Here is a 72,089-nt window from a genome sequence, read left to right as displayed (position 1 = left end):
ATAATCATTACGTCAAGTGACGTGATGTATATGTAAAAGTTGTATTATATGTATAGCGGTACAGGTTTGATCTCAAATGAATTTAGCTTTCTATTATAAAAAAAGTCTACATTTTGTTATTTTCGTATTTCATTTTTATAAGTGCTGTGTTGAGTAAAATGACATACATACAGAATATATCGTACTATACTGGAACAATCTCTTGAAACTATACATACAATGCGCATGCGCCAAATAATTCAATCTCATTGGTCGGTGAAATCGCCCCGCGGCGATGTTTTCGTCTGCTGAGCAGGGGACCAACGCACACAAAATAAGACAAGACTCAAGAGCTGTAAATCTCTTGCGCATAAAACCGCGGATTGAGGTTATGTTGCTGTTTATTTTTACGTAGCGTGAATTGTCACAGAAGAATAGTATCGTTCAGCAATACCGTGGTCGATATCGGAAAATATTCAACCGACGCAAATATCAAATGATACAGAAATTGGATGTTATTTATTAAAAGAAATCTGAAATTCAATGTGAAATGTCATTAACAAGGAGTCTGGACAAATAGAGGTAGGTAAGTAAAAATAACGGTTATCGTGAACAGATTCTTTATTTGCATGAGCTTAAAAATGCGTCTCATTGACGATTTATGTTTTGTGCACTTCATTGGAAATTAGTTGTATCCAAAAATACCAGAAGATCCTGTCTGATAATAATACCTTCTAATATTTTCAGGTACAAAATAAATCATTGTCACAGCGTAACTAAATTTGTCAGGCATAGAAGCATGTAGTTAAATTCCTAATTACGTGATCTTTGACAATTACAATATTTTGACATGGACTCAATGATAAAATTCTTTTTTTTTTTTTTAGCAGGCTCGAAATTTAAACTTTGATTAACACGAGGAAAATTATGCCTTACCTGATGGTCAAAACTTTTAGGTGGTAAGGATCCTGGTTTCTCGAGCGGTGCAATCATTGTAACAATCGAACCTGATTGTTCCGTCAGACACCAGGTTCCAGAGTGGATTTCATCAGGCCATCACCACCTTCTTAACATCAGTTCAGGCAAAATTAAAGAGCGGGATATACTACAGATCATAATGGCTGAATATCCCATCATTTTACTTTGATCGAGCCAGTAGCGATAAGTTTGTTACTTAACCGTTGCCACCAATTCATTCTACTGAGGAATCATTCTGTGCACCATTGTGATTCAAGCATTATCATTGACCAGCATTGTTTTTCAAACTTTATGCCATTTATTAAAAGAATGTAAATTCGAAAAATTGGTGATTTCGAAAAATTAACGTCAGAGCCAGGAATCGAACCTGGCGTCTAAAGATGCTTGACCGGAACCTTACTCCACTAGACCACCTAGCCGCCCTGACTCTGTCGTCGTTAATATCTCTCATTACCAGTGAGTTCGAATTTGTTTTCCTGTGCCCGGTTTATGCCATTTAATCTGGTGTCATATTTTAAAGCTTACTTCTACTTTCTTTGGCATTAAATTCACATAAAAAGTGTTTCAAGTCCTCAATTAGATTGTAGGGTTGAATTTTGCTAGGCTAACTGAATCAATCTAAACCTAGAATTGTTGAATAACTTCAGTTAAAAATGTCTTTCAATTCAATCTTAGTTGACGGTGTCATCTGGCTAGCTAGTTGCACGATAACTCAAAACCAAATTCAATTTTACACTCTTCGTAGGGTTCTACGCTAAGACTGAAAGCTTGTGAATCTCCATTTACCGCAATTATTTCTGCATTTCATATTAGCATTGTCTGGAGTAAAAAAAATCTCATTTTGAGATTGGAAATGGAACCTGAAACGCAGAAGTTATTCAGTAGCACGAATTGAAAACCAAGAATTTTATAATGGTTCCTGCAACAAACGGATTTTTTCCAAATATCCTTGTTACAAGGTGATGTTCGATAGACTATGAACAAGATATTGTATCGCATTACATTATTTGGGAAAAAATCTTCATGACCTTCGTTAAAAATTAGATATTTATTCATTTTGATGGAACAAGGGACATAATCTTGAATCCGACAAGTCAATAATATTCTCGTAGTAATCTTCTGACAATACTCCAAAACATGATTGTCCTTGAAGCTTATTGTGACGTTAAGGTGCATTTTGAGAAACTTGATTTTCGACTTTTGTCACAGGATGTGATCTACGTTCTTGAGTTCTACGCTTCTAATTGGATTTTTTTTCTTTAGAACCGCACTAACATGAAATACAGAAATCATTTTAATAAATCTAACATTACTTGAATTTTTAATTTGAGTATTAGGTTCCCTACATTTACTCAATCGAACATCATTGGAAATTTGCGACATGAACTCTGATAATCATTGGAAAATTTTTGATAGTAGTAGCAATAATTTATGGATCGGAAAAAATACATTGACTATCGACTATTTGTAAATTTTGTTGAACTATTTTCGAGAAAAGAAAGATTTACAGTTCTGTTACAGATAGTGTGATATTTAAATTTCTTGAACGCTAGGTTGAATGTCCTATTTTCAAAACTGATAAAATTCAATATTACCGCATGAAATCACAAGAGAGTGAGAAAGTTGCTCTGTTGCTTGGAAGTGGCGATGATATTTGTACTTGTGATAAATTGAATAGGCAGATAACGGTGAATATTAGAGATGTAATTATTTCGGCCGTATCACCTGTCGACAGAAAAAAATTTCATTGTTATTCCTAATGCACGAAATAATAAATTCGATCAAATAAAGTTTTCACACCTACCTGCTGCGCTTCTTCTAAGCACCCAACATTCAAACAGATTTCTTATTTGAGTCGAATGAAGCCAATTTTCAAAGAGCATGAGCATCAATTTTCCGAGTCCCTGCCTCGATTGTTTGAGATTCAAACCTCAAAAATTCGTATGAACTACATCGCCGCCAGAAACAGAGTTTGACAGCTGAAACTCGGAGTGGCCAGCCTACCCGAGCAGCCGATAAAAATCGCGCAAGCGCATTGTATTGTTATAGAGGGTGAAATCACCATAAAAAAATGGAACAGGGAGCTACAAAAACGTCGCCCTTGACTGATAAGGAGCTGAACGATCCAGATGAACGACTTTTCAATTTGGTGCGAGGGGGACGTCTAATTCTGAAAACAACATCGTTAATCCGATCAACAATAAAATAAGGACCTTAACAATTACTCTGGAGTTCGGGGCAACGCCCTTGTTGTCGACGAAATTGAAATAACCAAACGGAATCTCCCTTCTCAAATTTTAAATTTCTAACTCTGATGTCATAACGATCCTTAGTCTTTTCGGAGGCCATACGAATTCTTTCCCTAGCAAATTCATAAACCTGGTGCAATTTATGACGGAAAACGGAATTAAAAATCACCTGGGACGAAGCTACGGAAGGATTGACTCCCTTTTTTAAATCTGACGGAAGTAGAATATCCCGACCTCTCAACATCATAGCTGGAGAAAAACCGGTAGTGTCGTGAATTGCAGAGTGATACGATAAAAGAAATTAGGGAATCCACTCATCCCAATCTTTCTGATCCTGATCAACAAAAGAAGAAAGATAACGAAGAAGCGTCCTATTCAATCTTTCTACCATTCCATTAGACTGAGGATGCAAAGCGGTGGTATGAGTTTTTATAATCCCTCAAATTTGAAGGAACTCCTTCATCAAATTCGACTCAAAATTTCGACCCTGTTCTGTGTGTAATTCTAGAGGAGCTCCGTAACGACAGACGAATTCAAGAACAAAAGCTCGAGCAACAGTGCTAGCTTCTTGATTCGGAATTGGGACTACTTTTAATCACTTCGTAGAATAATCTGCTATCACCAGGGCATACCGATTTCCTGTCCAAGAAAGAGGAAGAGGGCCTAGGACATCCATTGAGACTCTTTCAAATGGAGCTCCTACATTATAGATTTGAAGAGAGCTCTTCCCTTTTTCACGAGGTCCCTTCTTGGCTAAACAAACCGTGCAGGTTCTGCACCAATTTTCGACGTCAGCTCGGCAGTGAGCCCAAAAATACCTTTCTCTGATCCTACCCAAAGTTTTATTAGAAGCGAAATGGCCACCGACAGGTCAATCATGAAAGGTTGACAAAATCTCAGCTATATTTTTATAGGAACCAGAAGCTGTCAACGTACCAACTTGGAGTCAGGTGATTCCCATTTCCTATAAAGCAACTGATCGAGGAGAAACAAGGAGTCCCGCTGCGCCCAGTAAATTTTCAAAGACTGACTCATACAAGATACTTTTTCCCACTGAGGCCTAACTTCTGTGGATTTTCAATTCCTAACTAGAAGGAGATCTGGATCTTTCTCCTGGGCGATGATCCACTCTTCTTTATTTTCAACGAGAGAAATTTGACGAACGTTAAGCGAGGGGTCTTGCTGTTTATTTCAACGAGAGCACTGTTCGCAATCGTCCCCGTACGGACGACAAGAAAGTACATCAGCATTACCATGCAGAACTCCGGGACGGTAATTTGTTTCAAAGTCATATTGACCTAATCTCTCAAACCATCGAGCTACTTGGCCTTCAGGTGATTTGAACGGAAGAAGCCAAGTTAAGGAAGCATTGTCTATCCGAATCAAAAATTTCCTACCATAAAGATAATGATGGAAATGGCGAATAGATTTTACCACTGCTAATAATTCCCTACGGGTAACACAATAATTGCGTTCCGGTTTAGACGAGACCCGACTGAAATAACTAATAACGCGCTCTTGGTTATCCTGAATTTGAGACAAAACCACACCTATACTACAGGGAGAAGCGTCAGTATCTACGATGAATTGAAAATCGGTGATGGAATAAGCTCAAATCGGCGACGAAGTTAATAATTTTTCAAGGAGAACAAAGGCTCCTTTGCATTCGGAAGTGCGATCAAAAACGACTTTAATTCCTGTAAGAGCATGGAGGGGTCTCGCTATAGAAGCAAAGCCCTCAACGAAACGTCTGTAATAAGTACAAAGTCCTAAGAAACTTTGAACTTTCTCTTTTGAATCGGGACGAGGCCAATTCGAGACCTTTTCTATTCAAGAAGGATCTGTCTTAACACCTTCCGCTGAAACCATGTGTCCGAAAAAAGTTATTTCCTTTTTGAAAAAAATGACATTTTTTGGGATTCATTTTTAAACCAGCTTGGAATAATCGACTAAAAACTTGCTTAAAATTTTCCAATTCTTCATCAAAAGTCTTACCAGACACGATAATGTCATCGAGATAAACTAAACAAATCTTGCCAATGAGACCTTGAAGGGCGAGTTCCATCGCTCTTTCGAAGGTAGCTGGTGCATTACAAAGGCCAAAAGGCATAACTTTGAATTGCCAAAGTCCACCTAACGTTGAAAAAAAAGCTATTTTCGCTTTATCTGACGGATTCATTTCGACTTGCCAATAACCGCTCTGTAAATCTATCGTAGAGAACCAACGGGCACCAGATAATAAATCAAGGGTATCTCCTATCTGAGGAAGCGGATGTGCATCTTTTTTGGTGACCTCGTTCAACTTCCTATAATCTATACAAAACCTCTTGGAACCATCTTTTTTATTGACTAAGACAATGGGAGAAGCCCACGGACTAGAAAACGGCTCAATAACATCTGCTGTTCTCATATCTTCTACTAATTTTTCAACTTCCCTGCGACCGTTTGAAGGAAGCCATCTAGCCTGTTTAATCGGAGCGTTATTACCTACATCTATCGAATGCTTAGCGATGGTACATCTCCCGATGTCGGCAGAGTCTCTAACGAAAGTCTCTTTAAAATCGTTAAAAAGGCAAACGAGATTGTTATTCTGAGCGATATGTAAATCTTTAGAAGACCTAGTAGAGAGTTCCGTAAAATGAGAAGGAACGACTAAAGAGTCCGATGCATGTTCTGAAACCCGCAAAGACGAGAGGGTTTCTTTCCGTTGAGAAGAGTTAATATACCTAGACGTTTTGAGGTTGATTTTACGGTAACCAGAACGGAGAGTCGAATCCCCGGTAGAAATGACGCAGTTGTGAGCGGATCGAAAATCTACGCCTAAAATGCCTTCATCTTCTATATCAGCTACTAGAACTTCATGTGGGGATTGAAGACAATCCGCTACTGTTACCTGCACGACCATCTTACCTACGACAGGAGTAGTTGCTCCGATAGCGGTGCGAATAGACACAGAAGGATTAATTGAAGCAAGAGATGAAATCATATCAGGACGAACAACGGAAATTTCGGCTCCGGTATCTATCACCCACAAATAACCTAGTCCGTTAGCGGAACTTTCAGCATATAGGCCGGTACGACGCAGGCCTCTAACCACGAACTGTGAAGCAATAGGGCTAAGGAACTTGGAAGAAACCGATGATATCCGCCCTTTTAAAACATCGGTAGCTAGTTTCCCGAATTCTGAGGAACAGAAGGTTGCGCTGCCCAAACCGGATTAGAGGGTGCTCTCTTGAAGGCATTATTGCGCCACGAATCTTGCGCAGTTTTCAACTGACGGTCGAGTTTGAAACAATCCTTCGCGATATGTCCCTTTACGCTGCATAACTTGCACTCTGAGACAGGCCGATTTGAGTTTGATCTATTGTAACGAGAGAAATGACTATTTATCCTTCCTGGAAGAGAATCTGAGCTTCGCTGATTGACTGAAGGACGGGACGAAGAATTTTCCGAAGGTTCAGCTTGGCTGAATCGATGAAGTTGACGCGAACCTAAATCTGCCTCGTTGATGGCTTCTAATTCTAAGCCCTTAATAATTGCTTCACGTAGAGAAGTTGGAGCTGCGAGCCTCAGATGATACCGAAGCTCCGGATTCCGAATCGCATTTATGAATTTCGCCCGAGCTATCTGATCTCTAGCTTTTTCTGCACAATCGATAAGGGAGTGTCGAGCGAGACGTTCGATGTCATTACCGAGAGAGGCTAAATCTTCCTTGGGCCCTTGACGTCTATTTTCACACTGAGTGAAATAAAGTTTGGAAAGATGTTCTTCGCCAAACCGAAGTTTAAGAGCCGCACAAATGCTGTCGAAATTTTCAGAATCCGAATCTGAAAGCGATCCAAGAACTACCAAGGCTGGACCGGACAAAGAGGCTGTCAAATTAGCTGCTTTCTGGGACGGACTCCAACCATTCACCTTACCTATTATGTTGGACTGACGTTCGTATAAACGCCAAGCAGACGAACCGTCATACGAACCGGGCTTCAAATTTGATTGTTTCGAGGGCAACTCTACAATACTCGCGACAGGTACAGAGACCTGATTTAGTCCGAACGAGCTCTGAGTCTGCGGAGAGAGAACATTGACAGTACCGGGCGATTTTAAAAAGGCAAAGAACTCTGACTGAATATCCACGCTAGGATGAGACGACGCGACAGGAGGCTCAACTACTTCTGAAATATCACGTGACGGAACATTGGGGTATTGCGGAAAAGAGCTAACCTGAGCTTGACGCGAGACATGAGTAGGTGGAAAATTATTAGCAACAGTATGTATAGTTTCAAGAGATTGTCCCCGTATGTACGAGTACTGTTCTGCTCTTAGATGAGTGCACTTTTTGTATTTTGAAACAATTCCGTGTTTTGTTATTTTCGTTCTCATTTTTTATAGGTACTACATCGAATAAAGTGGCATAATTATAAAACATTCCGTATTGCATGCCTACATTTTTCGTCTTAAATGAGTGCCAAATGCAAACTTAGTATTTTATAAAGGTCTTTATAATTTGTCACATGCGATTTTTTGGTTTCTAAAGCACTATGTGATATGATCGTCGTTAATATATGTAGATGATTTGCAACATGTCGATGTATTGTTTCACTTTTTTACAACCTTTTGCTGGCAGCCAACTGGGCTTCAAGTATATACATGCATACAGTAATCTTTTCAGCGTGGGTAGTAGCTCTTTCTATCGTCGACTATCCCCAGAATATCACCATCATAGATCGTAACTAGTGCAATTGTATGGATATGAATGTGAGTTGATATACATCTCATTCGGACGAAAATGAAATACGCATGCTAATCTTAATTTTGCAATTTTTTTTTAATATGCGGTCGTTCCACGTCTCAGATCTCTTTCTCATCTCAAAATTAAATTCGAACCCCTGAAAAATATGTTTCTTCAATTCCAAACCTTGTCTTCAGAATACTGATCACTATTATGAATTTTTTTTGCATTGTACATCATATTCGAACCAAATCCAATAGTTTTATTGTTTCTGGTAAGATAGACTTCAAAACTGAATTACAAATACTGGTCGAAAACCAGGAATTGGCTCGGATGGCTCGGCTAAAGGACCAAACTGAGTCTGCGAGAATAAAAGATATATTGTAAAGAGAATTATAATAACTGACCTAAGATAAGGCAATTAATGCAATTGGAAGAGTAAGAGTGGTGTTTTAACGTAGCGTGAGTAGGTCGGTATTGGAAGAATCTGAAAAGTAAAGAAACAGTGTTAGTTCGTTGTTGTTTGAGGAGGTTCGTCTAGATATGTGGACACAAGTTGGTTATTTTCCAATTCAAGTAGACAATATCCAGAATTGAAGGAAATAGTACACATGAAATGATCTCAGGAAGGTTGCACGAACTAGGTGCCTCAGATGAGTACACGAACTAGGTGCAGGAAAGGATCTCAAGAATGTTGCACGAATTGGGTGCCTTGGATGAGTGCACGAACTAGGTGCAGGAAAGGATCTCAAGAAGGTGGCACGAACTTTGTACCCTGGATGAGTGCACGAACTAGGTGCAGGAAAGGATCTCTAGAAGGTTGCACGAATTGGGTGCGTCGACGACAGTGCACGAACTAGGTGCGTTGACGACAGTGCACGAACTAGGTGCGTTAACGACAGTTCAGGAACTAACTGCGTTGACGGCATTGCACAAACCAGGTCGGCTAGAACAAACAATGCACAAACTGGGTGCGGTAAAGTAACAGAGGGTACTCAGTATCAACCTGTGATTCAACCAAGATATCGGGTCTTGTGACAATCAATGCTGAACAAATTCGGCGGTGGTCAGACTCGTTGGCCTTCCTTTTCTGGTGATGATTGGGTATAACCCTCTCGTCCATGGGAAAAGATGGGAGGTTCGGGATATAGGAACAGATATTTAAAAACAAAAAAGGATGAGAAAATATTCTAAGATACATATAATTTCGCCCATATCGTGTGCCGAGACTTCTCGGCGCTACTGATTTTTATGATAATTCGAGGGCGAGATGGCGGTCTATAACAGACGATATAAGCGCACTGTTATAATGTCTAGGATTATCTTCATACCGTAGAGGGATCTTCCGCTCGATGTTCTGAAATGTAGGTAGAAGACTGACGATCAAAGCACCCTGCTTTTATCCTCTGCGCGGATGAATTTCACAGAAGCGGTGGGAATTGCGTGGATTAACAATGGCACATAACTGCATCAAAAGGCACACTTGTGGAATTCATCACCTTAATATTTCAACTGTATACGATTTTCATCCGCCATAATGCACATGTTGACCAGCTAATTCGTATCTTCTTGTGGAATCCTCGCGGTTGGCAGCGGTGAAAAGACGTTAAATTTTCTTTCTATTGTCACCAGAACATGAACCCCCAACTCCGTTTCAACCAGTCTCAGCTCGGAGACGCCATACACCACCGATTTCATGGTTCTGACATCTTCTTCGGTGGCTGAGTCTCCAGACAGCTGACGCGGTTGATTTTTCCCAGATCCATCAATTTTCCACGAGGCCTTTTTTTTTGTAACGAGTGAGAGCAGCTTACGACCGGTAATCGATGAGAACAAAGTGATCGTCTGAATAAGCTCACGGCTTATATACAATCTAATTCACCAACCAAGTCTCGACACGCATTTCATGGGAAAATTTTTTAATGAATCTCCTCCATCTCACGAAGATTCATCAATTGACACTACCATCCCCATTTCGTTTAATGTTGACACCACCTCGAAGACCTTAATTCCTAGAATTTTTTTCATGAGCCTGAAATTTTCACACTAACTAATCGATTGACAATACAACATTCTGGCGCTATGATTTTTCCGCCATACTAGGCTCGACAGAAATTCCGTAGGAAGATTAAAAAAATTTCTATGATGGGTATAAACATGTATTCAAAGCATCCAACAGCCATTTTTCGAACAACATATTTCCCCCACCACCACGCTATAAAACGTGGCCATCTTGCGGCTGACATTAAAAACGGACCAGAGACGACCGATGGAACAACGATTGATCGACACAGAGGGGGCACCACTTGTGGCAAACCTATTATAACACTTTCACGGTGATATATTAACTGTCGTTAAGACAGGGGTGATGTCATCCGGTGGTGGACACTAGAAACAAAACAAGTTAGACTGATAAAACAGCGATGGTGGGGCACTCTATGTTAACGCTCCTGTCGGTAACACTTCCATCGGTAAGATAGTGACTGATGAAGGTGGCGCCATCTATGGTGAACGCATCGGTCGGTAAAAAATGTCCTCTATCAAACGACAAAATTCGAAATATTTATTCATCTTACTGCAAAAAATCAGAATGTCCGCCCATTCAAAGGCAAAAATTGAAAATTTTAGCCTTTTCAATTTCAAAATTCAAAATCTCTGCTTATCTGAAGGCAAAAATTCAAAATGTATGCTCGCTTCATAGCACAAGATCTTATTATCGCACTTTCTATCGGTAGAATTAACCGATAATATAGATGGCGCCATATTTGATGGTACTCTGGTCAGTCACACCTCCGTCAGTAAGGCTTATTCCGCGCAGGTAACGTACCGATTGTAAGCTAGGAATCGGGGGGTGACCCGTTCGTACGCTGGCATCTTGTGGTCCAGAACTCTCGTATCGTATTAACTAATATGACAGGAAAGTATGTTCGTATGTGAGCAGTATGTTTGTACGTGAGCAGCATGCTCACAGTCAGTATTTCACATAATTGAATTTGTGAATTACTGTTTCTGTTACTTCAGTTTGGTTTCTAGAAATCAGTTGCCTGTAGAGCCATCTTTGATTCCAGAATCCCGATAAAATATGAAGAGTGTGATACGGCGAAACTTTGTCACATTCAAGAAAAGTATTGTATAAGATCTTCTCCAAGTTGAATCATCTTCAGTACATTGACAATCAAAATCATTGTATGAAGTGTGAAAAAATCGAGAAAAATCGCAAAAGCACAATCGTTATATTATTGTTTTCAGATAATAGGTAAGACAACATCACAGCGATAGCGAAGACCCAAAATCACATTGAAATTGAAAAATGATGCATGAAAAACTCACAAATATGCTGCCTATTCGCTTTCTTTAAAATGATTCAAATAAGTAGTATTTCAGCTGTACATATTTCCAGAAAGAACAAAAACAAAAATAATCATCAATGACCTACGGATATTGCGCATGATAAGTGAGCAGGATCGAATGTGCGGAAACGAACATGTATCTAATGACTCATCCCTATTTTCATAGAATTTTCATCTCGCCTCATTTTAGTAGTTCGGCCTACCCGGCAGATATGATATTATGTAATGATATTTTAGAGTATAGAATAAAAAGGATGCACGTAGTGTTCTCGCGTGTATAAACGTGTATAGTCCAAATTTTATGTATATTTTCACAGCTTGCATTTCAGATTTTTTATTACAACTTGGTCGCTTCTGATGAACATGAATTCCAATATTACTGACGTTTATGTTTGAGATTATACGTGAATTCACGTCAATTTTGTTGTGCTTCTAATTTTACTATTTCTCTATGTTCAGTAGTTTACTTTTATGTGTGGTGATGTTTACCATGACTCACAAATAATTTGTGGGTTCAGGCCTAAATCCCCCTGAATTTATTCTTCCTGAACAAAATCCTCGTTCTAAAAATCCCTTATCGGAATCTTCTCCAGGAAAAAATCCCCGCTGCAAAATTTTTTCGTACATTTTCATTTGATTCAATTCAATTTAGAGATAGTTATTTCGTACAAAAACTTAATACTAATAAGTACACATTCATTTGCGATTTGACCTTAAACTCATCCAGGTGAAGATTGTTTTTATTCTTATTGCAACTTCAAATTTAATACTATGATGAATATTATTCATTACTGCAGTCTGAAACGTATTCAGATACTGAATAACAAATAGGCTCAAGTATCTGTTTATCACGTTGAAAAGGAGATGCCTTATTTTCAGCATCCCTTTGTTCCTTGGAGGGGCCTCTTTTTCTAACAACTTTTGGCTCCTCGTCTTTGATCGGTAAAGATTGCTTCTTCACTCCTTTGCCTTTTGAATTTTTAGCGGGAATTTCTCTGACAAAGTCATCATCTTACTTGAGTCTTTTGCACACTCTTTCTTGGCTTGGCTTTTTCTGCAGATTCTTTTCTTTTATCAATTCATTTTTAAACTTTTTAGCTTTCATTTCATTACATAGAGTATCTTTCAAAGGGGTATCAGTTAGTATCGCACTACTCTTACGTCTTCTGTTGATTCCTTTCTGAGGTTCAGCTTTTGGAAATGGTTTTATATCTTGCGGCAATATGGTTGTTTTTTTACATTCAATCTTTGACTTAGTTCTGGCTTCAAGTTTAACTTTCAGTGAATCTTGTAAAACCTAAGTAGTTTCACTGGTAATAACTGATAACTTAGCATCTACTATAACTGGAATGTCGAGAACAATCGGCTCAATACGATTTTCAAGAGCTGTTACGATATCAGAAACCAATGGAGCAACGAGCGACATCGATACGTGATGAGCAGGATCAGTTTGATTCCCATCACTTACTGAGCTCGCAGGTACTACATCAACTGCATCAAAAGCAAATGGATCATCAACATCAAAACTAGTACTCGAATCCATGAATTCATTAACATTATTATTATTCACATCATTCTTATTAACATTACTTAAAGTATTATTGATATTTCAATCTATGCTTAGAGCCTGATTCGTTTCAATGGTAGGAGCAGGTCGATCGGTGACATACGAGCACAGGTATTCATCGTCATGAAATAGATCGCGATTCAACGGCCAAATACATGTCGATTCGAATCCCTTCGTCACGTTTCGAACAGTAAATGCCTTCGGATAGGCGATACCAAAAAGTTCTGCAATCTGATAAATAGATGTAGATTTTCCTGGGTTGGTTATCATCCATTCATTGCAGGCTGTGTGAAAGGAATTGTTCAATGACTTGTAAGCCGTACGATTCAGCGGTTGAAGCTTGTTTAAAGTATGTGGTGGTTGGGTCAACAGGATAATTCCATTGTCTTCCCAAAAATTGAAACTGATCATGATGTGAGAATCGTGGTTATCAAGAACCAGCAGGACTTTGCGGTCTACGAATGCTCAAGCATATTTTTGAAAATGTTTCCAGGCATCAATAAATACTTCACCGTTCATCCAACCACTTTGATTCGCAGCTCCTTTAGAACTTGGCGGAGCACCATGGAGCATATGCGATGTGATATTTTTTCTTGGAAATATTAAAAATAGAGGGATTGACTTCCATTCGCAGCAATTAAAACAACACGCTGTGACTTGTCAGTTCCACGTTCACCAGACGTCATTTGAACAACCTGCTTCTTACTCTTCCGTGCAATTACATTCGGTGGATTGTGAACTGTTAATGCAATTTCGTTCGGGTTTTGAATGAAAGCAGGTGACAAATCATTTCCCAGCTGCTTGTACGCTGCTTCTAAATTATCATAGAACAGGTTAACTGTATTTCTATTGAAACTACTTGACCGAGCTAGACTGGTCCCTTCTGGTTTTCTGAGTGATGGATCTGGATATTTTTTCATGAAATTGAAAAACCAATCTACACCTGCTGATTTTTTGTGATGCCACGACTCTGGACAATTCAAATTATTAGCAATAGCTAATTGATATGCTAAGGGCATGACTTGTTTACGAATCAAGCCATGATGCATATTCGATGCGGTGAGCAAATAATTTCTCAACTCTAGCTCGATAGCTTCTGAGAAAATAATTCAGATCAGGAAATTTGGAGAGAACTTCATGCCCTGCCGTGCATCTGTTGGAAGTTTCTTGTATTCAGTGACGTATTGCTGTAGAGTCATTCTGTTGATTCTTAATGCTGCTGCAGCGGAACGAACTTTTCGAGCACCAGCCTCCATCGTAGCAGCGTCGATGACTTTTCGGTCAGATTTCTTTTTCCTATTTCGGACCATGTCTGCTAAGATTTAGGTTTATGTCATTCAACTCGAATACGTAAGACATAAAAGCATATTTATAAACTACACCAAACGATTGGCACAACGAGCCCCATAAAATTTTGCCACAATGTACCCCACTGCGTGTTGATAATGTTTAATTATTATTTAACAGAAGAACCATTTTCAGGTTATGTTACTCATACTCGCACTCAGCTTCATGTATGGCTAATGATGTATGAGAAGATTCTCACAAAAACTCCACGGCAATGGATAGAAAGACAGATTATACTAGGCACAAAAGCCAGCCTACGGAAGGCCTGGTTCTATTTTGTTGATTTTCTGCATGACGTCAACTTTTCACTGTGTGAAAATAGGATCGACTTGACAGATTTTAGACAACGAATTGAAATGTTAATAGTACAAAATTCTGCCACGAGAGGCAAACGAGATATGGGTGGTGGAACAGGGTGCCCCGCATCACAGGAAACCCCACTCTCCCCTACGCGAAATATAAAAACAAAAATCAATTCTATTAGCCTGATTAGGGATATTCAAAGCTTCACAGAATTGAAAAATTCCAAAAATTGTTAAAGTTACAGCATTTAGAGCGTAAAAACTTTATCACAATCTTTGGATTTTTTCAATTCTGTAAAGCTTAAAATTTTCATAACCGTTCAGGCTAATGGCATCAAAGAAAGAAAAAAAAATGTAGATGTAGATATTGACCGCGCACATGGCTATGTAAATGTAAATTTTGGCCCCACATATTGCGCAGGAGGCTATTAAATAAGATAAAATTGCACTTATAATAGATACCGCGCGGCGCGCCCAACCACCAACTTCAAAGCCGTTTTTCCACGATTTACTTTTTGAACCTTGTGAAAGTTCTAACTCTTGAACGAAGGTTCAGATCGCTTTGAAAATCTCACAACATATTATGAGTATCTTTACCTATCGTGTGAACTACAGAATTAGAAATTTACATGACACAGAAAAATATAAAAAATAAAATACCGACAGAAGATTGAGTAAAAAAATTTCAAGTTTCCAATTTTTATTATAATAATTTTTTTCTAGTAATATTGTTAGTTCAGACTGAAAATACATTCATTATGTAATTATAAATATGATCATTTTTTTCCGACACGCACATCGATGCCGAGAATTTTCACCATCAACGAGCGTGCCAAAAAAAAATACATTGCTTTATTATGTTATATCTCCGCCATTCGTTGATATTTCTGATTTTTTTAAACATATACTTGACCATGTGCATAAATAATCTGTTAAAAAAATGTTGTTAGTATATCCATAATTTTTTTTTAACCGCGTCTAGAAAAGTACCTTAAAAATCGGCGAAATCGCGTATATAAGGCCATAAAACGGCCACCAATTTGTGAGTTCAAAGAGACTCATGTACTAACAGGGTTTGGTTTGTCGGTCAGCATCGTGTAGACCAAATGTTGATTTTTGTAAGGAATGATATTGTCTTGATAAATAAAGCATTTTTATTCGTAAATAAACTAGAATAATCACATTTATCGGCTCCATTTTTTGTACACTCCAACGTCATCGCTCATGTTAACAAGTTGAAGGATTTCAAAAGATTTACCTATTTGAGTTTAAATCCAATTAAAAACGCTTACCCAATGGAGTTACTGATCCTAACTAGAGCACTAGCATAAAGCTAATTATGTATTCATGTATACAGGATGTCCCTAAATTAGGGGACACGGACCAGTCAGCGTGATACCTGACTCAAATCCAACCGAGAATTTCTTTGCCGCAAGCTCGTCCGACGCATAGTTTTTGAATTATAAGCGATAGCGTTAGGCCAATCAGAGTGCACCATTTCATCTGGATTTGCCGCCACGGAAATTGCTGTTTTGTTCGTCTGGGTGAATTATTATTATTCGTTTACGAATTAAATATCGGCACCTCCCCTCTCTCCCTGTTGTACCCCTTCTCGAGCGCTGACCTCGGTATTGTTGCCGCGGCACATGCTGCCGGCCGCACACCCACGGACGCACACTCGTGTGTGTGAAACATAAGCGAATGCCCAGCTACACAATACGACTAAACACACATCTACGAGTGGAAATAAAAATGAATCTCCAATTAAATCAGCGGATTTAAGATTTAATGTTATAAAACACTTCCAATCATCGATGTATGCATAAAACTAGAGATTATATTACGAGTCTCGTTTTCGAGATTACATCGTAGTACCGTCTACTTCACGTTAGTGTGTCACGAATATTCAGAGCTTATAAAAAAAAGAGAGCCCCCTGGCGCTGCGGTTGTTCCTTCTCCAAGTCATAACGTTTTTCGTGCGTAAAAGTGTAGCACGTTTAGAGCATTGTTCCAGTTTATTAATCAAGAAAAATCATGGGAAAATCACACAAGAGGAAGAAGAATAAGGAGAATAAGAGCGAGAAGTTCTTTAAAAAGTTGAAGAAGATAGTTGATGCGATGCCTGATAGCTCTTCAGATACGACCTCGAGTAGCCCGAGACGCGAGGTTATGCAAACAATTGCTGGCAATCAGGAGGCATCGACAAGTCGTCAAGGTATTTTCTTCTGTTTTTCTTTCGTTATTTCCGTAGACCGGGCGGCTTTGCCGTACGGAGACAAGTTCACAGAAATTGTCTCGGGTCGAACAAAACCTAAAAAGGTTTGAGCGGGTGTCGCTCGCGGAAATAGCGGGCCACAGACTCGGCGGTTTTGTCCGTACGAAGGCAGACTCTCAGAGTTCTGCCTTGAGTCGATTGTGAATGTAATTCGCAAAAATGAATGATTATTGCATATTCCGCATATATCATGGCCACATGACTCGGCGGCCCAGGCCGTACGAAGGAAATCTCTCAGAGTATTTTCTTAGAGTCGAACTGTACGATTCCCCTGTATGGAGGAATCGGCAGATGGCCCAAGGTTACGGTCGCGTAACTCGACGGCATTAGCCGAACAAAGATAGAGTAATTTTGTCAATCACGAGGCTGTTGCGAAATGAGACTCGTTTGCGTAACAAATACGAGAGGCTGTCTTTATCGCAGGTTAATCCATTGCAGGCTTGTCACCAACGAACGACAACAATGGGGGAAATATTCTCCCCGTCGCATCGGTTGATCCATCGCGAGATACCGAAGGACAAACTCCAGCGGATGCTGAGAGTCAGGCTACAGAGAACGCAGCACAGGCTTTCGACGAAGAGACCCTGCGTATCCTGGGTGCCCTTGAAAAATCTGGTGCGCCAGAATTACAGCTAAACTCAACTTTGGCACAAAATTGGGAAAAATGGATAGCCGAAGGACTCAAGAAAGACGACCTAGAGGAGTTGTTGTCAAAGTATGCGCGAACAGGCAATTGTCGCTTGGAAGCGCCAGTGTTAAACGCAGAAGTAGCGTCATCGCTCTTCGAGTCGGCCACGAAACGAGACAAATACTTGAGAAATGCGCAAAATATTCGCGGTTCAGCTATGGCCGCATTGGGTGCTGGAATTTCGTTGCTGTTGACCCCCAAGGAAGACGGCATTGACGAGTATCAATTGTTGGAGTATCTTGCCGACGCGGGTCGACTGCTGGCACACGCTTCTCGTCTGGACTCGATTACACGAAGATCGTGCATTACGCCGTCTCTCGACAAGAAGATCAAGGGAATTCTGGACGAAACTAAGCCCGACGCTTTTTTATTCGGCGAGGATTTTCCCGGAAAAATAAAAACGGCAAAGTCGATCGAAAAGGTGGGCTTGGAGTTGAAGGCTCAACCATCGGTGCCCAAGGCGCCTCTTCGTAACTCGAATTCGAGAAACTGGAAAGGCCCGTCGTCCAACTCGTATCGAGGGGGATCTCGGGCGGGCGCGAACCAGAGAGGATCGAGGAAGACTGTCAAATTTTTCCCGAAGTCGAATCAGTCGTATCAACAGCGAGATCAACAACGAGCTTGGAGCCAGAGTCGCAAGCAGAGCTCGTACCAACGCTCGCGGGACAGGCCTTAGAGGTAAATAAAGCAGCGGGGCGGCTGCAAAAGTTTCTCCCACAATGGGAAAAGATCACGCGGGATCGATTCATTTTAAACTGTGTAAGAGGGTACAAAATTGAATTTGACCAGTCAGTACACCAATCTCTTCCGCCTCCTCAGCAAAAATTAAATTTTGGGATTGAGCTTGAACATATGAAACTGGCGATCGCCAAATTGTTAGATCTGGGCGCAGTCAGACCCTGCTTGCCATGCCCGGGACAATTTATTTCGTCGTATTTCTTAGTACCAAAATCAAACGGAAAAATGAGATTCGTGTTAAACTTGAAAAAGCTCAATAACTTTATAGTCACGCAGCATTTCAAGTTAGAGGACATTAGAACTGCGACGAAACTAATCTCGCGAGGTGATTTTATGTGTAACATAGATTTACAAGATGCGTATTTTTTGGTATCTATGCACGTGGAAAGCCGGAAATATTTGAGATTCATTTTCGGGGATATAATGTACGAATTTGTATGCCTCCCGTTCGGTCTATGCACAGCGCCGTATATTTTTACAAAAATCCTAAAACCGGTAGTGAATTATTTACGAGGGAAAGGATTCATCTCGACAATTTACTTAGACGATATCCTCTGCATCGGCTCGAATCTTAACGCGTGTCGCACAAACGTAGAAGTCACTATTAAAGAACTGCAGTCACTAGGGTTTATAGTGAATTATCAAAAAAGTAGCTTGATTCCCAAGAAAGATTGCACTTTTTTAGGATTCGTTATTAACTCTCAAAAAATGAGATTGGAGCTACCGGAAGTCAAGAGAAAGAAAATGGTAGCCGTGATCGACGACTTTAGCCATCGCAAGTTTTGTACAATTCGGGAATTCGTTCACCTCATCGGGAAGTTAGTCGACTGTTGTCGCGCAATTGAGTATGGATGGTTATTAGGGTGGTCCTTATTTGGGGTGTTGACGAATTCCGACAAGTGCGCCCCCTAGACACGTTTGAAATAAATAAAAAAAAATGTGTGCAAAACCCCAGCGCTGTAGTCCCATGAGAACACGTGCCTGTAAGCTCGTTTTGTTTCCCATTTAGATAACATGGCATTTTTAGACCAATTCAGTCACTATTTTTTCCAGTCATCCCTAAGTATGTTAAAAATTATTTATCCACATAAATCTATTGTTAATAGGCATGACTACGCGCACATTCTTTTTATATTATATTATATTATACACAATTGAAACTGAATGACCATAGTTTGAATGCAACTCTAATCAACTTTCGAATATTAAATATCAAATATCAAATTTATAATGAAATACGATACATGTGAGGTTTTGTAAAAGAATGTGCGCGTAGTCATGCCTATTAACAATAGATTTATGTGGATAAATAATTTTTAACATACTTAGGGATGACTGGAAAAAATAGTGACTGAATTGGTCTAAAAATGCCATGCTATCTAAATGGGAAACAAAACGAGTTTACAGGCACGTGTTCTCATGGGACTACAGCGCTGGGGTTTTGCACACATTTTTTTTATTTATCTCAAACGTGTCTAGGGGGCGCACTTGTCGGAATCCGTCAACACCCCAAATAAGGACCACCCTAATGGTTATACACCAAGAGATTCGAACGAGAAAAGTTCTTCGCCCTGTTAGTCAGCGGGGGGGATTACGATGCACAGCTCGAATTATCCGCAGATTTGCAGATCGAATTCGATTGGTGGAAACAAAATATTGCAACGTCATTTGGTCCGATAAGAAGTTTTCGATTTATTAAGGAGATTTACTCGGACGCGTCAAAAACGGGCTGGGGCGCGTATTGTTGTAATGAAGGCACACACGGTTTTTGGAGTGACACCAAAAGGGGGCTGCACATTAACCAACTCGAACTAATTGCCGTCTTTATGGCCCTTAAATGTTTTGCAAGCGAATTGTACGATTGCGAAATTTTACTAAGAATCGATAATACGACAGCTATTGCATATGTGAATCGAATGGGAGGAGTTCAATATGCCGCACTTCACGGGATAGCAAAAGAGATTTGGCAATGGTGCGAGTGTAGGAAAATTTGGATTTTCGCATCTTACATAGCGTCCAAGGAAAACGTCGAGGCCGATAGGGAGTCGAGGATAAAGAATATAGACACGGAATGGGAACTGTCGAGTTGGGCATACGAGAAAGTAATTTCGGAATTTGGCAAACCAAAATTGAACCTGTTTGCATCCAGGATTAACGCGAAATGTCAAGCTTATTGTTCGTGGCACAGAGATCCTGATGCCTTAGCTATTGACGCGTTCACGATCAACTGGAAATCGGAGTATTTTTATGCATTTTCACCGTTCGCATTGATACTCAGGTTCCTTCGAAAAGTTATCGCAGATCGCGCATGTGGGATTGCGATAGTGCCGAATTGGCCTTCGCAACCATGGTTCCCTATATTTATGGACCTTCTCGTAGAGAAACCGATGATCTTCGCTCCCGCTAAATGGCTTTTATTGTCTCCTTGTAGGTCTCTCCAGCATCCATTACAGAAATCACTGGCTTTGATTGCCGGGAAATTGTCGGCGAATCTTACCGCCGCAAGAAATTCTCGGACTCAGTGATCGAGACGTTGTTGGCTTCTCTCGCCGAGAGTACATGGAAGCAGTACTCAGGACCTATTAAGCTATGGGCGAATTTCTGTCGAGAGACGGAAACAGACATTTACAAAGCGAGCGCGAACCGCATTCTCGAATTTCTGCAAATGAGATACGGTTCAGGAGCCTCCTATGGCACATTAAACGCGACGCGATCGGTGATCTCGTTAATATCGACGAACGACATGACTAACGATCGGATTATCAGTAGATTTTTCAAAGGGATTTTTCGGCTTAGACCAACGAAACCTCGATACGACGAAACATGGGACGTCGGCATCGTACTTACGTACATTGCGAACTTATATCCTCTCGAATCATTAAACAATCAACAATTGTCAGAGAGATTAGTTACGCTGTTAGCTTTAGGTACGGCTCATCGAGTGCAAACTTTCTCGCTCATGAGACTTGACAATATTTCTCACTCGGCACAGGGCTTCGAGATAAGGATCTCGGACATCATTAAAACGTCGAGACCAGGGGCTTTCCAGCCACTTTTGTTATTGCCGTACTTTCGCGAACAGCCTAGACTGTGCATAGCGAGCACGTTGAAGAGATATTTGGAAATAACAAAACCACTCAGAGGCGATTGCAGTAACGTACTGATCACTTCGAGAAAACCCTTCAAATCGGCGAGTACCCAGACAATAAGTCGTTGGATCCGGTCAGTGTTGGCAAAGAGCGGCATAGGACCTGAGTTCACGGCGCGCAGTACAAGGCACGCGTCTACGTCGGCTGCCTTGGCAAAGGGGTTGGATATTAGCGCGATAAGAAATACCGCGGGCTGGTCAAAGGACTCGTAGGTATTTGCAGAGTATTATAATCGGCCGATTAAATCGGGCAGAAAAGACTTTGCAGCAACCGTGTTCTCATAATATTTATAAGTTATTGCATAAGATATCATTAATTACATTTTGTTAGAATCGAAGTAAGCGAATAAAAAACCGCTGATTCTTGTTCTCGAGAGACCACTGGTCTCGATAAAAGTTACGTTTTTGTTGCCTGAGGCTGTTTAGAAAATGATAAAATAATTTTTTCTCTGAACATCTACGATGTAATCTCGAAAACGAGACTCGTAATATAATTAAACGATCAAACGAACTTACCTGTTGTGAAGTTCGATCGTAATTATATGTAGAGTCTCGTTTGAGATGATTACATCCCACCCATTGAACGTTTTATTTTCGTTCGTTTCTATCATTCCCTCCCCCTTTATTTATTGAAATGTGTTTGTTTTATTATTTTCAATCCTTATGGAGTACTTTAAACAATATGACTTGGAGAAGGAACAATCGCAGCGCCAGGGGGCCAGGCGCTCTCTTTTTTTTATAAGCTCTGAATGTTCGTGACACACTAACGTGAAGTAGACGGTACTACGATGTAATCATCTCAAACGAGACTCTACATATAATTACGATCGAACTTCACAACAGGTAAGTTCGTTTGATCGTTTAATTTTAGATGATTATTATGCCGTTAGGGTTCATAATTACTTATTCAATCAATCTGGCTTGAGATCTTCAGAATTATGCTTTCCGAACATTTTTTGTGTCTTTGCAACATAATTTTTCCACTAGTTTTAAATTCATCATTGACATCCGATTTTTCAATAATGCGAGGGAAAAATAACTCGCTGAATTGACGTGTCAATAGGTTTGTAAATCAATTACGATTCACCTGAGTTAACACAAAATAACTGAATAAATGAGAATTCACTGAATCACTAAAAATGATAACTGAAATCATGAGAATTATTTGAGATATAACTGAATTAGGAAGAGTTGTAATAAGTCGAGTTACTTTGAATTACTTTAGATTCGTGCCAAAATTTTATGTTTAGAGAGAAAAATAATTAAATTTAAGTGAAAAAGTAATTTTAAATCAAGAAGAAGGAAATTCCCAAATACCCGAATTCAAATGAAGCAATTTGAATATAATAAATCTATCTGAATTTGAGGAAAAATAATTATTGTTATTTGGAATAGAAAAATGAAGTCGAATTACATGAATAAATTCAATTGATTCAACTCAAAAAAATATGGTGTCATTCAAATTCCCAGTTATTTCCTCGTCGATTCAAAGCGGGTCTGGAGTGGCAAGTGACGTTGAAATTGTTGAGATCAATGCTAGTGATGGCCACTTATCTGAGAATAATTGATGTATGGATTAATCGATTTCAACAAAATAATCGGACACGGCTCGATTGAATTGGTAAAAATTAATCCATTTGCTAAATTTCTGCGTGTAGTCTTAATATCAGAAGAGATATTTTGATAATTCGTAGTCTTATTCAAAATATTTTTAGGTTTGATAAATTTTGAGTAATTGATACTTAAATCACATACATCGATACTGTATTGCATCGTTCGTGTGAGTAAACAAGCGGCTCCAGCATTGAATCGACGAGGAAATAACTGGGAATTTGAATGACACCATATTTTTTCGAGTTGAATCAATTGAATTTATTCATGTAATTCGACTTCATTTTTCTATTCCAAATAACAATAATTATTTTTCCTCAAATTCAGATAGATTTATTATATTCAAATTGCTTCATTTGAATTCAGGTATTTGGGAATTTCCTTCTTCTTGATTTAAAATTACTTTTTCATTTAAATTTAATTATTTTTCTCTCTAAACATAAAATTTTGGCACGAATCTAAAGTAATTCAAAGTAACTCGACTTATTACAACTCTTCCTAATTCAGTCATATCTCAAATAATTCTCATGATTTCAGTTATCATTTTTAGTGATTCAGTGAATTCTCATTTATTCAGTTATTTTGTGTTAACTCAGGTGAATCGTAATTGATTTACAAACCTATTGCCACGTCAATTCAGCGAGTTGTTTTTCCCTCGCATTATTGAAAAATCGGATGTCAATGATTAATTCAAAACTAGTGGAAAAATTATGTTGCAAAGACACAAAAAATGTTCGGAAAGCATAATTCTGAAGATCTCAAGCCACATTGATTGAATGAGTAATTATGAACCCTAACGCCATAATAATCATCTAAAATCTCTAGTTTTATGCATACATCGATGATTGGAAGTGTTTTACAACATTAAATCTTAAATCCGCTGATTTAATTGGAGATTTATTTTTATTTTCACTCGTAGATGTGTGTTTAGTAGTATTGTGTAGCTGGGCATTCGCTTATGTTTCACACACACGAGTGTGCGTCCGTGGGTGTGCGGCCGGCAGCGTGTGCCGCGGCAACAATACCGAGGTCAGCGCTCGAGAAGGGGTACAACAGGGAGAAAGGGGAGGTGCCAATATTTAATTCGTAAACGAATAATAATAATTCACCCAGACGAACAAAACAGCAATTTCCGTGGCGGCAAATCCAGATGAAATGGTGCACTCTGATTGGCCTAACGCTATCGCTTATAATTCAAAAACTATGTGTCGGACGAGTTTGCGGCAAAGAAATTCTCGGTTGGATTTGTAGTCGAGGAAATAAAGCACTGAAAACGGCCCAACTGTCGATTTTTTGAGCAGTAAGACGGATTTTAATGCGGTTTTTTGCATTCGATTCGTAAGAGCGCCTACAAACTTTGTGAACTAAATTGATTAATTAATTTTTTGAAAATGCATTATGGCATTAATAATATGCATTTTGCAAGTGCACTTCCAAGAGACACTAAATAAAAAATTTGCTACCCGGGGGTTTTTGGGGTCGCTGAACACGAATATCGCCACGGCAACCGTCTCCGAGGTACCTGGTGCCCAGGGTGGACAGTATCAACGTCTTCTCCTAGAGTTTTGGCGAAAATTGTGATTGAATTTGTCGAAACTCGTTGCTCGGGGGTTTTTGGGGTCACTGAATACGAATATCGATACGGCAACCGTCTCCGAGGTACGTGGTGCCCAGGGTGAACGTTTCAACGTCTTTTTCTGGAATTATCTTGATTATTATCATTTTTACCTCAATTAAAGTATATTGTTCTTAATTCAATCACAAATTCGATCACAATTTTCGCCTAAATTCTAGGAGAAGACGTTGATACTGTCCACCCTGGGCACCAGGTACCTCGGAGACGGTTGCCGTGGCGATATTCGTGTTCAGCGACCCCAAAAACCCCCGAGTAGCAAATTTTTTATTTAGTGTCTCTTCGAAGTGCACTTACAAAATGCATATTATTAATGCCATAATGCATTTTCAAAAAACTAATTAATCAATTTAGTTCACAAAGTTTGTAGGCGCTCTTACGAAGCGAATGCAAAAAACCGCATTAAAATCCGTCTTACTGCTCAAAAAATCGACAGTCCATTGCTTTATTTCCTCGACTATTGAGTCAGGTATCACGCTGGCTAGTCCGTGTCCCCCAATTTAGGGACATCCTGTATATAGCTATGCCACATTACGTGATTAGAGAAGGATTAATTTTGCTCGAGACTGTACTTTCACAAAACGTAGCAAGCTTTAACTCGTGATTTAATTACATTCAGCTTACCACAATAATATTTTATGAATTAACTGACTATATTATTATAAAATAATTGATAATTTATTTTTAATTTAAATGTAATAATAAGTTTTTTAATTTTAAATATTTTTTAAAAAGTTTGGCGACGCAGCAAATTTTACCGCGGTTGCGCATGCGTCGACTGTTCTATTCGTGTTGGTGATGTGTCTGTGTGTATGGTAACATGTAATGCTATTTAGACAGTGATATTTACACAAATAAAATTTTTGAAGAATAAATAAAAAATGAGTGACGGAGAAAAGCGTTATTATTGGAGCGGAAAGCGAGTGAACGAAAAAATTTACAACCTACGTATTTCTCAACGCAAGAACGGACAGAAAAGAAAGAAAACATGCAATCTAACCTCTCAGTTGTCTGACATTGTACCAGGAAGGAGAATAATAGAAGTTTGTCATTTCCTAAAACAACTAAAATGCGCACATTGCAAGGCATTGCTGGATTTGGGAGAAAATCTTAAAAGAGAAGAACGACGTGGCTTGGGTTCGACTTGGCATGTATTGTGTACAGCTTGCAATATTTTAAACGAAGTTACTACTGACAAGCAACATCCAGATGCAACGACTAAAAGGCAACGTTTTGATATAAATTCCAAGATTGCAATAGGTTTGTATGTATGTATGTATGTGATATTTATTGTTCCCCTTGGGGTTACAAGGACTTCCCTTTTCCTCTTCCTTTACAATATTTTTTACATGTTTTCTTAACCTATTCTTACCCTGATTCTTACTTCCTACCTTATCCTTACTTAATTTCTAATTGCCTGTGCCCTGTGCCATTGCCTTGCCATTCCCTTACTTTCCCTCTTATCCTTTTCTTATTTTTTATCCTTATCTTTACTTAACCTTATCCTATCTTACCTTATTCTATTCCCTAAATCGTCCTTACCCTAATCGACTTCCATTTCCCATTCATCTCTCACTCTTTCATTCTCTTGTACATCCCTGATGCTTTCCAATTCTCTCATCCAGACTTCTCCCCCCCCTTCCTCGCCTAACATCTCCCTCACCACCTCCTGCCAGCTTTCCTCCCTTCTATCCCAGCCTACGCACCTTTCCCATACGTGCTCCCATGTTTCCTCCTCCCCCCCGCACACCCTACACCTTCTTTTCCTCTTCTTCCCAGTACCTTGCCTCCTTCATCTCGCTTCCTAATCTAAATCTTGCCACCCTTATCCACCTGCTTTCTCCCCATCCCTTTCCCAGATATCCTGGTATCCCTTCTCCTTTCACTAGCCTGTACCATCTGTTGTACCTCGATTCCCTTATTTTCTCCCACCTCTCTTTTCTCTGTTCTTCCCTCTCTCTCTCCTCTATTTCCCTAAACTCCATCTCGCCCCTCTCCCTTCTCGCGACTACCTCTCTACTCTCTGCTCCCCTTTCCGCAAAGAAACTTTCCCTTTCTCTTTCCCACCTCGATCCCTGCCTCCCAGCTTCTGCCTTGTCCCTTATCTCTTCCCAGCATCTCCTAGCTAACTCGCTACCCTCCCCTCTCTCCAGCTTCCTTTCAAAATTCCATGCCCTTCTCCCTGCCCTAATCCTTAGTTTCTCCCTCTGTAGTTCCTCCCTTACTAGATATCCCGGTGTTCTCCCATCCACTCCTAATGTCCATCTCAAAAATCTATCCTGTACCGGCGCGACCGCCCTCCACTCCCTCCACCCCCATATCTCCGATGCATACTCTATTACCGTCCATACTAGCCTGTCAAATAACCAAATCCTTTTTTCCCAATCCCTCCCAAACCTTCTTTTTCCCATTCCCCATACCTGCCTCATTACTACCCCTGCCTTCCGTACTCTCTCTTTCACCTGTGCTTCCTGTCCCCCATTGCACTTTACTCTATACCCTAGATAGCTGAACTCTTTCACCTCCTCTATCTTTTTCCCTTTCCATCTCCAATCTATGTTTTTCCTTCTACCGCCTCCTTTCCTAAATCTCATAATCTTTGATTTCCCTACATTTACCGTCAGCCTTTTCCTATCCATATACCTTTCTAACTTCCTAATCATTACCTCCATTTCCTCTTCACTTTCCGCTAGTAACACTATATCATCCGCATAGGCTAAAGTGCATACCCTGCCGCCGGCTAACTCCACCCCCCCAACCCTTCTCCCTCTCCCCATTTCCTCTTCTAAGTCCGCCAGCAGCAGGTTAAACACAAGCGGACTGAGCGGACATCCCTGCCTTACCCCCCTCGCTGTCCAAAACGCCTCTCCTAGCTTTCCCCCGCTCCTTACTCGACTCTTTGTTTCCTTGTAAATTTCCTCTATCCTTACCCTTAGCCCTTCCCTCACCCCTCTCCTTTCCATAGTCTCCCACAGCGCCTTCCTGTTCACTGAATCGAAAGCCGCTTTCAGGTCCACAAAAAACGCCACCATCTTTCCCTTATCCTTTCCCACCTGCCTATTGATTGAATAATTAAGTACATATATATTGTAACAACGGGGGGAAATTAAGAAAGGTCTAAGAGAATCAAAGAGTTCTCTGTGCGATTTAAGCGAACGCCGAGCCAAAGAAGTCTCACGAACAAGGAATATTTTAGAAAGAAAATAGATGTATTTGGACACAAGCTCTCTTTTCAAAGTCTAGAGACTGACTGTTTTTACAATAATGTCGGTTGACGCAGCAACCTTATTCTTTTTGAAGACATAAGAGGTTTATGAACGTCTTTTATCTATGATGACTACTAGATCATTTAAAAGGGGACAAAACGGGTGATTTCACCCTTTATAACAATATTGTCAATGGTGCCCATGCCTTTTCTGAAACCCGTTTGGTTTTGCGGTATCAAGCCCTTTTCTTCTACCTCTCTTTCTAACCTATCCGCTGATGCCATCGCATACACCTTATATAGAGTTGGCATCAAAGTCACCCCCCTATACTCTTCTACCCTATTCCCCTCCCCCTTCTCAACTATCGGCGCTATCAATCCCTCCCTCCAATCCTCTGGCCAGCCCTCCCCCACCCAAACTCTGTTACATGTTTTCCATATCCACTGCTCCATTTCTTCCCCCCCATACCTCCATACCTCGCTAACTATTCCATCCCCCCCTGGTGCCTTTCCATCCCTCAGCTTTCCTATCACCTTTTTAATCTCTTCCCTCTGCAGCTCCCCTTCCCCGTCCGCCTTCCTATTTACCGACTTCCCGCCTTCTGTTACCTTGCTTTCTATCCCGCCTAATAATCCCATGAAATACTCCCTCCACTCCTGATCTCCTATTTCTTCATTCACCCTCTTCCACTTCTTTCTTTCCCTATTAACTATCTCCCATACCTTACTTTCTGTCCTTGCTTCCGCTGCTTCTTTTATAAATCCCTCATTTTCTTTCTTTTTCCTCTCCTCGCATAGCCTATTATATTCCCTTCTTTCCTTTCTATACGCGTCCCCTTCCCCCTCCCCCTTTCTCCATTTCCTTAGACTCTGCCTAACTTCCGCTTTTTTTCGCCTACATTCCTCATCACACCATCCCTTTTTCGCTTCCCTCCCCCTCCCTCCTACATCTAAGGCTCGTCCAAACTTCCTTACTCTTTTCTCTATCTCTTTACCTACATCCACTTCTCCTATCCCCTCCCATTTGACTTCTGTTCTAAACTTCATCCTACCCTCCTCCGTCCAGTCTCCTCTACTAGTTCCCCCTACTCTTTTTCCCTTCCTTGTCCTAGCCACTGCCCCCCTCAACCACACTATTACCGGGTGATGATCCGAGTCAACCCTATCCCCAATCCCTATCCTTTTGACCCTATCCCTCACCTCGATGTCTCCTATAGCGTAGTCTATCACTGTCACCCCTGCCCCTCCCACATACGTAAATTCCCCCTCCTCATCCCCCTCTATGTTCCCGTTCATTATTGCCCATCCTGTCTCATCTAAAAATTGCACCAGCTGCCTACCTTCCGAGTTTATTTTCCTGTCCTTTGATTTCCTACTCCTACTCTCCTCCTCTCCTTCTCCCCAGCATCCTCCCCCCTCCTGCCCTGTCGTGGCATTAAAATCGCCCCCCACTAGCACTTTTACCCCTCCCTCTATCTCTTCTGCCCGCTCCTTCAATTCCCCTATCTTCTCTTTTAGGTCCCCATTTACGTATATTCCTACTACTACCCATTTTTCCCCCCCTACACTTATTTTCCTTGCTATCATGCCCTCTTTTACCTCTTCCCTCCCTCCCTCCCCACTTACTATCTCCCTTCTTACCCCTGACAGCATTCCGCCTATTGCTCTTCCCTTCCTATTTTTTCGAACCGCATACTGCACTTCCCATTTATACCCTACTGGCAACTTATTTCTAATCCTTTCCCAGCTCTTCTTTTCTATCCATGTCTCCATTAGAAATATTGCATCCCACTCCACTAGCCCCCTCCAGAAATCTTCATCCGTTCTCGCGAGCCCCGCCACATTCCAAAAAGCTACTTTCCACCCCTCCCTTTCTGTCTCGCCTACTCCCCTCTCTCTCCTTCTTATCTCCCTTCCCACCTGCCTCTGTCCCCCCTCACTACCCATTCCCCCGACTGCCTTTCCCTACGTACCCTTCCCTGTGCTTCTATACTTCCCTCTTGTCTTTCCTCGCTTGTTGACCTTTCCCTATCGCTTTCCCCTACTTTTCCCCTCCCCTCCCTTTGCCCCTCTTCCCTCGCTCTCCCTGTACCGTCCCTAAGCACCTCTCCTATCTCATCCCACTTCCACATTTTCCCTTCTATCCAGATCTTTGCATACCCTATTCTTACTCTGTTTTCCCTTCTCTCCTCAATAGCTGCTATCTCCCTCAACTTCCATTTCATTCTCCTCTCTGCCCAGGTGAGATCCTCGTCTATTCTCTCCTCCCTCCCTTTGAGGAGGCTTTTTCTTCCCATTACCTGCCTCTTTTGCTCCCTATTTCCTAGTCTTGCTATCCATATCCCCTTTTCTCCCCCCTTTTTCGCGCCTACCTCCCACATATTCTTTACCTCGACCTCTACCCCTATCAGCTGCAAAATCTTTTTCAACCCTTTCTTTTCTCTTCCCTTCTCAAGTCTCGCTCCTCTCACTACTATATTTCCTCTTCTTTCTTCCCTTTCTTTCCTCTCTATGGCCCACTCCATCTCTTTTGATATATCTATTGTTACCTGCGCCACTTCCGCATTCCCCTGTACCTGCCTTTCTCCCCCTCCTTCTGCACTCTTCTTTTCTAATTCTATCAGCCTCTCCTTCACCCTTTCCATCTCCCCCCCTCTCCGCTCTTCTACCTCTTCTAGTCTTTTACCTAGATCCCTTATCATTTCCTTCATCTCCCCCCTCTCTACTTCCCACTGCTCTTCCCTTCTAGTCATTTCGCCTTTAATCTTTTCCATTTCTTCCCTGATCCCCCTTCCCTGCCCTTTGACCTCCTCTAGACCTATCTTTAGCTCTTCCCTAATCAACCTTAGCATATCTTGTATACGCCCTCCCTCTGCCTTCCCTTCCTCCCCTGTCTTACCCTCCGGCGACCGGTGCACTTTCCTGCTTTTCCCAAATACTCTTTCTCTTTCCTGCAACTCGTCTACATCCTCCTCCCTTTTTTCCCCTTCCTCCTACCGCTTTCTCTTCCATAAGTCTAGTACCGTCACCGTCGATCCCAGGCTATGCCTCCTATCCCTCCCTAACGCTGCTACTGCCCCCGGCCTACCTTTCTTTTTCTCCTCCTCTTCCCTGTTCGCCCCTTCTTTTTGGCCACCCGTGTTACTCATATTCTTTCTCTCCGTCACCGCTCCCTACCTTATCTATCCGCCGCCTACCTGTCTACTCTATCCCCCTTCTTACTCCCTAGATGTCACCGCCTATTCTTATCTTATCCGAATCGTTGCCGTCCGCCGGCTCTTTCTGCCTAACCTCAAAACTCTCCCCCTTCTTTCTTCTTCACCTGCCCTTCCCTTCTATTCCTGCCTCCCTATTCCCTTCACCCGACCTCCCGTCTATGTCTTCCCCGCTCCTTCTCTGCCCTATTTCCTTTTCTCCTCACCTTTGCTATCCTGCTAAATTCTCGCCTTTTCTCTCGCGCTCTTTCGCACACCTGTCACTCACATTCAAAACGGAAACGGAAGTCTGCAATAGGTTTGTAAATTTTATATAATTGAATGAATAAAATTAAAGAGTATTTAATGTATAAAGAGTATTTATGTATAATATTTTTTCAGGCGCACTTCACTCTGGGATTGGAGCAACTCATATCAATAAAATGTTAGCCTCTGCTAATATACCTTCAATTGATTCCAAAACTTTCAAGACACATGAAAATGAAATGGGAACAGCTGTTGAAGAAGTGGCTAAAGAAAGTTGTCGTAAATGGGCTGAAGTTGAACGTAAAATGACGATTGAAAATTCAGATAGGATTCAACAGTCATTGTAAGCATTGTCAGTTTAGATGTTTTTATGTTGTAAAAAATTGGTAATCGATTGTACAGTCAATACTCAGATTGACTTAGATAGATCGAGGATTTTAAAGTATTGTCATGTTGCAAAATTGTACAGTGAGAATTGTTAGATTTTAAAATTTTAAATAAGGATTTAAATCGAAGTTATGAATTCAAAACCGTCATAATTTGTAAATATTATACTTAAAATTAATGAACACGAAGTAAAACATTCTTTTTTACTTGGTGTTAATGAAGTTAATTTAATTAAATCGATCATTAAAATATTTTTATAACAATTTTACACTTTTTACATAATTTTTTTGTATTCTAAATTTTTACAACGACTGAATAAAAGAATCAATTACCTCCAACAAATTTTTTATCTATTAATATTTATCTAATTCAACTTTTTCCCGTTTTCATCCCGTAACTTTTCTTTTCTTTCTACTGTTATTGCAGACCAGAAAGTGCACCGTCTAATTTTATATTACCAGAGTGGAATACAGGATTGACAGAGACTGCGATAACACTAGCTGATACATCCACAAATTTTGAGACAACGATGGCGATAATTGAGTCTGAGATGATTAATCAAAATATAAGAAGTGATCATTCTGAGTCAAGTCATTTCTCAAATTCCAAAGAAACTTACAATGGTACTGTACGTGTTGCTGCGTCGTATGATATGGGTTACAGTACAAAAAGAAGTGGAAGAACATACGATAGTATGAATGGATATGCAGCATTCTTGGGTAGAGAAACTGGTAAAGCCATAGATTATTTAACAACAAATCGTGGTTGTAGAATGTGTGCCCTAGGTCATCCCAAATCAGACCACGATTGTAGGCTAAACTTCGTTGGAAGTGCAAAAGCTATGGAACCTTTTGCTGCTGCAAGTATGACTTCCAGGAGTAAAATTTTTGAAGAGCATAATATTGAAGTTGGAATTTTAATTGGAGATGACGACAGCTCAACAATTGCTGCTGTCCGTGCTGCAAGCCAATCACAAGTGATTAAGTTCTCGGACAAAAATCACACTAGTCGCGGTGTTTCAAACACACTTTATAAATATGCCAAAGCTCACAAGGAATTGAAAAGTGTTGGATTTTCTGCTGCTGTTACTGAGCCGCGAGCACGGGCCGCCGCTGCGCGCGCAGCTCCTCTCTGGAGTCGTACGGCCGCCTGGCTTCGCTGCGTTATCAGTCCTCGCTCCGTCACGTTGAGCTACGTACGCGGTCTTCGATAGCGCCTCCTTAATATTATATTCTTCAAACATTTTGATTTCTAAGTTCCCTCTTGTATAGGTCAATCAGAATTCTTCAATTTTCTGTTAAAATAAACCTGACCTCATTTCGAGCAACTCACGATTTTTATTTATTCACCGTTGCCAACATCGTGGATTCCTTCAAAAAGTGACGCAATATCATATCTGCATCGGTGTTTTACATATGCAATTTCCCAAAATGCACGAAATACCAAAGAAGTAGCTGATGCTTTAAGAAATATTCCTGACCATGCCTTTAACAACCATAATAATTGTGGCCATTGGTGTAGATATGTGAAGAATCCTTTAACTTATGACCATAAAGTTATTAAACGAGGTTTTCAGAGCCCTGATTTATATAAAGATTTAAAACATATATTCGGGAAATTAGCAGATAACGCGGATCGGTTTGCTGCTGGTGCATCTAGCCAAGCAAACGAAAGTCTGAATGCTACTATGACAAGCCATTACCCTAAGTCTCGATGCTACTCTCAGACGGCTTCTGGAGATTTTCGGTTTGCCTGTGCTTGGTGAGAAAAATCTCGGAGCAAGATACCTTCAAGAAGCTGCAACGAAAAGACTTTTATCTCCTGGCTTTCACACGACTAAATACGTGGACAGAAAAGAAAAAGAAGCAAAAAGACGATATTTAAGAACAAAACGTCCAGAGTTTCAAAAAAGGCGTTTGTTTTTAAAAGAACAGCGTACTAATCTGCGCAAGAAGAAAGAAGATATGGAAGGTATCCAGTATGAATCTAATATGGGATTATTTTCAACAAATGTTGCTCACGACTCTATTCTTATAACAGAGGGTATAAATGAAGAGATCAATGAAGCTGATGATAATGGAACACAAGTTTCAGAACCTATTGCAGTATTTTTTGATTTGGAAACATCAAGCTTTTCAAAACAATCTGATATTCTTCAAATTGCGGCTCAATACAATAAATCCAAATTTTCAGATTATGTCAACCCTACTCAAAAAATTGCTGCACAAGCATCTGAGGCAAATGGTTTAACAAATGTTAGAGGTGAATTGATGCTCAATGGTACTAGAGTACCATCAATTCCACTGAGATTAGCTTTGGATGCTTTTCGTAACTTTCTGACGAAACTGAAGCATCCGGTGGTTTTAGTTGCTCACAACTGCAAATTTGATGCTCCTATTCTTATTAATTCTGTTAAAAAAATGACTATGACGGATGACTTTGGGTCTGTGGTTGTAGGTTTTGCAGATACACTGCCTCTTATTGAATCAGTAACAAATCGTAAAGGAAAAGGAGAGTGTACTCTAACAGGTCTGGCTTCATGGCTACAAATTTCTGCGGATGGTGCGCATAATGCTGTATACGATGTTTTAATGCTGGTGCAAATTATTGAGAATCTTCAAATCACAACAAAGCAATTAATGGATCGCAGTATAACTTGGAGTGATACAATTGCGAGTATTCGTAATGCTGAAAAATCAGCTACACTGTTAAAAACACTCGACAAATTAGGAACTTGCATATCTACTGGCTTGAAAAAAAAAATTGCTGATGCTGATATTACCTATGAAGATTTAATCAACACTTTTCGTGATGATGGGGATGCAGGAATAAAAAAATTATTAGGAAAAGATGAAAATGACAAAGTTCGTGTTACTAAAACTAAAACAATTATTGAAAATTTGTTAAATCATTTAAGAACCAAAGGTTTATAAAATGTTTAAGTTTTTGCAATATTGAGGATATTAGCATTAAGTTATTCATTATTTAATTATGTTCTATTTTATAATAAATGTAATAATCTTGATAATTGTACTTCTACTCCACTTTTAAAATAAAAACTCAAGTTGGATTCTGAAATAAAAACAGTTTATTTTAGTATTACAATCACAACTTCTACAGTTAGCTAAGATATCAATACAATGTTACTTACCTGAAATAAAAACAGAAAACAACATTAAAAGTTTTTACTCCAGGTAATGTACAGTAGTTTGTTCAAGTTTTAATAATATCCTTAATAAAATGCACAATTATTGTAGTCGTAAATTCACGTACTTATTAGGTTAGAATTTTCAATATCACAGAGCCCATAGAATCAGTAATCACAGAGTATGTTATAATGTATGATGACGATAGACAACTCCCTCTATAACACTGGTGGTAATGGCGGCAGATTCAAATTGAAGTAAATGAGAGATGTCATTTTCTTTATATAAATAATAAAAATTTTATGAAACTTTCCTTGACCTATGTGACCGATTTCCTTTAACCTATTACATTGAAATTTTGAATTTCCCGCGTGACCCACCATTTGCGACGTTGCCGTCAACATAACCACATTTGCTGTGGCTGACTATTTTTTTGAAATTTCGATTTTTTAAACTTAATTATTTTTATAACCAAGCACCCTCAACTTAATTTTATTTTTTCAATAATTTTTGCAATTTTTTTTTTTCACACCTTGAGTTTTTTAAACCTTTCTCATTATTTTTTCATAATGAAATTTATTAAAACAAGGGTTGGTGTAAGGTCTGGTATGGCATAACAATGTTAAGCGACCTGTTTTTAATCTCGTTTTATAAATAAACTATGCACCCTAGATCACTGAAATTTTAACACAACACGTATTACATGTATTTTTATCGATCTTGAAAATTTTAAATTGATCTCATTATTTCGACTTAACTCCCAAACCTCCTTAAGATTGCAGATTGACGTGCTGTCATAGATGCGAGTTAAGCAACACGCCGTCTTGGTAATAACTGCTCTCTTCCATACAGCAGTATAACACCAGAAGGCGTTTGCAGGCGCCACATCGATGTGATTGCAGTTCTGCTTGTACACGACGACATCGCACGCAGGACGGTAGACTATCGATGTTAGAGAATGGCATTCTTTCATGACTCGAAAACATTGCCCTCTCATCGAGACCTTTCTCCCGCGCACAATGTACGCAATACACACCCTCTGGCCCCCTCGAGTAGATGACCCTACGGCATATAGTGGTGGTGTAGAACTGATGATGAAGGTCTCGTTCTCGATCTGCCCAGCAGATCCGCAGCGGAACAAAGGATTCGGCCATACAGATGATGTCAAAAATTACTGGATCGTTGTTGTTAAAAAAACGCGCCATGCGAACTGAAAAAAAATTACTTTCTGAGCTATGTGATCAGAAATATAGTTTTTTTCAAAAAATAATCAATTTTACTTTCAGTTGTTACGCCCCGACGTACTGCCTTGGCGTACCTTTTTTTAAATTCCATTTCATTTCATTTCTTTGATTACTTCAATGCGCATATATCATTTCATCAAAATCTCATATTCTAATAACAGCGAGTTCCACCCCTCCTGGCAAAAGTCACGTAGAGACCAACAATGATCCCTAGTATAAGGTTCAACTTTCGTTTATTTAGCTGGTACCAAGAACTGAGATGAGAGACTGCTGAATTAGCATCAGTAGCGCTCAGCCTGAAAACTATCCCTCTTTTTAAGTTGAAACTATAATCAATAACTAGGATAAACCACTACCTTTGGAACCACCAAATTAAAATAGATTACTTATTAGGATGTATGAATGAATGTGTGAACCTTGCATGTAAATATCTTTTGTTCATATTTTCAATGTGTCACCGACGAGATTGAGAATCGTCGGAACACCGTTGGAGAGCGTGAAGTGACGCTGACCATGTGGATTTGGGCGCCAGGAGGTCGCCTCGCTCCTCATTGGCTAATTACCGTTGTAACTTATACCAACTGCAGCTCCTTGGACCCTCGGGCCCAAGAAGCCGCGTCTTTCGTCTGTCAAGTCGCGAAGTGCGTGGACGTCAACCCGGATTAGCCTTCTCGAGCAAGAGTAGCGTTTGGAAAATCTTAGTTGTGACCGGCCTAAAGTCTCGCGCTAATTCGTCAAATTCGAGCATTCAGTTATTCTGTTGGCTGCAAGAGACTCACTTTCTTCTACGTTTCCATCTTTTCTGTGCTTTACTAAATCTCATCATTGCGCGAATAGACATTTTTATGCCATTCCATTTTCCATAATTAAATCGAGTTCGGCCCTGATTCAATCGAATCAGGTAATCTTAAGTAATAATAATAATAATTACACTATCGTTTTTAATAAATAAATCATTGCAATCACTTTTAACATACATCAAAATCAGTAAATTGACACTTTCAACTATAACTTTCGATAACAAGATATCATTCCAAATCTAAAAAGACTAAGTGACCGACGTTCAACATCATTCGATTGATCAACTCTTCCAAACTTGAGGTAAGGCCCCTGGTCCAGAATTCTACCGACGCAGACCGACACGATCCGACGGCTCTCAATCTCGTCGACCGATTCACCTAAAGCTCAGTCAATCCGAGTGTTAATCTTCGAAATTGAACGAATTTTTGTTTCACCTTTATAATCAAAATCTACTTCAGTAATTTTCATTCAAAACCAAGTCTAGAATTGGTGGCTAGCTTCACTACCCCCAATTAAATCGTACTTATTGTTTCCAAGAATTAACGAATAAGACTTAACAATAGTATATATAATTGATTTAAGATAATCTAAAAAGAGAGATACAATGCAATAATCACGACCAGCTAGTTAACCATCGTTCAGAGTAGATGTTCCTGGTACCAAATAATAATATCCTTTAGAATAGTATAACACACGATTTGTATAAACTTGAACACTTTATAAATTGTTATTTTCGGCTTATATATCATTATCACCATTGATTGTTATCAGAAATTTCAATAACCAAATCGAAACAGAATATACTTCATCTCTTACCAGTTAAATCATATTAAACATTTATTATGAACGACCTTCTTCCCATTTTTATTATTGTAAAATTGCCTCAACAATTTAAACAAACCTCATAGACCTGTGCAGGACTATAGCAACACGATCCTACAAATTACCGGCTTATCGAAAGGTAGGTCTTTTCTTAGTTTTAATAATTATTCATTGCCGTTACGTGTGAGCTTGATTATTTAATTAATCATTAACTACCACCGCTCAGTACACCCTCACCCCCACGTATCACAGTCAATTGTTCAGCCATTATGATGATGACGACTCTGTGATAATTTGGACTATGACAATGATGATGATGATGATAATGATGATGGCGATGGTGATGTTGATGGTTTTTGCCGGGGAAAAAAAAAACCAAAGAATGCTAATTGTATTACAAATCTGTCACAATATTTATCCGTGTCTGAAATGAAACGGAAGAACTTTACAGCTCTAATGATTTTGATTACCCACCTGAACTTGTCAAGAATAGTGACGGAAACTGTTGTTGTTGTTGTTGGTACATATAGTTGTTTGTTGGTTCTGCTGATGAAAAAAAAACTGAAAACACATAGCCAAGTTAGAGAACTTCCATTTCCGGTTTGGATGTGAGTGGCAGGTATGAGAAAGAGTGTGAGTGGAAAGGCGAGAATTAGCAGGATAGCAAAGGTGAGGAGGAAAGGAAATAGGGCAGAGAGGGAGCGGGGAAGACCAGGAACGGCTGGCGGGTGAAGGGAATAGGGAGGCAGGAACAGAAGGGACGGACAGGTGAAATAGAGTGAGAGTTTTGAGGTTAGTTCGAGAGATCTGGCGGACGGCAGGGGGAAAGATAAGACTGAAAAATAGGCAGTGACATCTAGGGAGTAGGAAGGGGGATAGAGCAGAGACAGATAGGCGGCAGGCAGATAAGGTAGGGAGCGGTGGCGGAGAGAAAGAACACGAGTAACGTGGGTGGCCAGAAAGAAGGGGCGAAGAGAGTAGAGGAGGAGAAAAAGAAAGGTAGGCCGGGTGCAATAGCATCAATAGGGTGGGATAGGAGTCATAGCCTGGGATCGGCGACGACGGCGTTAGATTTATGGAAGAGAAAGCGGGAGGAGGTAGGGGAAAAAGAGAAGGAGGATGCAGATGAGATACAGGAAAGAGAAAGAGTATTTGGGAAAAGCAGGAAAGTTCACCGGTCGCCAGAGGGCAAGGCATGAGAGGAAGGAAAGGAAGAGGGAGGGAGTATACAGGATATGCTAAGGCTGATTAGGGAAGAGTTAAAGATAGGGCTAGAGAAGGTCAAAGGGCAGAGAAGGGGGATTAGGGAAGAAATGGAAAAGATTAAAGGGGAAATGACTAGAAAGGAAGAGCAGTGGGAAGTAGAGACGGGGGGGATGAAGGAAACGATAAAGGACTTAGGTAAAAGATTAGAAGAGGTAGAAGAGCGGAGAGGGGGGGAGATGTAAAGGGTGAAGGAGAGGCTGGCAGAATTAGAAAAGAAGCGTGTAGAAGGCGGGGGGGAGAATCAGTGACAGGGAAATGCGAAAGTGGCGCAGGTAGCGATAGATAGGGAAAAGAGATGGAGTGGGCCATAGAGAGCAAAGAAAGGGAAGAAAAAAGGGGAAATATAGTATTGCCAGGAGTGAGAATAGAGAAGGGAAGGGAAAAGGAAGGGTTGAAAAAGATTATGCAGGTGATAGGGGTAGAGGTCGAGGTAAAGGATATGTGGGAGGTAGTCGCGAAAAGGGGGGGAGAAAAAGGGATATGGATAGCAAGGCTAGGGAACAGGGAGCAAAAGAGGCAGGTAATGGAAAGAAAAAGCCTCCTTAAAGGGAGGGAGGAGAGAATAGAGGAGGATCTCAACTGGGCAGAGAGGAGAATGAAATGGCATTTGAGGGAGATAGCAGCTATCGAGGAGAGAAGAGGAAACAGAATAAGAATAGGGTATGCAAAGATTTGGATAAAAGGGAAAATGTGGAAGTGGGATGAGATAGGAGAGGTGCTTAGGGACGGTGCAGGGAGAGAGAGAGAGAAGGGGCAAAGGGAGGGGAGGGGAAAAGTAGGGGAAGGTGATAGGGATAGGACAACAAGCGAGGAAAGGCAAGAGGGAGGTATAGAGGCACAGGCCGGGGGAAGTAGGGAAAGGCAGTCGGGGGAATGGGTAGTGGGGAGGGGCAGAGGCAGGGGGTGCGGGAGAGAAAAAGGAGAGAGAGGGAAGTAGGTGAGACGGAAAGGGAGGATTGGAAAGTAGTTTTCTGGAATGTGGCGGGGCTTGCGAGAAAGGACGAAGATTTTTGGAGGGGTCTAAGGGAGTGGGATGTAATATTTTCAATGACATGGATAGAGAAGAAGGGGTGGGAAAGGGTTAGGAATAAGTTGCCGGCAGGGTATGAATGGGAAGTGCAGTATGCGGTGAAAAGAAATAGGAAAGGAAGAGCAATAGGCGGAATGCTGTCAGGGGTAAGAAAGGAGATAGTAAGCGGGGAAGGAGCAAGGGAAGAGGTAAAAGAGGGGATGATAATAAGGAAAATAAGTATAGGGGGGGGGGAAATGGGTAGTAGTAGGAATATACGTAAATGGGGACCTAAAAGAGAAGACAGGGGAATTGAAGGAGCGGGCAGAAGAGGCAGATGGAGGAACAAAAGTGCTAGTGGGGGGCGATTTTAATGCCAGGACAGGGCAGGAGGGGGGAGGATACTGGGGAGAAGGAGAGGAGGAGAGTAGGAGTAGAAAATCAAAGGACAGGAAAATAAAGATAAAATAAAGATATGGGGGTGGAGGGAGTGGAGGGCGGTCGAGGCGGTGCAGTATAGATTTTTGAGATGGACATTAGAAGTGGATGGGCGAACACCGGGATATTTAGTAAGGAGGAGCTACAGAGGGAGAAGCTAGAGATTAGGGCAGGGAGAAGGGCATGGAATTTTGAAAGGAAGCTGGAGAGAGGGGAGGGTAGCGAGTTAGCTAGGAGATGCTGGGAAGAGATAAGGGAAAAGGTAGAAGTTGGGAGGCAGGGATCGAGATGGGAAAGAGAAAGGGAAAGTTTCTTCGCGGAAAGGGGAGCAGAGAGTAGAGAGGTAGTCGCGAGAAGGTAGAAGGGAGAGGTGGAGTTTAGGGAAATAGAGGAGAGAGAGAGGGAAGAACAGAGAAAAGAGAGGTGGGAGAAAATAAGGGAATCGAGGTACAACAGATGGTACAGGTTAGTGAAGGGAGAAGGGATAACAGGTTATCTGGGAAAGGGCTGGGGGGAAAGCAGGTGGACAAGGCTGGCAAGATTTAGATTAGGAAGCGAGATGAAGGAGGCAAGGTACTGGGAAGAAGAGGAAAAGAGAAGGTGTAGGGTGTGCGGGGGGGAGGAGGAAACATGGGAGCACGCATGGGAAAGGTGCGTGGGTTGGGATAGAAGGCGGGAAAGCTGGCAGGAGGTGGTGAGGGAGATGTTACGTGAGGAGGGGGCGGGAGAAGTCTGGATGAGAGAACTGGAAAGGATCAGGGAGGTACGAAAGAATGAAAGAGTGAGAGATGAATGGGAAACGGAAGTCGAGTAGGATAAGGACAAATAGGGAATAGAATAAGTTAAAATAGGATAAGGTTAAGTAAAGATAAGGATAAAGAATAAGGAAAGGATAAGAGGGAAAGTAAGGGAATGGCAAGGCAACGGCACAGGGCACAGTCAATTAGAAAATAAGTAAGGATAAGGTAGGATGTAAGAGTAGGATAAGAATAGGTTAAGAAAACATGTAGAATTATTGTAAAGGGAGAGGAAAATGGGAGTCTTTGTAACCCCAAGGGGATCAATAAATATTACATACACAGCCAAGTTGGACAATTTTTTAACCATGAAAGTATAATCTATAATTTGTGTGACAAAACTCAAGAACTTTTCAACTGCACTAATTTTCATCACCCACCTGCACTTCTCGCTGGATTGAGAGCAACTGATTTTCTCGGCACCACTTTCTGAAAAGCATCTTTCTATGTTTAGGTTACTTGAACTCAACACCGTGGGCAAAGTAAACCATCCCTCCTAACTCTCCTAGAGAACGATATTTACTCCATTTTTGTGTATCGCTCTTGCGATTAGTTCACTACCACAGCTCTATCGTACGTGAGACGTGTGAAAATTCTTCTCCAAGAACTGTCTTACCATCTTACACGCGCTGCACGTTCATTCGAGAAATATCTAGACATTTTCGTCAAAGAATATTGCATACGGTTGTCCGCGACTTTTCGACAATGCGTGACTCAGGCTGTTGTTGCTTGCCTATAAAAGGGACCGTGCCAGCGTAGAGCAGTCCTTCTAAAGCAAGTCTTGCAACGATAGCTTTGTCAAGTGTGTGCGATTGAAAGAAGTAAAAACAAACATGGATTCTGAAAAGTGCTTGAAATTAATAAAAATCATGGAAACAGTGCTTAAGATTTTATTTAAGAAATCTTCACCGACAGAAATTCAAAAGTGGATTTGATTTGGAACCCAAAATACCAGACTTTTGAATGAAATTTTACGAAACAACGGCTCAACGATCGGACAGAAGACACGTATTTTGACCACAATTGGAATCTTGAAATGGTTGACAACTAAATTTCGACAGATTCAAAAAGTGGGTGACGGATTACAAAACCGACGAAGAAGCGATCGAGTACAGTGGGAAGATTTGGAGACAGCTTTCGAGAGCCACATTAGAACGGGAGCCGCAATCAATCTGCGGCATAAAGATTTGAGCAGGTTTTTGGAAGATGCCAAACACCTCGACGTTGGAAGACTGAAGAAGATGCTGCAAAAGACAGGAAGTTTAAAAGCGAACTGTCTCTTATCCTGTAAATTCAGTGTAACGAAGAACGCTGAAATTATAGAAGAAATTAAATTTTTTAATACCAAAAATCAAGTCATCCTCCAACGAGCGGACATAAACGGGTGGTTTGAAGAGAAGTGCCGCAAAAAGTGTTGACCAAAGTGGCGGATTTCCAGGAAAAAGACTATGGCTGGTCGTTGATTGAAATAATCAATTTGACTGTGAATATTAACAAGTACGTACCATTACGAGGAGGTGTGTTCACATACATACCACCACCTAAAGGTGTTCAAGATAAGAAGGCTGTCATCCACATTCGTAACAGCGACTCATACTGCTTTCTTTGGTCGGTCGCCGCAGCCTTCTTTCCAGCCAACAACAATCCCAGCATAGTTACTTCGTATCCACATTTCAGCTTAGTACTACGGTACGATGGTTTGAATTTTCCAATGCCTTTAGATAAAAAACATTATTTCAAAATTTGAGAAACTTAACAAACTTTCGATTAACCTCTATGGTATGTATAAGATGTTTATTTCTTTTTTCTTCTCTAGTCCCTCCAACTCAATTAAAACCGTCCCTCTCCCTTCTCTATCTACCGTTCCTATTTTTTTCATACTTTTTTTACCCCCTACAACTCCAATTTTTTCCCAAATCCTTTCAATTTCATTTTTCCACCTCACCCCCTTTTTCTTTCCTCCCTCGCCTTCTTTTCTATTCCTAGTTTGATTTCCTAATTCTTTTTTCAGTCTCTTCATCCATCCCCTCCACCTCTGTCCTAACACCATCGCCCTTTTCCATACTTTTTTCTGCGGCGTCAATTTCTAACTTTTCCAGCCTTTTTTCCATTTTTTCTAATCTATCCCTCAATTCTTTTTTCTCCTCCTCCCAGATCTTTCTGAACTCCTCTCTTTCTGTTTTTCCCTCTTCTCTTAGTATGTCCACCCTATTTCCTATCTTTCCACATTCCTGTTTCATCCTAACATCTATCTCCTCTAGCTTCCTCAAAATTCCTTCCATTTTCTCCTTTTCCTCTGGCAACCTCACCACAATCTTACTTCTTTCAAAAATCTCTTTCTCTTCTAGGTCTCCCGCTACTTTCACTTCCCCCTCTACCTCTCTTTCCTTCCTCTTATCTCTTGCCGCCGCTTCACTTATATCACCTGTGCTCGCCGCTCTAACTATCCCTAGACTTTGTAATTTGAATTTTCCCACCTACCTCTTTACCATACGACATACTTTACTATCTACACTTACTACGTCTCTTACCCACCGCCGTTACCACTTTACCAATCTACTCACCGCCCCTGTTACTTTCACTCGCGCCCTGGCATTACCGTCGTTCTCTCACCTGCCCCCTTTACCTCTCCGACCCTCACCGCCGCGCCGCAACCTAACCTCCTAACTACCTCCTCTACTTTATACCTCAGAAGTACAATTCAATTCTATTCCTCCCTTCTCCTTTATTTATTCTACTTTAACTCTTACCTATTCACGAACACACCCCTGATTTTCAAACCCGAACCTTTAAAAATTAAAAACAAAATTGCACTGGTTTATCTACCTACTGTAAACAACGTCACCACAACCGGAAGTCTGAACTCTATGGTACAGAATGCACTGAAAGAAAACAAAAGCACAGTAAAATTGTACCCGTTTACTTGAGGCAAAACAAGTCTGATAAACCTGTAATTTATCTGTTAGTGGTAGAGACAGATTCATGATGGTGATGATGATGATGATGACGATGCTCATATGGAAAATTATGAAAAAAAAGTAACACATCATTATGGATGGATTCGAAATTTATCACGATTAACAAGTTCTCAAATTTCAAAATGCGCACATCATATTTGGTTATGTGATACATGTTTAACTCACTTTGAACGTGAAAGATGTTTGTTGAAGCACAGAGTTGATTGCATGAGTTTGAACGAAACCAAAGTTATTTTACCAACGGAAGAGGACAGGATTCTAAAACATCCGAACATCCATCTCGTGGAGTAGGTGCTCAAGAAGCGTGGAAAAAAATTATACGTTGAGTGGGTAGGTTTTGACAATACACACAACAGTTGGATAAATGAATCTGATATGTAACATTGAATAAACGAAATTATTTTTCAAGTATGTGCCTTTATTTTTACACCTTAAAGATACAATTCACACCAATGCTCAGTCTAACTGCAGGTCTTGTAGCCCCACGGTAGCTTGTCGGTCGTGTTTCTAAATACGATCCGCTTATCGTCGTTCCAGCTCAGTGCTACATTCTTTAAATAATCATTGAAAGTTATAGTTTTTAATAACGATCCTTTGACACCCTGTAACAGTTCGAATATGCATCCCATTAATAAAGACAACGGGACTCAGTACTAGGTAAGCCTTGACCAGGGCGGTTATTTAAATGATGTATGATCTCTCATCGACCAATGTGATCCTGAGACGACGAATGAACGGTAGAGCTATCAGAGCGCGCTCTCAAAAAGAAAAAAAAAATAACGAATTGATAAAATTTTGCAAAAATAAAGTTCACGCATATGGAGTATATTTGCGATCACCAAGAAAAAATTATCAGCGACCTACTTCTTACGAATCGCTAAAAAAGAAAAACCACCAGAATATGACGGACGATGGGAGTGCTATTGGTCAGGCAAGGAATTAGCGAATGCAACAACGGAAAGGGAAACCGGAAAGTAAAACAGATCCAGGAAGAAACGTTTAGGATAAGTTTTTATAATCTGACATGTTATTTTTTTGTGATTATATTAGTATACATTTTATTGAATTGTTCTCGCCATAGATGTCCGTCGTCCCTATTTAATTATGCAATTCATTTACATCATTTTATGTCATGTATTTATACGTTTCTTTTATTCGGTTTTAGCATATATATGCATGTAATTGGATAGTATCGAACATCCGAAATTCCTTGCCGATCATTTTAAACATTGAAAAGGTCTCGTTTTAATTGAAAAAGAAATAAGAAAAAAATGATAACGGAAAATTTTGTCATTGCGAGAGGCTCCTCAGTTCCAGTTGAATCTTTGGCGGAACAAACCGTATAACAGAAAAGATCGTTAAAACCCTTAGCTCGTTTTTTTGACCTCATCCTTCCCCATCACTCTAAACGAATACAATTTCGCTCTTAATCCAACAAATTCTGCTATTATTTTCCCGTTGTATTCGTCTTTCATCAAGCCGAGGACTTTTTTTGTTAACTAAAGGGATTCCGTAAACATTATCAGGTGGATAATCGGAAGTATGAAATTTGTCCAAGTCCTGTTTCATGCATTCGTAAATATCGGGGACGGTGAAATGGTATATTAAACTATCCGTGTCGGTATACATTGATTTTGCCTGATGTGCCATTTTAACATAATTACAATGGAAATCGTAAATAAAGGATTTTGAAATATCTAAAATGGAGAAGCCTGCATACAATGATTTGTTGAGTTTGACTTCCATTTTACGCATTTCAACTATTATCATATTTTCATTAAAAATTGTACAGCTGTGGAAATTTGGTTTGGCTATTGTGGCTCTAGCACCATATCTTCCACCCCATTCCGTAGTCAATCTAACATCTCTGTATTCATCAATTTATAAGAATTTTTGTTGAATTCATTGTTTGATTTTTTTCTCAAGTCTGTATTTAAATTTATGTATTTTTTGAGCCACGGTGTTTGTCTGAACTTGAGAACTCGATGTATTTTAAATAATTTTAAACCTATCTCTAAACATTGTTCTAAAATGCGATAATGAATAGCGTAGTTTCGCTTGAAGAGTAGCGTGGTCATCAATTTCGGTTGCTTGTTACTTGAGATCGGAGGTATGTAATGCTCTGGGCAAAGTGGCAAATCCTTGGGCATTTCATGTAGTTCCTCAGGATATTCCAAATCCACCTCTAATACGTAGCCAAACTCCGCTTCGTCCAAGATGGACAAAACATTAAATTTTTCGAAATCTGGCATCCATTCAAAGGAACTGCATGGTAGAGCAAAGCTCATAGCAGCACCGTATAAATTGTTGACATCGAAGTACATGAGACACGACTCTTCTAGTTCTGAATTGAAAGCATCTCCCATGTATCTATTATTAGCCTTTGCATATCGATTAGAGCATTCGGACACGCCACCTCGAATACCTTTTTCAATAAACATCACCATATCAACATCGGTGAGAAGCTCGAGTGCAACACCAGTACATTTCAGCATCGTGTCAAATGAAAGACCGGCTGCTGTGTAATAATGTAAAGGGTCCAGATTGTACGTTGCCCAACAACTCTCCCAAAAGTTTTTAAAAACATCTGCCAATAGAAAAACGTCAGTTTGCAAATATAAGTCTGAGTATTCTCCTAACCTTTTGATATCGAAGGCATGTCAAACTTTACACGCGTGTGCGTAATCTTTATTCGAAATATCTTGGTTGTTCAATTTTGAACAAAATTTTTCTGTAGTCGGCAATTTTACGTCCTCGAGCTTCTCCCAACCATCCATGAACTCGTATTGGGAAAACACCATTTCTAGTTAATAATTCAAGTTTGTCAGAGCTTGTGCAAAATTTACGTGTGATTGTCTTTTGGCTATCATTCAAATACGTTGCTAATCTTTCGAGGCTGCTGGGCATAAAACGATACGAATCTATAAATCTAAACTGTAGGTCCGTTCCTTCAAAAAATTTTGTAAACGAAATACACATTTCTTTACTAACGGGTAGAAGCTGAATAGTACCCTTAAAAGTTGTCGCTAATGCTTTAATCAGAAAATGCGAATCGTAACCTGACAGATTATGGAATATCACCCGGATAGTCTGTGAGTTCTAATAATTTAGATTACAGCCTCGATGATCAGCGCTACGGTGCGTTCCAGTGAAATGACAGTGATCACGATGTTTGACGTCTTCGAGCGTGAACGGTTTTCGCAATTGTGACACACCGTTTATGAATTAAATTCGTTAAGCTGATTGCAATTGAGCGGTTCTATGGGTACAACCGTTTTGAAATACTTTTCTAACCCATATGCCAATTTCTCCAACTCATTCACAAACCATTGGATGCAAGTTTCTCCACGGTTGATTTTGAACGTTGAAATGGAATCGTCGAAGGCGAAATGGAGGTAATATGCTACGCTGTATGGAACATGTTTCTGGTAAATTTTTCTATTTTCTGACACTAGAATGTGAGTAGGTTGTAGCAAATATTCAAGATCCGCGTAAATGCAGAACGAAACGGTTTCTTTGTGCTTAAAATTTTTGAATTTTAGTATCTTTTCCTTCTCTGTTGGTAATTCAACTTTGGTCTCGTTCAAACTCATGCAACAAACTTTGTGCTTTGTTAAACATCTTTCAGATTGAAAGTGAGTCAAACATCCATCACATGACTAAGTACGACCATTACGGTTAGAAATTTGAGAATTTGTTGATCGAGACAAATTTCGAATACAAGCAAAATGAAAGATTTTATTTTGTTCATAATTTTCCATATCAACATCATCGTCATCGTCAGTGATTTCAGTTTCTATCGCTAAAAGATGGATAACAGGTTTATCAGACTCATTCTGACTCAGGTGAATCGGTACTGTTTCACTTTTTTTGCGATCACCTTGGTCTATATCATGAACGTTGATGGAAAGTCCGTTAAGTTTCCTTAATTTTAAAATAGTGTTTTTGTCTGAAGACATAAGAAACTTTATGCCATCATACCGTAGCACTGAGCTAAAATGCGGGTACGAGCTGGTCGCGTTGACATTGTTGTTGTCGGCTGGGAACAGAGCTGTGGTGACCGACCAAAGAAAGCAGTAAGAGTTGTTGTTTCTGATGTTTACCACAGCCTTCTCATCACCGATATGCTTAGGTAATGGGGATTTGGGTATACAGACCACCTCGTAGTGGTGTATACTTGTTAATGTTGACGGCAAGATTTATAATTTCAAGTAACGACCAGCCCGAATCCTTTTCCTGGAAATATTCCACCTTTTTCAACATACGCTCTGTCGCGTTTTAGATGAACCATTCGTTAATATCCGTTGTCTGGAGGATGACTTCGTTATTCGCATTAAAAAATTTGATCTCTTCCACCGTGTGATCATTTTTTCTAACTTCAAATTTACAAGCCAGGATAACGTTGGCTTCCAAGCTCCTGGCTTTCTTCAAAGCGTTTTTTAGTCTTGTTACTGCCAGTACTTTTGCGACTTCTAGAAATCTCTGCACATCTTTATGCTTCAAATTGACGATGGATCCAGTTCGAATTCTCCCCTCAAACGTTAATTCCACATCTTCCCAGTGAACTCGATCGATTCTTCTTTCTTTCCATGTACCTCCACCCGTTTTCTGAAAACGTTTGAATTTTTCCGCGAGCACTTTCAAGAGTCCGATCGTTGTGATAATTCTTGTCTTTTCTCCAATCGTTGAAGCCTTTGGTAAAATTTTGTTCAGCAGCCGGATATTGTGACTTCCGAATTTTATCCATTTTTGAATTTCTGCTGTAGATGATGATTTGCCCAAGATTTTGTACACCGATTTCATAATACCGATCAATCTTAAACACTTCGTGGATTCCATCTTTAGCTTTTTCCTCACGTATACTTGACAAGTTGATACTAAATGATCATTTTCAGTAATGAGCGTCCTTTTTTATAGTACAGTTGTACGTATGTTTGTTTGTGCGCGCGCTGTACTATCGTTTTGAAGTGATTTTCAACTGTTTAACTGTACCCTAAAGATTGTACTCAATAAAACTGGTTTTTGAAGGATATCCATGACTTAATTTTACACCTTTATCTTAGCTCTTAGAAGGAATTTTTTTTTCAATACGAAGCTTATGTAAGATTCAACATTGCTCTATATCTAGAGCGATAGTAACCCAACACCGCAGATCCATAGCTCTGAATGTATACTACCGCAGCTATAGGTTGACCTTGCACTCTGGCCTTGACTGAACCCGTTCAAAATTCATCGTAGAGTTCACATTACAGTTACAAGCCAAAAAGAATGTCACGTTGATGATAACGTATTGACATCCGAGTGGGTGAAAAACAATTCTCAGAACCATAAATTTTGGAATTTCACGTGGTTGGTAACGTGGGAAAAGATTGTGGGGTGATTGATGTTACACATCAGCAGTCCTACCGTGGAAAAAGAATGCGGGACGGTAACCGACTTTCAGGTCGGTGAAAAAGTTCACGCCCCCCCCCCCCCCCCTCGCTCTCGCTACACCCTCCATCGTTGGCAGGCGAGCACAATATAGAGACTTTGACCTTCGGTCGGTAAGATTGTCGGTAAGGCAGCATGATTTTGACCTTTGACCGATAAGAATTGTCGGTAAAGCAGTGCGATTTTGACCGTCGACAGATAAAATTGTCGGTAATGTTGCACGTTTTTGATCTCAAGTCGGTACGGCAGACTGTGACGTCATCGCGAAGAAGGGTTTGAGTCTGTCGAGGATGTCGGTAAGTGTTGGTAACAGGAATCTGTAAGTAGAACTCTCCTTGTATTACTACAAATGTTCGCTCTGTTCGAATAAAGCTATCAAATAATTGTAGGTTTCTCGCGACACTCTGAAATGACTTTTGAACTGTAAAAAAGAAAAAAATTGTAGTTCAAGCATCCAACTTTCTTGGAATTCAATAGGTCAATAAATAAAGATATTGTGAGGTCAAGTACGTACTTTTTTATCGTTATAGTGGTTAACAACGTCAGCGATGTGATTTTGGATGCGCAGAAATTTGCGTCTTCTGTAGGCGATATTCCGCAATAATAAAATACCTTCATCATTATTGGAATTCTTTGACGGAAATAACTCCTCGATTATTCGTACTTAATGAACCGGCTCTGCCATAGTTGTTTTGCTCGAACCGCTCTGACCCCTGCATTCCAACAGAATTTTGTTCATGGACCAATCAAAATTTAGTATTTCAACTGTCAGTCAAAAATGTGGTCGCTACACTCAACCTGCTTGGTTTTCACTCGAACACAAAACTCGCTCCTGGAGTGCTCTGAGAGCATTCATTCGAAAACGTCATTAGACTCGCTTCGGTTTATGGCAAGCAATCTGGTGATTGTGTCTAGATAATGGGGGAAAAACGATAACTCGTGCGTTCTACAGCGATGTCGAGAAATTCGAATTAATGACCCGCAAAGATATTTTCCCCTACGAATACATCGATAGCAGGGAAAAACTTAACGAGTTGAGTCTGCCTGCTAGAGCAAACTTCCATTCGATACTCAGCCGCTTGGGCGTCACCAAAAAGGATAACCGGCATGCACGGAATGTCTGGAGCAAATATAATAATATTAAAAGATGAATTAATAATTTAAATTGAACACCCTGGGCAAGTATTCAGATTTATATGTGAAAACCGATGTTTTCTTGTTGGCTAATGATTTTGGAAATTTTCGCGGGAGTTGTTTCCAAACATACGATTTAGATCCCCTACATTATTACACTGCCCCGGGTTTGGCTTTCGATGCAATGTTGAAACATACGGGTGTTAATTTGCAACTGCTAGATAACTCCGAAATGGTTTTATTTGTTGAAAAAGCAGCCGAGGTGGTTTAGCACAAAGTTCAAATCGCTTTGTAGATGCGAACAATCGATTTATGAGTGATTTCGATCAAAGCAAGGAGGAATTCCACCTAATGTATTTGGATGTCAATAATCTGTATGGTGCAGCTATGAGTGAGCAATCATTATGCGGTTCATTCGAGTGGGAGCATAATGCAATCGATGTAATGAGTGTGCGAGATGATTCGTCGGTGGGATACATTCTCAAGGTCGATTTGGACTACTCGGTAGAGCTACACGAACAGCATAAAGATTTGCCGCTCTGCCCCGAGCATTTTATCCTACCATGTAGTAAAACGGCCAAGCTATGCACAACGCTTCTGACCAAAAATAAATACATACTTCACTATCGGAATTTGAAGCAGTATTTATATTTGGGCATGAAGTTGCACAAGACGCATAGAATTCTCAAGTTTGCTCAATCTCTGCGGTTAAAATCATACATCAACTTGAATATATATTATATATATATATATATATATATATTAAATTATTGGTGATCGGTCAATTAAGAAAACGTAATTTTTGTTAACGTTTCGACCCGGATATGGGCCCTCCTCAGAACGATTTATTTAAAAACTGTCAAAAAAACAAACAAAAGGAAAATAGGACTTAAAAAATTAAAAAATTAACAATGGTACTAATAGTAATCGGACATAAATATTGCAGATGTAACGTTCTCAGAGACAATAAACATTGTTGATAGAAGGAACCTTATGAATAATTATGATAAGGATGTTTTTTGTTGTTATTTACCTTTTGAGTTAAGTAGGTGTAATAAGATGTAGTCGATTTCACAATAACAATTGGCGGAAACAGTGTTCTTTTTAGTGACGGTAGACAATGTCACTCTTCCAGTTGTTTTTTTTGTAGGAGTTAGAGGTTGGTAGTCATTTATTTAAAAGATTAAAGAACTATGTTTTTTCACAGTCAATATGTCATAGTGTTAAAAGGTTATTGAAAAAAGTCAATTAGCAATGAAATTAATTCACAGGTGTCAATTAGGTGGAGGTAAGCTCTTTATAATTAAATCCTACATGTCTGACGAAATATTGTTGGTTGAACCAATTGGGTCAACAGGTGAATAACGACTGATGGGGGAAAACACAATAATCCAGAGTGAAGGTGAACATGTTATAAACATTATACAGAAAAAACAAAAAATATTTGGTACGAAAGGTTATGTAGAAAGAAATGTAAATGGAGACTAAATAATAATTTTTTTTAAAAAAAATAAAAAAATTAGTTAAGGTTAAACAATATTTGTTGTGTGGGCAGAGATTAGAGGTTTGTAAATATTGCTTAAATGTTCAACGTCTTGTCTGAGATTTACCGTATTGGTATGACCTACAATGTTGCACATTTCTAAAAGCAATCTTCTGTAATAATTTTGTTCTTCACAAAGGATGTTTGTGTTGTCAAAATTGAAAGTATGTTGTTTATCAATCCTATGTTTCGTTAGAGCTGTGTGCCGTTCATCTGTCTCATGTATATTACGTTGGTGTTCCCTAATTCTGGTGTTGAGATGTCGACCAGTTTGACCTATGTAGACTTGATTACAGTCCTTACAAGGTATTTTATACACTACATTTGAACGTTTGCCTATGGGGATCTTATCCTTACCGGTATCAAAAACAAATTTTAGGTCTTTTGAATTTTTACCAACAAACTTCACATTATATTTATCGAATAAACGATTGAGTGACTCGAATAGGCCGGTTACATATGGAATGGGGATATATGTAGTAGCCGGTCTATTGTTATCTTCGACAGGAGCAGAGTCAATATTATGGTCAAGTATGTTGTTGATGTAGGAGCGTCTCTTATTGATTTGTTTTTGTAATAGTCCATGAGGGTAATCATTAGATCTTAGTACATTATATATGAGCACCAAGTTTTTTTCTTGGAACTCTGTACTAGCAAGTTTTATAGCTCTATCCACAAGGCTGATGATGGTGCCTATTTTGTAGGACAAAGGATGGTGAGAGTTGAAATTCAAGTATCGTTGTGACCAAGTTTTTTTGTGAAACCAATCTGTCTTTATATTATTATTGCTGTGAATCAACAAAACGTCTAAGAAACTGATGGTATTGTTCTCTTCTGTTTCGATAGTGAATTGTATTCTAGGATGATACCCATTAAAAATATTAAGAATGTGATGTATTTTTTCATTTGGAACGGCCGTAAGAATATCATCCACATATCGAAAGTAGAACGGCAAATTAAAACCTAGATCGTTTATGCAAGAGGTTTCAAGGTCTTCCATGACGAGGTCTGACTACATATATCCCCATTCCATATGTAACCGGCCTATTCGAGTCACTCAATCGTTTATTCGATAAATATAATGTGAAGTTTGTTGGTAAAAATTCAAAAGACCTAAAATTTGTTTTTGATACCGGTAAGGATAAGATCCCCATAGGCAAACGTTCAAATGTAGTGTATAAAATACCTTGTAAGGACTGTAATCAAGTCTACATAGGTCAAACTGGTCGACATCTCAACACCAGAATTAGGGAACACCAACGTAATATACATGAGACAGATGAACGGCACACAGCTCTAACGAAACATAGGATTGATAAACAACATACTTTCAATTTTGACAACACAAACATCCTTTGTGAAGAACAAAATTATTACAGAAGATTGCTTTTAGAAATGTGCAACATTGTAGGTCATACCAATACGGTAAATCTCAGACAAGACGTTGAACATTTAAGCAATATTTACAAACCTCTAATCTCTGCCCACACAACAAATATTGTTTAACCTTAACTAATTTTTTTATTTTTTTTAAAAAAAATTATTATTTAGTCTCCATTTACATTTCTTTCTACATAACCTTTCGTACCAAATATTTTTTGTTTTTTCTGTATAATGTTTATAACATGTTCACCTTCACTCTGGATTATTGTGTTTTCCCCCATCAGTCGTTATTCACCTGTTGACCCAATTGGTTCAACCAACAATATTTCGTCAGACATGTAGGATTTAATTATAAAGAGCTTACCTCCACCTAATTGACACCTGTGAATTAATTTCATTGCTAATTGACTTTTTTCAATAACCTTTTAACACTATGACATATTGACTGTGAAAAAACATAGTTCTTTAATCTTTTAAATAAATGACTACCAACCTCTAACTCCTACAAAAAAAACAACTGGAAGAGTGACATTGTCTACCGTCACTAAAAAGAACACTGTTTCCGCCAATTGTTATTGTGAAATCGACTACATCTTATTACACCTACTTAACTCAAAAGGTAAATAACAACAAAAAACATCCTTATCATAATTATTCATAAGGTTCCTTCTATCAACAATGTTTATTGTCTCTGAGAACGTTACATCTGCAATATTTATGTCCGATTACTATTAGTACCATTGTTAATTTTTTAATTTTTTAAGTCCTATTTTCCTTTTGTTTGTTTTTTTGACAGTTTTTAAATAAATCGTTCTGAGGAGGGCCCATATCCGGGTCGAAACGTTAACAAAAATTACGTTTTCTTAATTGACCGATCACCAATAATTTAATATATTACATACGAGGTCGAGAATTCCTATTCATCATATCTACAAATTGGATTACTTCAGAGAACAAAAATGGGTTTTATTCTAAACATCGAACGTATACACGGAAAAACTACAGCTGGTCACTTACGGCGCTGGATCAGGACAGCTGATAAACTGATTAGGATGAAGAACCATCGTATCTTCCTACTGAGATGTAAGAATGAAAGAATAACACCCAAGCATCTAAAATTCTCGAATAATACCTTAGACAACATTTTTTTCAATTTGCCGAAATCAAGAACAAAAGCTACACAACTCGCAAATGCGTTCCAATTTTCTCTGTTAAAACTTGAAATCAATGATCTACACATAGACATCATTAATACCGAAAGAACTTTGATTTACCTCTCTGAAATAATTAATTTAAAACTTGGCATCACTTTGGGAAACAAATTTTTTGAATCACAAAATCGGAGGCTTAACAACAAATTTATTACCATAAAGAACAAGAATATCAAAAAATTCACAAACTTACTAGCTCAAAAAAAATCTTTGAACAACCAAAAAAAATCTTATTCATTTGGACAAACTACCAAAAAAAATTGGCTAATTAATCTAACTGATACCCCTATTCCAGAAAATGTCACGGAAATAGTACAATTAGGCCAAAATTTCGGTCGCACATATAACAAACGTGATCTTCCTGTCTTCAACCTTATTTCTAATTTTGAAGAAAAAATTATGAGTTTTCCAAATGAGTCAAGAAATCAAGCCAGATCCGATTTTACCAACCGAGTACTTTGTTTCCCTAAGTACCCCAAAAACAACTTAAATAATTATGTCACCGATCAAAAAATCCGTGAGACCATGAATTTTAAAAAAAATAACCCGGAAATAATGTTTTTAAAAGCTGACAAAGGTAATACGTCCGTTGCTATGTACAAAGACGTGTATAATGAAAAAATGAGACAACAGCTTTCTGACACCACGACGTATAGAGTTTCTAGATATGATTTGTGTAATTCCCTACAAAACAGGGTGAATAAGCTCAGCTTTAATTGGTTTACCTCTAAACTCATAACAAAAAATCTACATCGAAACATCTCTATGTACAATAGTGTCCCTCCACGGGCATATGGGCTTCCAAAAATCCATAAAGAGGATGTCCCTTTAAGGTTAATTGTCTCTTTTGTTAATAGCCCGACATATAACCTAGCCAAAACTATCAATTCATGGCTCACTGCTAATATTAAACCTCCCATCTCGAGAGTTAAAGATAGTTTTTCATTAGTCGATAAAATTAAGACATTGATTATCCCGGACAATTACACGTTAATATCCTTAGATGTAATTTCTTTGTTTACGAATGTTCCTACAGTTCTCGCACTACGTGCAATAAACAATCGTTGGGCTACTCTAGAAAATAAAATCCCAATCCCTAGGATTGAACTAGAAAAAGCCTTAAAAATATGTTTTGACTCCGCAATTTTTAAATTTAATAACGAGACCTATGCACAACAATTTGGTTTGCCTATGGGATCTCCCCTTTCCCCAATCTTGTCAGACCTCGTCATGGAAGACCTTGAAACCTCTTGCATAAACGATCTAGGTTTTAATTTGCCGTTCTACTTTCGATATGTGGATGATATTCTTACGGCCGTTCCAAATGAAAAAATACATCACATTCTTAATATTTTTAATGGGTATCATCCTAGAATACAATTCACTATCGAAACAGAAGAGAACAATACCATCAGTTTCTTAGACGTTTTGTTGATTCACAGCAATAATAATATAAAGACAGATTGGTTTCACAAAAAAACTTGGTCACAACGATACTTGAATTTCAACTCTCACCATCCTTTGTCCTACAAAATAGGCACCATCATCAGCCTTGTGGATAGAGCTATAAAACTTGCTAGTACAGAGTTCCAAGAAAAAAACTTGGTGCTCATATATAATGTACTAAGATCTAATGATTACCCTCATGGACTATTACAAAAACAAATCAATAAGAGACGCTCCTACATCAACAACATACTTGACCATAATATTGACTCTGCTCCTGTCGAAGATAACAATAGACCGGCTACTACATATATCCCCATTCCATATGTAACCGGCCTATTCGAGTCACTCAATCGTTTATTCGATAAATATAATGTGAAGTTTGTTGGTAAAAATTCAAAAGACCTAAAATTTGTTTTTGATACCGGTAAGGATAAGATCCCCATAGGCAAACGTTCAAATGTAGTGTATAAAATACCTTGTAAGGACTGTAATCAAGTCTACATAGGTCAAACTGGTCGACATCTCAACACCAGAATTAGGGAACACCAACGTAATATACATGAGACAGATGAACGGCACACAGCTCTAACGAAACATAGGATTGATAAACAACATACTTTCAATTTTGACAACACAAACATCCTTTGTGAAGAACAAAATTATTACAGAAGATTGCTTTTAGAAATGTGCAACATTGTAGGTCATACCAATACGGTAAATCTCAGACAAGACGTTGAACATTTAAGCAATATTTACAAACCTCTAATCTCTGCCCACACAACAAATATTGTTTAACCTTAACTAATTTTTTTATTTTTTTTAAAAAAAATTATTATTTAGTCTCCATTTACATTTCTTTCTACATAACCTTTCGTACCAAATATTTTTTGTTTTTTCTGTATAATGTTTATAACATGTTCACCTTCACTCTGGATTATTGTGTTTTCCCCCATCAGTCGTTATTCACCTGTTGACCCAATTGGTTCAACCAACAATATTTCGTCAGACATGTAGGATTTAATTATAAAGAGCTTACCTCCACCTAATTGACACCTGTGAATTAATTTCATTGCTAATTGACTTTTTTCAATAACCTTTTAACACTATGACATATTGACTGTGAAAAAACATAGTTCTTTAATCTTTTAAATAAATGACTACCAACCTCTAACTCCTACAAAAAAAACAACTGGAAGAGTGACATTGTCTACCGTCACTAAAAAGAACACTGTTTCCGCCAATTGTTATTGTGAAATCGACTACATCTTATTACACCTACTTAACTCAAAAGGTAAATAACAACAAAAAACATCCTTATCATAATTATTCATAAGGTTCCTTCTATCAACAATGTTTATTGTCTCTGAGAACGTTACATCTGCAATATTTATGTCCGATTACTATTAGTACCATTGTTAATTTTTTAATTTTTTAAGTCCTATTTTCCTTTTGTTTGTTTTTTTGACAGTTTTTAAATAAATCGTTCTGAGGAGGGCCCATATCCGGGTCGAAACGTTAACAAAAATTACGTTTTCTTAATTGACCGATCACCAATAATTTAATATATTACATACGAGGTCGAGAATTCCTATTCATCATATCTACAAATTGGATTACTTCAGAGAACAAAAATGGGTTTTATTCTAAACATCGAACGTATACACGGAAAAACTACAGCTGGTCACTTACGGCGCTGGATCAGGACAGCTGATAAACTGATTAGGATGAAGAACCATCGTATCTTCCTACTGAGATGTAAGAATGAAAGAATAACACCCAAGCATCTAAAATTCTCGAATAATACCTTAGACAACATTTTTTTCAATTTGCCGAAATCAAGAACAAAAGCTACACAACTCGCAAATGCGTTCCAATTTTCTCTGTTAAAACTTGAAATCAATGATCTACACATAGACATCATTAATACCGAAAGAACTTTGATTTACCTCTCTGAAATAATTAATTTAAAACTTGGCATCACTTTGGGAAACAAATTTTTTGAATCACAAAATCGGAGGCTTAACAACAAATTTATTACCATAAAGAACAAGAATATCAAAAAATTCACAAACTTACTAGCTCAAAAAAAATCTTTGAACAACCAAAAAAAATCTTATTCATTTGGACAAACTACCAAAAAAAATTGGCTAATTAATCTAACTGATACCCCTATTCCAGAAAATGTCACGGAAATAGTACAATTAGGCCAAAATTTCGGTCGCACATATAACAAACGTGATCTTCCTGTCTTCAACCTTATTTCTAATTTTGAAGAAAAAATTATGAGTTTTCCAAATGAGTCAAGAAATCAAGCCAGATCCGATTTTACCAACCGAGTACTTTGTTTCCCTAAGTACCCCAAAAACAACTTAAATAATTATGTCACCGATCAAAAAATCCGTGAGACCATGAATTTTAAAAAAAATAACCCGGAAATAATGTTTTTAAAAGCTGACAAAGGTAATACGTCCGTTGCTATGTACAAAGACGTGTATAATGAAAAAATGAGACAACAGCTTTCTGACACCACGACGTATAGAGTTTCTAGATATGATTTGTGTAATTCCCTACAAAACAGGGTGAATAAGCTCAGCTTTAATTGGTTTACCTCTAAACTCATAACAAAAAATCTACATCGAAACATCTCTATGTACAATAGTGTCCCTCCACGGGCATATGGGCTTCCAAAAATCCATAAAGAGGATGTCCCTTTAAGGTTAATTGTCTCTTTTGTTAATAGCCCGACATATAACCTAGCCAAAACTATCAATTCATGGCTCACTGCTAATATTAAACCTCCCATCTCGAGAGTTAAAGATAGTTTTTCATTAGTCGATAAAATTAAGACATTGATTATCCCGGACAATTACACGTTAATATCCTTAGATGTAATTTCTTTGTTTACGAATGTTCCTACAGTTCTCGCACTACGTGCAATAAACAATCGTTGGGCTACTCTAGAAAATAAAATCCCAATCCCTAGGATTGAACTAGAAAAAGCCTTAAAAATATGTTTTGACTCCGCAATTTTTAAATTTAATAACGAGACCTATGCACAACAATTTGGTTTGCCTATGGGATCTCCCCTTTCCCCAATCTTGTCAGACCTCGTCATGGAAGACCTTGAAACCTCTTGCATAAACGATCTAGGTTTTAATTTGCCGTTCTACTTTCGATATGTGGATGATATTCTTACGGCCGTTCCAAATGAAAAAATACATCACATTCTTAATATTTTTAATGGGTATCATCCTAGAATACAATTCACTATCGAAACAGAAGAGAACAATACCATCAGTTTCTTAGACGTTTTGTTGATTCACAGCAATAATAATATAAAGACAGATTGGTTTCACAAAAAAACTTGGTCACAACGATACTTGAATTTCAACTCTCACCATCCTTTGTCCTACAAAATAGGCACCATCATCAGCCTTGTGGATAGAGCTATAAAACTTGCTAGTACAGAGTTCCAAGAAAAAAACTTGGTGCTCATATATAATGTACTAAGATCTAATGATTACCCTCATGGACTATTACAAAAACAAATCAATAAGAGACGCTCCTACATCAACAACATACTTGACCATAATATTGACTCTGCTCCTGTCGAAGATAACAATAGACCGGCTACTACATATATCCCCATTCCATATGTAACCGGCCTATTCGAGTCACTCAATCGTTTATTCGATAAATATAATGTGAAGTTTGTTGGTAAAAATTCAAAAGACCTAAAATTTGTTTTTGATACCGGTAAGGATAAGATCCCCATAGGCAAACGTTCAAATGTAGTGTATAAAATACCTTGTAAGGACTGTAATCAAGTCTACATAGGTCAAACTGGTCGACATCTCAACACCAGAATTAGGGAACACCAACGTAATATACATGAGACAGATGAACGGCACACAGCTCTAACGAAACATAGGATTGATAAACAACATACTTTCAATTTTGACAACACAAACATCCTTTGTGAAGAACAAAATTATTACAGAAGATTGCTTTTAGAAATGTGCAACATTGTAGGTCATACCAATACGGTAAATCTCAGACAAGACGTTGAACATTTAAGCAATATTTACAAACCTCTAATCTCTGCCCACACAACAAATATTGTTTAACCTTAACTAATTTTTTTATTTTTTTTAAAAAAAATTATTATTTAGTCTCCATTTACATTTCTTTCTACATAACCTTTCGTACCAAATATTTTTTGTTTTTTCTGTATAATGTTTATAACATGTTCACCTTCACTCTGGATTATTGTGTTTTCCCCCATCAGTCGTTATTCACCTGTTGACCCAATTGGTTCAACCAACAATATTTCGTCAGACATGTAGGATTTAATTATAAAGAGCTTACCTCCACCTAATTGACACCTGTGAATTAATTTCATTGCTAATTGACTTTTTTCAATAACCTTTTAACACTATGACATATTGACTGTGAAAAAACATAGTTCTTTAATCTTTTAAATAAATGACTACCAACCTCTAACTCCTACAAAAAAAACAACTGGAAGAGTGACATTGTCTACCGTCACTAAAAAGAACACTGTTTCCGCCAATTGTTATTGTGAAATCGACTACATCTTATTACACCTACTTAACTCAAAAGGTAAATAACAACAAAAAACATCCTTATCATAATTATTCATAAGGTTCCTTCTATCAACAATGTTTATTGTCTCTGAGAACGTTACATCTGCAATATTTATGTCCGATTACTATTAGTACCATTGTTAATTTTTTAATTTTTTAAGTCCTATTTTCCTTTTGTTTGTTTTTTTGACAGTTTTTAAATAAATCGTTCTGAGGAGGGCCCATATCCGGGTCGAAACGTTAACAAAAATTACGTTTTCTTAATTGACCGATCACCAATAATTTAATATATTACATACGAGGTCGAGAATTCCTATTCATCATATCTACAAATTGGATTACTTCAGAGAACAAAAATGGGTTTTATTCTAAACATCGAACGTATACACGGAAAAACTACAGCTGGTCACTTACGGCGCTGGATCAGGACAGCTGATAAACTGATTAGGATGAAGAACCATCGTATCTTCCTACTGAGATGTAAGAATGAAAGAATAACACCCAAGCATCTAAAATTCTCGAATAATACCTTAGACAACATTTTTTTCAATTTGCCGAAATCAAGAACAAAAGCTACACAACTCGCAAATGCGTTCCAATTTTCTCTGTTAAAACTTGAAATCAATGATCTACACATAGACATCATTAATACCGAAAGAACTTTGATTTACCTCTCTGAAATAATTAATTTAAAACTTGGCATCACTTTGGGAAACAAATTTTTTGAATCACAAAATCGGAGGCTTAACAACAAATTTATTACCATAAAGAACAAGAATATCAAAAAATTCACAAACTTACTAGCTCAAAAAAAATCTTTGAACAACCAAAAAAAATCTTATTCATTTGGACAAACTACCAAAAAAAATTGGCTAATTAATCTAACTGATACCCCTATTCCAGAAAATGTCACGGAAATAGTACAATTAGGCCAAAATTTCGGTCGCACATATAACAAACGTGATCTTCCTGTCTTCAACCTTATTTCTAATTTTGAAGAAAAAATTATGAGTTTTCCAAATGAGTCAAGAAATCAAGCCAGATCCGATTTTACCAACCGAGTACTTTGTTTCCCTAAGTACCCCAAAAACAACTTAAATAATTATGTCACCGATCAAAAAATCCGTGAGACCATGAATTTTAAAAAAAATAACCCGGAAATAATGTTTTTAAAAGCTGACAAAGGTAATACGTCCGTTGCTATGTACAAAGACGTGTATAATGAAAAAATGAGACAACAGCTTTCTGACACCACGACGTATAGAGTTTCTAGATATGATTTGTGTAATTCCCTACAAAACAGGGTGAATAAGCTCAGCTTTAATTGGTTTACCTCTAAACTCATAACAAAAAATCTACATCGAAACATCTCTATGTACAATAGTGTCCCTCCACGGGCATATGGGCTTCCAAAAATCCATAAAGAGGATGTCCCTTTAAGGTTAATTGTCTCTTTTGTTAATAGCCCGACATATAACCTAGCCAAAACTATCAATTCATGGCTCACTGCTAATATTAAACCTCCCATCTCGAGAGTTAAAGATAGTTTTTCATTAGTCGATAAAATTAAGACATTGATTATCCCGGACAATTACACGTTAATATCCTTAGATGTAATTTCTTTGTTTACGAATGTTCCTACAGTTCTCGCACTACGTGCAATAAACAATCGTTGGGCTACTCTAGAAAATAAAATCCCAATCCCTAGGATTGAACTAGAAAAAGCCTTAAAAATATGTTTTGACTCCGCAATTTTTAAATTTAATAACGAGACCTATGCACAACAATTTGGTTTGCCTATGGGATCTCCCCTTTCCCCAATCTTGTCAGACCTCGTCATGGAAGACCTTGAAACCTCTTGCATAAACGATCTAGGTTTTAATTTGCCGTTCTACTTTCGATATGTGGATGATATTCTTACGGCCGTTCCAAATGAAAAAATACATCACATTCTTAATATTTTTAATGGGTATCATCCTAGAATACAATTCACTATCGAAACAGAAGAGAACAATACCATCAGTTTCTTAGACGTTTTGTTGATTCACAGCAATAATAATATAAAGACAGATTGGTTTCACAAAAAAACTTGGTCACAACGATACTTGAATTTCAACTCTCACCATCCTTTGTCCTACAAAATAGGCACCATCATCAGCCTTGTGGATAGAGCTATAAAACTTGCTAGTACAGAGTTCCAAGAAAAAAACTTGGTGCTCATATATAATGTACTAAGATCTAATGATTACCCTCATGGACTATTACAAAAACAAATCAATAAGAGACGCTCCTACATCAACAACATACTTGACCATAATATTGACTCTGCTCCTGTCGAAGATAACAATAGACCGGCTACTACATATATCCCCATTCCATATGTAACCGGCCTATTCGAGTCACTCAATCGTTTATTCGATAAATATAATGTGAAGTTTGTTGGTAAAAATTCAAAAGACCTAAAATTTGTTTTTGATACCGGTAAGGATAAGATCCCCATAGGCAAACGTTCAAATGTAGTGTATAAAATACCTTGTAAGGACTGTAATCAAGTCTACATAGGTCAAACTGGTCGACATCTCAACACCAGAATTAGGGAACACCAACGTAATATACATGAGACAGATGAACGGCACACAGCTCTAACGAAACATAGGATTGATAAACAACATACTTTCAATTTTGACAACACAAACATCCTTTGTGAAGAACAAAATTATTACAGAAGATTGCTTTTAGAAATGTGCAACATTGTAGGTCATACCAATACGGTAAATCTCAGACAAGACGTTGAACATTTAAGCAATATTTACAAACCTCTAATCTCTGCCCACACAACAAATATTGTTTAACCTTAACTAATTTTTTTATTTTTTTTAAAAAAAATTATTATTTAGTCTCCATTTACATTTCTTTCTACATAACCTTTCGTACCAAATATTTTTTGTTTTTTCTGTATAATGTTTATAACATGTTCACCTTCACTCTGGATTATTGTGTTTTCCCCCATCAGTCGTTATTCACCTGTTGACCCAATTGGTTCAACCAACAATATTTCGTCAGACATGTAGGATTTAATTATAAAGAGCTTACCTCCACCTAATTGACACCTGTGAATTAATTTCATTGCTAATTGACTTTTTTCAATAACCTTTTAACACTATGACATATTGACTGTGAAAAAACATAGTTCTTTAATCTTTTAAATAAATGACTACCAACCTCTAACTCCTACAAAAAAAACAACTGGAAGAGTGACATTGTCTACCGTCACTAAAAAGAACACTGTTTCCGCCAATTGTTATTGTGAAATCGACTACATCTTATTACACCTACTTAACTCAAAAGGTAAATAACAACAAAAAACATCCTTATCATAATTATTCATAAGGTTCCTTCTATCAACAATGTTTATTGTCTCTGAGAACGTTACATCTGCAATATTTATGTCCGATTACTATTAGTACCATTGTTAATTTTTTAATTTTTTAAGTCCTATTTTCCTTTTGTTTGTTTTTTTGACAGTTTTTAAATAAATCGTTCTGAGGAGGGCCCATATCCGGGTCGAAACGTTAACAAAAATTACGTTTTCTTAATTGACCGATCACCAATAATTTAATATATTACATACGAGGTCGAGAATTCCTATTCATCATATCTACAAATTGGATTACTTCAGAGAACAAAAATGGGTTTTATTCTAAACATCGAACGTATACACGGAAAAACTACAGCTGGTCACTTACGGCGCTGGATCAGGACAGCTGATAAACTGATTAGGATGAAGAACCATCGTATCTTCCTACTGAGATGTAAGAATGAAAGAATAACACCCAAGCATCTAAAATTCTCGAATAATACCTTAGACAACATTTTTTTCAATTTGCCGAAATCAAGAACAAAAGCTACACAACTCGCAAATGCGTTCCAATTTTCTCTGTTAAAACTTGAAATCAATGATCTACACATAGACATCATTAATACCGAAAGAACTTTGATTTACCTCTCTGAAATAATTAATTTAAAACTTGGCATCACTTTGGGAAACAAATTTTTTGAATCACAAAATCGGAGGCTTAACAACAAATTTATTACCATAAAGAACAAGAATATCAAAAAATTCACAAACTTACTAGCTCAAAAAAAATCTTTGAACAACCAAAAAAAATCTTATTCATTTGGACAAACTACCAAAAAAAATTGGCTAATTAATCTAACTGATACCCCTATTCCAGAAAATGTCACGGAAATAGTACAATTAGGCCAAAATTTCGGTCGCACATATAACAAACGTGATCTTCCTGTCTTCAACCTTATTTCTAATTTTGAAGAAAAAATTATGAGTTTTCCAAATGAGTCAAGAAATCAAGCCAGATCCGATTTTACCAACCGAGTACTTTGTTTCCCTAAGTACCCCAAAAACAACTTAAATAATTATGTCACCGATCAAAAAATCCGTGAGACCATGAATTTTAAAAAAAATAACCCGGAAATAATGTTTTTAAAAGCTGACAAAGGTAATACGTCCGTTGCTATGTACAAAGACGTGTATAATGAAAAAATGAGACAACAGCTTTCTGACACCACGACGTATAGAGTTTCTAGATATGATTTGTGTAATTCCCTACAAAACAGGGTGAATAAGCTCAGCTTTAATTGGTTTACCTCTAAACTCATAACAAAAAATCTACATCGAAACATCTCTATGTACAATAGTGTCCCTCCACGGGCATATGGGCTTCCAAAAATCCATAAAGAGGATGTCCCTTTAAGGTTAATTGTCTCTTTTGTTAATAGCCCGACATATAACCTAGCCAAAACTATCAATTCATGGCTCACTGCTAATATTAAACCTCCCATCTCGAGAGTTAAAGATAGTTTTTCATTAGTCGATAAAATTAAGACATTGATTATCCCGGACAATTACACGTTAATATCCTTAGATGTAATTTCTTTGTTTACGAATGTTCCTACAGTTCTCGCACTACGTGCAATAAACAATCGTTGGGCTACTCTAGAAAATAAAATCCCAATCCCTAGGATTGAACTAGAAAAAGCCTTAAAAATATGTTTTGACTCCGCAATTTTTAAATTTAATAACGAGACCTATGCACAACAATTTGGTTTGCCTATGGGATCTCCCCTTTCCCCAATCTTGTCAGACCTCGTCATGGAAGACCTTGAAACCTCTTGCATAAACGATCTAGGTTTTAATTTGCCGTTCTACTTTCGATATGTGGATGATATTCTTACGGCCGTTCCAAATGAAAAAATACATCACATTCTTAATATTTTTAATGGGTATCATCCTAGAATACAATTCACTATCGAAACAGAAGAGAACAATACCATCAGTTTCTTAGACGTTTTGTTGATTCACAGCAATAATAATATAAAGACAGATTGGTTTCACAAAAAAACTTGGTCACAACGATACTTGAATTTCAACTCTCACCATCCTTTGTCCTACAAAATAGGCACCATCATCAGCCTTGTGGATAGAGCTATAAAACTTGCTAGTACAGAGTTCCAAGAAAAAAACTTGGTGCTCATATATAATGTACTAAGATCTAATGATTACCCTCATGGACTATTACAAAAACAAATCAATAAGAGACGCTCCTACATCAACAACATACTTGACCATAATATTGACTCTGCTCCTGTCGAAGATAACAATAGACCGGCTACTACATATATCCCCATTCCATATGTAACCGGCCTATTCGAGTCACTCAATCGTTTATTCGATAAATATAATGTGAAGTTTGTTGGTAAAAATTCAAAAGACCTAAAATTTGTTTTTGATACCGGTAAGGATAAGATCCCCATAGGCAAACGTTCAAATGTAGTGTATAAAATACCTTGTAAGGACTGTAATCAAGTCTACATAGGTCAAACTGGTCGACATCTCAACACCAGAATTAGGGAACACCAACGTAATATACATGAGACAGATGAACGGCACACAGCTCTAACGAAACATAGGATTGATAAACAACATACTTTCAATTTTGACAACACAAACATCCTTTGTGAAGAACAAAATTATTACAGAAGATTGCTTTTAGAAATGTGCAACATTGTAGGTCATACCAATACGGTAAATCTCAGACAAGACGTTGAACATTTAAGCAATATTTACAAACCTCTAATCTCTGCCCACACAACAAATATTGTTTAACCTTAACTAATTTTTTTATTTTTTTTAAAAAAAATTATTATTTAGTCTCCATTTACATTTCTTTCTACATAACCTTTCGTACCAAATATTTTTTGTTTTTTCTGTATAATGTTTATAACATGTTCACCTTCACTCTGGATTATTGTGTTTTCCCCCATCAGTCGTTATTCACCTGTTGACCCAATTGGTTCAACCAACAATATTTCGTCAGACATGTAGGATTTAATTATAAAGAGCTTACCTCCACCTAATTGACACCTGTGAATTAATTTCATTGCTAATTGACTTTTTTCAATAACCTTTTAACACTATGACATATTGACTGTGAAAAAACATAGTTCTTTAATCTTTTAAATAAATGACTACCAACCTCTAACTCCTACAAAAAAAACAACTGGAAGAGTGACATTGTCTACCGTCACTAAAAAGAACACTGTTTCCGCCAATTGTTATTGTGAAATCGACTACATCTTATTACACCTACTTAACTCAAAAGGTAAATAACAACAAAAAACATCCTTATCATAATTATTCATAAGGTTCCTTCTATCAACAATGTTTATTGTCTCTGAGAACGTTACATCTGCAATATTTATGTCCGATTACTATTAGTACCATTGTTAATTTTTTAATTTTTTAAGTCCTATTTTCCTTTTGTTTGTTTTTTTGACAGTTTTTAAATAAATCGTTCTGAGGAGGGCCCATATCCGGGTCGAAACGTTAACAAAAATTACGTTTTCTTAATTGACCGATCACCAATAATTTAATATATTACATACGAGGTCGAGAATTCCTATTCATCATATCTACAAATTGGATTACTTCAGAGAACAAAAATGGGTTTTATTCTAAACATCGAACGTATACACGGAAAAACTACAGCTGGTCACTTACGGCGCTGGATCAGGACAGCTGATAAACTGATTAGGATGAAGAACCATCGTATCTTCCTACTGAGATGTAAGAATGAAAGAATAACACCCAAGCATCTAAAATTCTCGAATAATACCTTAGACAACATTTTTTTCAATTTGCCGAAATCAAGAACAAAAGCTACACAACTCGCAAATGCGTTCCAATTTTCTCTGTTAAAACTTGAAATCAATGATCTACACATAGACATCATTAATACCGAAAGAACTTTGATTTACCTCTCTGAAATAATTAATTTAAAACTTGGCATCACTTTGGGAAACAAATTTTTTGAATCACAAAATCGGAGGCTTAACAACAAATTTATTACCATAAAGAACAAGAATATCAAAAAATTCACAAACTTACTAGCTCAAAAAAAATCTTTGAACAACCAAAAAAAATCTTATTCATTTGGACAAACTACCAAAAAAAATTGGCTAATTAATCTAACTGATACCCCTATTCCAGAAAATGTCACGGAAATAGTACAATTAGGCCAAAATTTCGGTCGCACATATAACAAACGTGATCTTCCTGTCTTCAACCTTATTTCTAATTTTGAAGAAAAAATTATGAGTTTTCCAAATGAGTCAAGAAATCAAGCCAGATCCGATTTTACCAACCGAGTACTTTGTTTCCCTAAGTACCCCAAAAACAACTTAAATAATTATGTCACCGATCAAAAAATCCGTGAGACCATGAATTTTAAAAAAAATAACCCGGAAATAATGTTTTTAAAAGCTGACAAAGGTAATACGTCCGTTGCTATGTACAAAGACGTGTATAATGAAAAAATGAGACAACAGCTTTCTGACACCACGACGTATAGAGTTTCTAGATATGATTTGTGTAATTCCCTACAAAACAGGGTGAATAAGCTCAGCTTTAATTGGTTTACCTCTAAACTCATAACAAAAAATCTACATCGAAACATCTCTATGTACAATAGTGTCCCTCCACGGGCATATGGGCTTCCAAAAATCCATAAAGAGGATGTCCCTTTAAGGTTAATTGTCTCTTTTGTTAATAGCCCGACATATAACCTAGCCAAAACTATCAATTCATGGCTCACTGCTAATATTAAACCTCCCATCTCGAGAGTTAAAGATAGTTTTTCATTAGTCGATAAAATTAAGACATTGATTATCCCGGACAATTACACGTTAATATCCTTAGATGTAATTTCTTTGTTTACGAATGTTCCTACAGTTCTCGCACTACGTGCAATAAACAATCGTTGGGCTACTCTAGAAAATAAAATCCCAATCCCTAGGATTGAACTAGAAAAAGCCTTAAAAATATGTTTTGACTCCGCAATTTTTAAATTTAATAACGAGACCTATGCACAACAATTTGGTTTGCCTATGGGATCTCCCCTTTCCCCAATCTTGTCAGACCTCGTCATGGAAGACCTTGAAACCTCTTGCATAAACGATCTAGGTTTTAATTTGCCGTTCTACTTTCGATATGTGGATGATATTCTTACGGCCGTTCCAAATGAAAAAATACATCACATTCTTAATATTTTTAATGGGTATCATCCTAGAATACAATTCACTATCGAAACAGAAGAGAACAATACCATCAGTTTCTTAGACGTTTTGTTGATTCACAGCAATAATAATATAAAGACAGATTGGTTTCACAAAAAAACTTGGTCACAACGATACTTGAATTTCAACTCTCACCATCCTTTGTCCTACAAAATAGGCACCATCATCAGCCTTGTGGATAGAGCTATAAAACTTGCTAGTACAGAGTTCCAAGAAAAAAACTTGGTGCTCATATATAATGTACTAAGATCTAATGATTACCCTCATGGACTATTACAAAAACAAATCAATAAGAGACGCTCCTACATCAACAACATACTTGACCATAATATTGACTCTGCTCCTGTCGAAGATAACAATAGACCGGCTACTACATATATCCCCATTCCATATGTAACCGGCCTATTCGAGTCACTCAATCGTTTATTCGATAAATATAATGTGAAGTTTGTTGGTAAAAATTCAAAAGACCTAAAATTTGTTTTTGATACCGGTAAGGATAAGATCCCCATAGGCAAACGTTCAAATGTAGTGTATAAAATACCTTGTAAGGACTGTAATCAAGTCTACATAGGTCAAACTGGTCGACATCTCAACACCAGAATTAGGGAACACCAACGTAATATACATGAGACAGATGAACGGCACACAGCTCTAACGAAACATAGGATTGATAAACAACATACTTTCAATTTTGACAACACAAACATCCTTTGTGAAGAACAAAATTATTACAGAAGATTGCTTTTAGAAATGTGCAACATTGTAGGTCATACCAATACGGTAAATCTCAGACAAGACGTTGAACATTTAAGCAATATTTACAAACCTCTAATCTCTGCCCACACAACAAATATTGTTTAACCTTAACTAATTTTTTTATTTTTTTTAAAAAAAATTATTATTTAGTCTCCATTTACATTTCTTTCTACATAACCTTTCGTACCAAATATTTTTTGTTTTTTCTGTATAATGTTTATAACATGTTCACCTTCACTCTGGATTATTGTGTTTTCCCCCATCAGTCGTTATTCACCTGTTGACCCAATTGGTTCAACCAACAATATTTCGTCAGACATGTAGGATTTAATTATAAAGAGCTTACCTCCACCTAATTGACACCTGTGAATTAATTTCATTGCTAATTGACTTTTTTCAATAACCTTTTAACACTATGACATATTGACTGTGAAAAAACATAGTTCTTTAATCTTTTAAATAAATGACTACCAACCTCTAACTCCTACAAAAAAAACAACTGGAAGAGTGACATTGTCTACCGTCACTAAAAAGAACACTGTTTCCGCCAATTGTTATTGTGAAATCGACTACATCTTATTACACCTACTTAACTCAAAAGGTAAATAACAACAAAAAACATCCTTATCATAATTATTCATAAGGTTCCTTCTATCAACAATGTTTATTGTCTCTGAGAACGTTACATCTGCAATATTTATGTCCGATTACTATTAGTACCATTGTTAATTTTTTAATTTTTTAAGTCCTATTTTCCTTTTGTTTGTTTTTTTGACAGTTTTTAAATAAATCGTTCTGAGGAGGGCCCATATCCGGGTCGAAACGTTAACAAAAATTACGTTTTCTTAATTGACCGATCACCAATAATTTAATATATTACATACGAGGTCGAGAATTCCTATTCATCATATCTACAAATTGGATTACTTCAGAGAACAAAAATGGGTTTTATTCTAAACATCGAACGTATACACGGAAAAACTACAGCTGGTCACTTACGGCGCTGGATCAGGACAGCTGATAAACTGATTAGGATGAAGAACCATCGTATCTTCCTACTGAGATGTAAGAATGAAAGAATAACACCCAAGCATCTAAAATTCTCGAATAATACCTTAGACAACATTTTTTTCAATTTGCCGAAATCAAGAACAAAAGCTACACAACTCGCAAATGCGTTCCAATTTTCTCTGTTAAAACTTGAAATCAATGATCTACACATAGACATCATTAATACCGAAAGAACTTTGATTTACCTCTCTGAAATAATTAATTTAAAACTTGGCATCACTTTGGGAAACAAATTTTTTGAATCACAAAATCGGAGGCTTAACAACAAATTTATTACCATAAAGAACAAGAATATCAAAAAATTCACAAACTTACTAGCTCAAAAAAAATCTTTGAACAACCAAAAAAAATCTTATTCATTTGGACAAACTACCAAAAAAAATTGGCTAATTAATCTAACTGATACCCCTATTCCAGAAAATGTCACGGAAATAGTACAATTAGGCCAAAATTTCGGTCGCACATATAACAAACGTGATCTTCCTGTCTTCAACCTTATTTCTAATTTTGAAGAAAAAATTATGAGTTTTCCAAATGAGTCAAGAAATCAAGCCAGATCCGATTTTACCAACCGAGTACTTTGTTTCCCTAAGTACCCCAAAAACAACTTAAATAATTATGTCACCGATCAAAAAATCCGTGAGACCATGAATTTTAAAAAAAATAACCCGGAAATAATGTTTTTAAAAGCTGACAAAGGTA

At 38.1% G+C, this 72,089-nt stretch overlaps 1 protein-coding gene across 1 annotated transcript; it reads left to right on the top strand.

The window, feature by feature from the left end:
- Nucleotides 1–31,499: 31,499 nt before the first annotated feature.
- On the top strand, nucleotides 31,500–34,580 carry LOC124307961 (uncharacterized). The gene is made up of 3 exons (XM_046770211.1): nucleotides 31,500–31,603; nucleotides 33,169–33,285; nucleotides 33,374–34,580. Exons 1-3 carry the CDS (start codon nucleotides 31,500–31,502, stop codon nucleotides 34,578–34,580), a joined length of 1,428 nt encoding a protein of 475 aa, XP_046626167.1.
- Nucleotides 34,581–72,089: the final 37,509 nt, after the last annotated feature.

The sequence above is a fragment of the Neodiprion virginianus genome, chromosome 6 (genome assembly GCF_021901495.1).
Source record: "Neodiprion virginianus isolate iyNeoVirg1 chromosome 6, iyNeoVirg1.1, whole genome shotgun sequence".
NCBI lineage: Eukaryota > Metazoa > Arthropoda > Insecta > Hymenoptera > Diprionidae > Neodiprion > Neodiprion virginianus.
This window is presented reverse-complemented; position numbering and strand designations above follow the sequence as displayed.

What these genes read in the sequence shown, in the direction of transcription:
- LOC124307961 (XM_046770211.1), top strand. Translation starts at nt 31,500, where the DNA reads ATGGGAACAGCTGTTGAAGAAGTGGCTAAAGAAAGTTGTCGTAAATGG. An exon ending in GATAGGATTCAACAGTCATT is followed by an intron (nt 31,604 to 33,168) that starts GTAAGCATTGTC and finishes CCATTGGTGTAG; the next exon opens with ATATGTGAAGAATCCTTTAA. An exon ending in TTAGCAGATAACGCGGATCG is followed by an intron (nt 33,286 to 33,373) that starts GTTTGCTGCTGG and finishes TGCTACTCTCAG; the next exon opens with ACGGCTTCTGGAGATTTTCG.